The sequence below is a fragment of the Phocoena phocoena genome, chromosome 5, assembly GCF_963924675.1.
Source record: "Phocoena phocoena chromosome 5, mPhoPho1.1, whole genome shotgun sequence".
In the NCBI taxonomy this organism is placed as follows: domain Eukaryota; kingdom Metazoa; phylum Chordata; class Mammalia; order Artiodactyla; family Phocoenidae; genus Phocoena; species Phocoena phocoena.
Window position 1 is genome coordinate 75727559 of NC_089223.1, and position 72089 is coordinate 75799647.

General features: G+C 42.2%; 2 protein-coding genes across 2 annotated transcripts; both read left to right on the forward strand.

The window, feature by feature from the left end:
- Positions 1 to 523: 523 nt before the first annotated feature.
- TLR1 (toll like receptor 1) lies at positions 524 to 3160 on the forward strand. The gene has a single exon (XM_065877865.1). It carries the CDS (start codon positions 585 to 587, stop codon positions 2973 to 2975), a length of 2391 nt encoding a protein of 796 aa, XP_065733937.1. The 5' UTR covers positions 524 to 584; the 3' UTR covers positions 2976 to 3160.
- A 14611-nt stretch (positions 3161 to 17771) lies between these two features.
- TLR10 (toll like receptor 10) lies at positions 17772 to 27463 on the forward strand. The gene is made up of 2 exons (XM_065877955.1): positions 17772 to 17840; positions 24394 to 27463. Exon 2 carries the CDS (start codon positions 24482 to 24484, stop codon positions 26915 to 26917), a length of 2436 nt encoding a protein of 811 aa, XP_065734027.1. The 5' UTR covers positions 17772 to 17840; positions 24394 to 24481; the 3' UTR covers positions 26918 to 27463.
- Positions 27464 to 72089: the final 44626 nt, after the last annotated feature.

Sequence of the window (72089 nt, forward strand, 5' to 3'; positions counted from 1 at the left end):
GCAAGGTTTCATTTTTTTTTTTTTAGCGGCTGGGTAATATTCCATTGTATACGTATACCACATCTTTATCTTTTGTCTACTGATGAACGCTTAGGTTACTTCCATATCTTGGCTATTGTAAATAATGCTCCCTCTTTCTCTTATGAGGATAATTGTCACTGGATTTAGAGACCACCTAGATAATCCAGGATGATCTTCTCAAGATTCTTAACTTAATTATCTCTACAAATACCCTTTTTCTAAATTAGATAATATTCAGTTAGGCGATTAGGACATGGTTAGGAGGCAGACATATCTTTTTTGGGGGGAGGGTCACCATTCAACCCATTACATATCCATATTAAAAGTTATTTGATTAGAGATAATATAATTGTTTATAAATATGTACATTTTCCTGGTTTCAGGTTGTGTGACTCCAAATAATGTAGCCTTCATTTAATGAGTCTCTAGTAAAAAATGTTTAATGTCAGCCATGCCTAATTTAATAGTCAGTTAATGTTGATTTTTTTCCCCCTAGGATCTGTATCTGTATCAAGATGCTCTGAAGAATAGCAACTACTCTTAGGATTGTCTACTGTTACAAAATGACTAAAACGAATTCTAGCATCTTCCATTTTGCCATCATCTTCATATTAATACTTGAGATCAGAACCCAGTTATCTGATGAAAGTGAATTTTTAGTTGACAGATCAAAAACAGGTCTTACCCATGTTCCCAAAGACCTATCCCTGAACACAACAATCTTAGATATATCACAAAACTACATTTCTGAACTTTGGACTTCTGACATCATATCACTATCAAAGCTGAAGATTTTGATAATTTCTCATAATAGAATCCAGTATCTTGACATGAGTGTTTTCAGATTTAACCAGGAACTGGAATACTTGGATTTGTCCCACAACGAGCTGGAGAAGATTTCTTGCCACCCTACTCTGAACCTCAAGCACTTAGACCTCTCATTTAATGCATTTGATGCTCTGCCCATATGCCAAGAGCTTGGCAACATGTCTCAACTAGAATTTCTGGGGTTGAGTGCCACACAGTTACAAAAATCCAGCATGCTGCCGATTGCTTATTTGCACATCAGTAAGGTTTTACTGGTCTTAGGAGACACATATGGGGAAAAAGAAGACCCTGAGAGCCTTCGAGACCTTAACACCCAGAGTCTGCACATTGTTTTCCCCACAAGAAATGAATTCCATTTTATTTTGGATGTGTCAGTCAGCACCGCCGTAAGTCTGGAACTGTCTAATATCAAATGTGTGCTAGATGATAATGGGTGTTCTTCTTTCCAAAATGTTCTGTCAAAACTTCAAAAGAATTCAAGGTTATCAAATCTTACTTTAAACAACATTGAAACAACTTGGAATTCCTTCTTTATGATCCTCCAGTTGGTTTGGCATACAAACATCAACTATTTCTCAATTTCAAATGTGAAACTACAAGGTCGCGTTGGCTTCAGAGAGTTTGATTATTCTGGTACTTCACTGAAGGCCTTGTCTATACACCAAGTTGTCAATGAAGTGTTCAGTCTTCCACAAGATTATATCTATAAAACCCTTTCAAATATGAACATCCAGCATCTCACAGTGTCTGCTGCTCACATGGTCCACATGGTCTGCCCATCCCAAATTAGCCCACTTCTGTATTTGAATTTTTCCAACAATCTCTTAACAGACATGGTTTTTAGAAACTGTGCAAACTTAGCTAATTTGAAGACACTCAGTTTACAAATGAATCAGTTAAAAGAACTTGCAAATATAGTTCATATGACCAAGGAGATGAAGTCTCTACAACAATTGGATGTTAGCCAGAATTCCCTAAAGTATGATGAAAGTGAAGGAAATTGCCCTTGGACCAGAAGTTTATTAAGTTTAAATATGTCGTCAAATACACTTACTGACTCTGTTTTCAGATGTTTACCCCCCAGGGTCAAGGTTCTTGATCTCCACAATAACAGAATAAGGAGCATCCCTAAAGATGTCACCAGTCTAGAAACTTTGCAAGAACTCAATGTTGCTTCCAATTCTTTAGCCCACCTTCCTGGATGTGGTACCTTTAGCAGCCTTTCCATACTGATCATTGACTATAATTCAGTCTCCAACCCATCAGCTGATTTCTTCCAGAGCTGCCAGAAGATTAGGTCCCTAAAAGCAGGGAACAATCCATTCCAATGTACATGTGAGTTAAGAGACTTTATCCAAAGTGTAGGCCAAGTATCAAGTGAAGTGGTAGAGGGTTGGCCTGATTCTTATAAGTGTGATTATCCAGAAAGCTATAAGGGAACCCCACTAAAGGACTTCCATGTATCTCAATTATCCTGCAACACAGCTCTGCTGATTGTCACCATTGGGGTCCCTGGGCTGGTATTGGTTGTTACCGTGACTGTCCTCTGTATCTACTTGGATCTGCCCTGGTATCTCAGGATGGTGTGGCAGTGGACCCAGACCCGGCACAGGGCTAGGAATGTACCCTTAGAAGAACTCCAAAGAACTGTCCAGTTCCATGCGTTTATTTCATATAGTGGGCATGATTCTGCCTGGGTGAAGAATGAGTTAATACCAAACCTAGAAAAAGAAGATATAAAAATTTGTCTCCATGAGAGAAACTTTGTTCCTGGCAAGAGCATCGTGGAAAATATCATAAACTGCATTGAGAAAAGTTACAAGTGCATCTTTGTTTTGTCTCCCAACTTTGTCCAGAGTGAGTGGTGCCATTATGAACTCTACTTTGCCCATCACAATCTCTTCAGTGAAGGATCTAATAACTTAATCCTGATCTTGCTGGATCCCATTCCACAGTATTCTGTTCCTAGCAGCTATCACAAGCTCAAAGCTCTCATGGCCCAGAGAACTTATTTGGAATGGCCCAAGGAGAAGAGCAAACATAGACTTTTTTGGGCTAATCTAAGAGCATCCATTAATATTAAACTGATGGACAAAGCAAAAGAAATAAATCACACACAAATATAAAAATATTCCTCTGCTGCATTCGGAAAAAATGTTGCTGCTTTTGGAAGCTCCATCAATGACTTTATTTTGCATCAATATGGATATAAACATGATTCTGAATTTAGGATGTAGATAAAAATGGGTATGTCCTTTCAGGCCCCAGTTCCCCATGTATATGTGGTAATAAATTTGATGAAATGTTATAATTTCTCTTTAAACAGTTAATTTCTACCACATGAGTCATTCACCTAATTCTTTTTTTTTGTATTTTTGAATTTAACTTAATTTATTTTTTTATACAGCAGGTTCTTATTAGTTACCTATTTTTTAAAAATATCTTTATTGGAGTATAATTGCTTTACAATGGTATGTTAGTTTCTGCTTTATAACAAAGAGAATCAGCTATATATATACATATATCCCCATATCCCCTCCCTCTTGCGTCTCCCTCCCACCCTCCCTATCTCACCCCTCTAGGTGGTCACAAAGCACCAAGCTGATCTCCCTGTGCTATGCAGCTGCTTCCCACTAGCTATCTATTTTACATTTGGTAGTATATGTAAGTCCATGCCACTCTCTCACTTCATCCCAGCTTACCTTTCCCCCTCCCCGTGTCCTCAAGTCCATTCTCTACATCTGCGTCTTTATTCCTGTCCTACCCCTAGGTTCTTCAGAACCTTTTCTTTTTCTTTTTTAGATTTTGTATATGTGTGTTAGCATACGGTATTTGTTCTTCTCTTTCTCACTTACTTCACTCTGTATGACAGTCTCTAGGTCCATCTACCTCACTACAAATAACTCATTTTCATTTCGTTTTATGGCTGAGTAATATTCCATTGTATATATGTGCCACACCTTCTTTATCCATTCATCTGTCGATGGACACTTAAGTTGCTTCCATTTCCTGGCTATTGTAAATAGAGCTGCAATGAACATTGTGGTACATGACTCCTTTTGAATTATGGTTTTCTCAGGGTATATGCCCACTAGTGGGATTGTTGGGTCATATAGTAATTCTATTTTCAGTTTTTTAAGGAACCTCCATACTGTTCTCCATAGTGGCTGTATCAATTTACATTCCCACCAAGAGTGTAAGAGGGTTCCCTTTTCTCCACACCCTCTCCAGCATTTGTTGTTTGTAGATTTTCTGATGATGCCCATTCTAACTGGTGTGAGGTGATCCCTTATGGTAGTTTTGATTTGCATTTCTCTAATGATTAGTGATGTTGAGCAGCTTTTCATGTGCTTCCTGGCCATCTGTATGTCTTCTTTGGAGAAATGTCTATTTAGGTCTTCTGCCCATTTTTGGATTGGGTTGTTTGTTTTTTTAATAGTGAGCTGCTTAAGCTGTTTATATATTTTGGAGATTAATCCTTTGTCCTTTGATTCGTTTGCAAATATTTTCTCCCATTCTGAGGGTTGTCTTTTCGTCCTGTTTGTAGTTTCCTTTGCTTTGCAAAAGCTTTTAAGTTTCATTAGGTCTTATTTCCATTACTCTAGGAGGTGAATCAAAAAAGATTTTGCTGTGATTTATATCAAAGAGTGTTCTTCCTATGTTTTTCTCTAAGAGTTTTATAGTGCCCAGTCTTACATTTAGGTCTCTAATCCATTTTGAGTTTATTTTTGTGTATGGCATTAGGGAGTGTTCTAATGTCATTCTTTTACATGTAGCTGTCCAGTTTTCCCAGCACCACTTATTGAAGAGACTGTCTTTTCTCCATTGTATATGCTTGCCTCCTTTGTCATAGATTAGTTGACCATAGGCGTGTGGGTTTATCTCTGGGCTTTCTATCCTGTTCCATTGATCTATATTTCTGTTTTTGTGCCAGTACCATATTGTCTTGATCACTGTAGCTTTGTAGTATAGTCTGAAGTCAGGGAGTCTGATTCCTCCAACTCCGTTTTTTTCCCTCAAGACTGCTTTGGCTATTCGGGGTCTTTTGTGTCTCCATACAAATTTTAAGATTTTTTTGTTCTAGTTCTGTAAAAAATGCCATTGGTAATTTGATAGGGATTTCACTGCATCTGTAGATTGCTTTAGGTAGTATAGTTATTTTCACAATGTTGATTCTTCCAATCAAGAACATGGTATATCTCTCCATCTGTTTGTATTGTCTTTAATTTCTTTCATCAGTGTCTAATAGTTTTCTGAGTACAGGTGTTTTACCTCCCTAGGTAGGTTTATTCCTAGGTATTTTATTCTTTTGTTGCAATGGTAAATGGGAGTCTTTCCTTAATTTCTGTTTCAGATTTTTCATCATTAGTTTATAGGAATATAAGAGATTTCTGTGGATTACTTTTGTATCCTGCAACTTTACCAAATTCATTGATTAGCTCTAGTAGTTTTCTTGTGGCATCTTTAGGATTCTCTATGTATAGTATCATGTCATCTGCAAACAGTGACAGTTTTACTTCTTCTTTTCCAATTTTTATTCCTTTATTTCTTTTTCTTCTTTGATTGCCATGGCTAGGACTTCCAAATCTATGTTGAATAATAGCGGTGAGAGTGGACATTCTTGTCTTGTTCTTCTGATCTTGGAGGAAATGCTTTCAGTTTTTCACCATTGAGAATGATGTTTGCTGTGGGTTTGTCGTATATGGCCTTTATTATGTTGAGGTAAGTCCCCTCTATGCCCACTTTCTGGAGAGTTTTTATCATAAATGGGTGTTGAATTTTGTCAGAAGCTTTTTCTTCATCTATTGAGATGATCATATGATTTTTATTCTTCAATTTGTTAATATGGTTTTCACATTGATAGATTTGTGTATATTGAAGAATCCTTGCATCCCTGTGATAAATCCCACGTGATCATGGTGTATGATCCTTTTAATGTGTTGTTGGATTCTGTTTGCTAGTATTTTGTTGTGGATTTTTGCATCTATATTCATCAGGATTCACCTATTTCTTTGGTAGGACTGAATTCATTGAATTTATCATGTAATCAAGAGAAGCACCTATTCAAACAACTTCAGTTGATAAATGTCCCTTTGTGCCAGGGTCAATGTTAGAAAACTCCATGCATTTTATACTTGTAGCTGGTTTTCTAAAGCAGATTTCTAAAGCTATTGGTGTCCTCCTCATTTTCAGTCAGCATTTGCCTCTGCATGTTGAAGGCTGTTTATTGCTAATACTGGACACTCTTTGCCTGAAGGATTTTCTTCTTGGCCATGAGAAGCCACTTAGTCCACACAAAGGGAAATTCAGAAGTGCTGGAAGTTGTCCTTGGAAGCAGCCATCAACCAATGCCAGAAAGGAATTGACAGATAAATACCACAACTTTCTCACCCATTTGGGGGGAGATAAACCTGGGATCTACTTTACATTCTCCCTGAATCCCCCAGTAGGATGGAATTCTGATTCTCTATGGTAGAAATGACTTTATTGGCTGCTTTTCTATTTTTATTTCATATCCTCATTCCTCCAAGGATGTTTCCTGGGAACACCTCTGAAATAAACTACTTGCAGTAGAATACTTGTCTCAGGGTCACAAACCAAGAGTGTGTTGCACTTCAGGCCAAATGGAAAATGAGTCTGGTTTTCTGTGGCTGGATATCTTGTTAAGATTCTAGTTGTCTGAACTAGCCTGCAGGAGAGCCTTTGCTCTTTTGATCAGAGGGAGGAATATAGTTGATGTGTACTGCTTCTATACACGGCATCCCTGTCTTTGGGGAAACTATTAAAATAGGGCATGAGCAGATTGGAGCAGTGCAAGGAATGGGCTTTATCAGACTTTATTCCCCAGCTTTATGATATCAGCTATTTTCCATACTCATCAGTCAGTCTCTAGAGACTCTTACTCTGGCAGCCAGTGCTAGGCAGGTGTAGCCCGGCAGCACCTTGTCATAGCTGCACCATCTACTTCTCACTTTATGCCCCATGATGTCACTAATACCACTCTACAGGATGTTTATAGAGGCCTGTTCAGCTATTCTGGTCTATGCACAAACCTGGAAGTACAAGAGATACCCTGGGAAGAGATCCTTGACTTCTAAAGGGATGGGAGTCATTAGATAAATATTCCTTTTTCTTTTATTCTTGGGTAAAAAAAATAAGGCATAGTCTAGACCATTCCTCAGAATCCCCCATGGGATTGAAACTTACTTGCCCACAGGAGTAACCAGCTCAATAACTTACTCTTGGCTTGGCTTTCCATTCTTCCTTGTTTCATTCTTCTCAGTCTCCTCACCCTTGAGCCCTGAGATTACGTCTTCAGAACAAATGACCCACACACAATGCTCTTGTCTGAGTCTTCACTTTTGGGAGGAGAAACCCACGTAACACTTAACCTGTGCTAGTTGTTTCTTGCCCTAAAAAACTTACAGTCAATCAGAGGACATTACATGTATGCAGATAACTAAAATAAAAATAATGAAACAAAAACATAAATGGAAGTTCAGAGACCATTTAGATTGAGTGAAAAAAATCTTAGGAGTGACGGTTTTTCCACTGGGCCTTGAAAGAAGACTGTTGGATTTTTCAATGTGTAATTATGAAGAATGAAAAGGCCATTCTAAGTAGAAAGATGTGGAGAAGACACAGGAATACCCAGGCCTATTCTGGGACTGGTGTCTTAATTTGACTGGACCATGAAGTTTATGAAAAACAACAGTGAGATATAAGCATGGCAAGTTAGATTAAGATCATATTGTCAAGGGTCTCAAAGTCAAGCTATGGAGTTAAAATTTAGGGCTACAGGAAAGTCATCATTTATATTTCATTTATAATAGAAAGCAACTTAAAACCATGAAATATATGCTAAAATGTATGAAACATCTCGTTCTGTAATGGAAGTTGCAACAGTTGTTAGAACTGGATTTTCCTGTTTTCTCTAGGATGAATGCCCTTCCTGTATTGAACTTCAAGATTTCATAACCAAGTTTCAATTGTTCAGTACTAGTTGTATATCAGTTTGCTAGGGCTCCAAATCTGGGTAGCCTAAACAATAGAATTTTATTGTATCACAGTTCTGGAGGCTAGAAGTCCAATATCGAGTTGTTGGCAGGGTTGGTTCCTTTTGAGGGACGGAGGGATCTACTCCAGGCCTCTTCCCCTTGGCTTACAGATGACTGTCTCTCTCTGTGTTTCTTTGCATGGGTTTCCCTCTATGCCTGTTTGTGTCCAAATTTCCCTTTTGTATAAGGACACCAATCATATTGGCTTAGGGCCATCCTAACAACCCCATCTTAACTAATATAATATACATGATTCTGTTTCCAAATAAGGTCACATTCTGAGGCACGGGGGTTTAGGACTTCAACAAGTGAATTTTGGGGAACACAATTCAACCCATTACATATTGCAAGTCTAAAAAAAACCCTTAAAGGGAGTTATAAAGTCAGTTAAAGTTTATTTAACAAACTCAAGATTTTGAGAAGTTAGATCAATCCTATATGTAAATATCTGATCTCATAAGTGGTCTTAAGGAGGCCCCTTGGAGCTTGAAATTGTATTTGTGGAATCTCCTGCTCAAGAATTCAAAGTTGGGAGATGAAGAATCAGTTCAAAATGTGAATAAATATATAGTAAGGAAAGTAAGAAAGATGTCACAGGTAAAGGAGAATAAACATTGCAGGGACTTCCCTGGTGGCACCATGGTTAAGAATCTGCCTGACAGTTCAGGGGACATGGGTTCGATCCCTGGTCCAGGAAGATCCCACATGCCATGGAGCAACTCAGCCCGTGCACCACAATTACTGAGCCTGCGCTCTAGAGCCTGCAAGCCACAACTACTGAGCCCACATGCCACAACTACTGAAGCCCATGCGCCTAGAGCCTGTGCTCCATAACAAGAGAAGCCACTGCAATGAGAAGCCCGTGCACCACAACAAAGAGTAACCGCCGCTTACCACAACTAGAGAAAGCCTGTGCACAGCAATGAAGACCCAACACAGCCCAAAATAAATAAATTAATTAATTAATTAAAAAAGAAAAAACCATTGCAGATTGGGTACATAAGCAAGCTCTGATTCGCAGTGTCTGGGTTTTAATGCTAACTCCATTACTTATATATGAATGACATTGGATAATTTACTTTAACTTTCTAAGCCTAAATTCATTATTTGTAAAATGTACCTTTAGAGTAGCTAGCCAAGACCTTTAGATTTCCAGGTATGAATTAAAGACTGTTTACAATACGTCCCCCAAAGGGCAAAGTTCACATGGCCAACTTTCCAAGTGGTTCTTTTGAAGCCCCTTTTCCTAGGATTGAGGTAAGAGGGAGTTCATAATACACCAAAAACCCTCTCCAAAATCCTCTTCTAATCCTTAATTTCTCTCAGACTTTCCAATCTTTTTTATTGGCTAGAAGTCAGCAAAGGGTTGCAGTTATCTAGTCTCACACTTCACTGCAGGGTGCTCGACAACATTGAAATTAAAATAGTTCCATTTTTATCAGCTTGTTATATTAACAAGACTGCAAGGGAATGGGCATTTAAATTGGAATATATATGTATACATATATATGTGTGTGTGTGTGTGTGTGTGTATATATATATATACATATATATGTACGTGTATATATATATATATATTCATGATCTTTGACCTGTAATTCCACTTCTAGAAATCCATCCTAAGGAAATAAGTTGAAATGTGGACAAATATTTCTTTACAAATAGGTTAATTGCAGAGTCATTGTTAACTGAAAAATTTGAAGCACTTCAAATTTCCAACAATGGAAGGATGTGCTGGGCTCATTTAGTGATGTATTTTACAATTATTAAAAGTAGTATATACAGTTAAGATGGTAAATTTTGTGTTATGTGTTTTTTACCACAAACTAGAAAAAGGTATAGGAAGTCTTTCTTTATTAACATAAGAGAATGCTTATATTACAATATAAATGAAAAACATAGGATGCAAAATTGTATGCACAGGATGGTTTCAATATGTTAAAAATATGCAGAGAAAAAAGTCTAGATGAAAATATACAAAAACATTATCACCACTTGCCTGTGCTTGATGCTTGCTTTTGCTTTTACATTTTTCTGTACTTAAAATTTTTACAACCAACAAAGAAAGGAAATGGGGTTTAGGAGAACAAAACTAGGTCTCCATTAGAGGTGAAAGCAGCAGAGAATAAAGGTTATGAAGCTGGGTTCTGCAGATAAGTATTCTGGAATTAAATCCTGGCTCAATTTCTCTATAACTCTGTGTCCTTGGATGAATTCCTTAACTCTTCCAGCCTCCTTTTCCTCATCTGTAAAATGGCATAATAACCATACCTCTCTTATAGGATTGTTAAGAAACCAGATGTATAATGTGTGGAAAGTCAGGGTCTGGCTACTCACTCTAGGGCTGGAGGTGCACAGTGGGTAGGAGGAACACTCCTCAGACAGGCTACCCCAGCCTGGATTCTGCCTCTTCCACCTCCTTCTAGTGACCCTGAGTGGTTATGTAATTCCTCTCTGCTTTGTTACCCTGGATGTAAAATAGGAATAGTAATACCTGTCTCATAATGTTGTTAGGAGCATTAGATGAGTTAATATATGTAATGTCAAAGAACAGTGGCTGGCACAAAGCAAAAGTTCAATAAATGCTATCTCTTATAATGATATCATCATTATTGCAATTATTGTTATCTTCATTATCTTACGCCACCAAATGTGGAACTGGAGCTGAGCTGCTGATCATGTTCAGTCTAGATTGTCCTGGGCTTTCTAAGATTAAAGAAAATCATAAAAGGGACAGAATTTGACTACAAAAAAACACCCCTGGAAACAGCTCTATGTTAACAAACAAGCAAATGAATAAGCAAACAAATAAAAACCACTAAAAATGACAAATGGGGAAATAATAAATTAGGAAGTAAACCAGTAGCTAATATCACAAATAAAATTCTCTTTTCCTTTGTTATAGAAATAACTAATAAGATAAAACAGAAAAGCACTAAGATCCCAACTGATATATTGACAATGAGCTGGACAGCTCCAAATAGGATCCAGTTAGAGAAGAAACACATGAAAAACTTCAACCTCATTAGTGCAACACGATTGTCGCCAAAGTTTCTAGTTGTGGGATTACCACTTCCTTTTATTTTCAATTAAACAATTTGAGTCCCCAACCTCTGTAGTGACAGGAAATCTGTCCCTCCTGAGGGTTTCAGAGGTGTGCTGAACTTCCTGGCTACCTCGCATGCTCTCTTTCTGGACTGTTTTCTTCCTGTGTCTCCACAACACTTTGGACCAGCTCATCCCTGCCTTCCTTGGCTGTTCCTGAGCTCTCTGATGGACTTCATCCTCATACTAGGACACAGTCACTTCTTGAATTCCCCAGGTTAACACCTACACACAAGTGGATGACTACCCTTAATAAAAATCCATTATCAAAGTTAATCAACAAGGTCCACGGCACCATGCCTTTGAGAGTCAGGGGACAGGAGTGCTGCATGTTGATGATGTGGTCACATCAGGCCCATGAGGATGTTCACCTCTCTTTCAAGACAATTTGAAGATACAGGGACTTCTTAGAACTTAAATATGATAGTCCTCTCCCCCAAATAAATTGAAACATTGGAAAATACACTAAGGGAATTTCTAAGGAATTAGAACAAACAGATAAATTGCGAATGCAAGAGAAAAAAAAAAAGAAATAAGAGCTAAATCCGGGGGCTTCCCTGGTGGCGCAGTGGTTAAGAATCCACCTGTCAATGCAGGGGACACAGGTTCGAGCCCTGGTCCGGGAAGATCCCACATGCCGCAGAGCAACTAATCCTGTACGCCACAACTACTGAGCCTGTGCTCTAGAGCCCGTGAGCCACAACTACTGAGCCCGCATGCCACAACTACTGAGCTTGCATGCCTAGAGCCTGTGCTCCACAACAAGAGAAGCCACCACAATGAGAAGCCCATGCACCACAACGAAGAGTAGCCCCTGCTCACCACAACTAAAGAAAGCCCGCACGCAGCAGCGAAGACCCAATGCAGCCAAAAATAAAATAAAATAAATTAAAAGAAAAAAAGAGCTAAATCAGGAGGTCAACATCCATCTAATGGGTGTTCCAGAAAGAGAAAATGGAGGGGAAGACATTATCCAAGAAATAAAATTGAGAAATTCCACGGGAGGACCTGCATCTCCAAACCGTGCCCAGCAAAATGAAAGGAATAAGGCACTTTCCCTTGAAATTTTTGAACACCAAGGACAAGATTCTAAAAACTTCCATAGAAAGAAAGAATGAGAGGGCAGGTAGGATTGGGGGTGAGGGAGGGCGAGATGGAGAGGAGAGGAGGGGAGGGAGGTAGTGGGGGGAGAGAGAGAAAGGGAGGAAGCATGTACAAGGAAACAGAAATCAAAATGGCATTGCACTTCTCAATACAATACTATAAGCTAGAAAATAGAAAAATCTCCAAAATTACGTGAGAAAATTATTTGCAACTCAGAAATTTAGACCCAGCCAAACAATCAACCAAATATGAGGCAGCACATTTACGTTCTTTCTCCAAATTAACCGTCAAAGCACTCTTTCTTAGGAGACTATGGGAAGATGTGTTCCACTACAATAGGTGAAAATCAAGAAAGAAGATGCCACGCATTCCAGGAAACAGACAATCTAATAAATCTAACAGAGGAGAGAGGGGCAAGGACGTTGCAGAATGGCAGCAACTACAAGTCAGACTTAAGTGTAATCGTGGAGTCGTAATCATAGTATACAATGTAGTTTTCAGCTGTGCCCCAATATTTACATACCACAAGAATGTAAACACTGAACATGATTTAACCAAAAGTAAGAGATAACTTTTTTAAAGAGTTAACCATTGAGTTAGAGAAATGATTTCCTTTCTTTTCTTTTTTTTTGCTAGATATAGATGATACCAGAGGCAGTGGTGTGCTGGTAAATGTTTAACAACAGATTCTCCAAAAATAATTCCAGAAAATTAACAAAACAAAGTCCTGATTTATAATTTTTGCCAATTTCATGGTGTAAATACTCTCAGTGTGGTCATTTTCAAGGTACCAATATGATGTCACTAAAGGTGGGGTTGGAAGGAGATGTACCAGCAATATACCACTGTGTATATTTCCACCAGACAGATACTACAGATGTAAATAACATCAAAAGCATAATAATAGTAAATATATAGTAAAATAATTAGGAAGTGATGGGTTTTGAGTACTTATTACGTTTGTTTTTAATATAGTTTACTTAATTGCAAGTATATACAATTTAATTTTTTAAAAATTTGTTTATTATATTTTTAATTTATTTTTGGCTGCGTTGGGTCTTCGTTGCTGCACGCGGGCTTTCTCTAGTTGTGGCGAGCAGGGGCTACTCTTTGTTGTGGTGCACAGGCTTCTCATTGTGGTGGTTTCTCTTGTTGCAGAGCACGGGCTCTAGGCACGCGGGCGTCAGTAGTTGTGGCATGTGGGCTCAGTAGTTGTGGTGCACAGACTTAGGTGCTCTGCAGCATGTGGGATCTTCCTGGACCAGGGCTCGAACCTGTGTCTGCTGCATTGGCAGGAGGATTCTTAACTACCAGGGAAGTCCACCAAATTCTTGAAAATTAAAAATTGGCTCTCATGAGCTGGAGTAAGCTGGCTCTAGCAGACCAGTGGATGTTTTGGAACATATCTTAGTAAGCATGATTCAGTGTGTAATTTTTTCATATTCAGCCAAAACAGTGGCATGTGGTTTGGATGCAAACAAGGAAATCCAGGGAGAGTCCTACGCTGACGTGTCTTATAGGATGTTTTTTATTGGGTTGGCCAAAAAGTTAGTTCGGGTTTAACATGGAAAACACGAACGAACTTTTTGGCCAACCAATACATCATTGAATTTCTCTATAACTTTGTCTAAGATAAACGCCAAGCAACTCACTAATAAAGCTATAATAATAATTAGCACCTGAATGAGAAATCTAGACTTTCCTCTTTCCTTCTCTACTGTGCTCCTTTGCCACTCCCTTCTTTAACCTATATATTTTATTTCCTCCCTTCTTTTGGTCTCTCTTCTTTCCTGTCCCTTGCCTTCCATCCTCATTTCCTCCATTTTCTTGTCCTCCATTCTTTCTCCCAGCTCTTTGATTTTTCCTTTTTAAATCTGCTGTCCTTCTGGCTTTTCCAAACCTTCCATTTTTCTCTCTTTTCCTCTTTAATATTTCTTTAGTCTTTGCTTATCCTCTCTCTTCTCTCCCCAGTCCAAAATATCTATCTATATACCTATATAGATTTTTTTCCCTTTCTTGCCCCTAAAGGCTTTGGGATAATTTCTGAGGACACAGTTCCTGATAGATGTTTCTAGAACAGGATCATTTGCAGAGTGAACAGGGTCAGATGAGAAAGGGAGAAGGAGCTGGAATCAGGGACATGAGGAAATGAGCAATAGCAATATTTGGCATTACCAAGATATTTTGTGGCGAATTAGAGTTCCAGTTTGTTGGTTAGTTGTAGGATGGCCATTTATTAACTTAAGACTCTAGCCCTATCTGTTCAACGTGGTAGCCACTAGCCATGTGTGACTGCTGAGTTCTTAAAATGTGGCAAATCTGAATTGAAATGCGCTGTAAGTGTAAAATACACATCATATTTCTAAGACATTCTATGAGAAAAGAACGTACACTATTTTGTTAGTAGTTTTTTTTTTCTGTTACATACGAACATTTTGATATAATGGAAAAAATAAAATATATAATCAAAATTAATTTCACCAATTTCTTTTTGTCATTTTAAACATGTTTACTAGATAATTTAAAGTTACTTGTGTGACCTGCATTCTTTCTATATTCTATTGGACAATGCTGCTATAGTCCTTGGTAATAAAGTACCAAATCTCTGCAAAATTATTAGGTTTCCACTGCTTATTTGTTTGAATTAAAAATTTCTCCCCTCCTTATACTCACTGAGTAAATGAATGACAAATGATTTGAATTTCCTAACCATGTGAGAATTTTATTCACTTATATTTGTTTTTTAGACATTCAGAAAAAAACTTCTGTCACTATTTTCTCTTACTGATACTTATAACTAAACTAGAGGAGCTCTACCCAAATAACATATGTTTCATACTAGACTATGTGCTAGACTGCAAGAGCTTTATCTTTAAAATAAACCTCCATCCACTTGAGGTAACCCAAAGCTCTCTGTTCGTTGCAAATTTTATATGAAGGCAGAAATACGGCAGGTAGAAGTCTAAACTCAGGGGAAGGCATAAGGGAAGAAATGTATGTGAGTGACTGAATGACTGAGTATGTGGGGGGGGGCGGCGAGGTGGAGGGATATCAGGGCACATATCTCTGAAGCCCAGAGTAAGAGGAGAGGGGGAAAAAAAGGAAGGAAAACGGAGCCGCTGAGCCTGAGCGTCCGGAGTCTGTGCTCCGCAACGGGACAGCCCACAACAGTGAGAGGTCCGCGTACCGCAAAAAAAAAAAAAAAAAAATTCCCAGCCAAAGATATCAGCACATATGGTTGTGAGCATACTATTCTTACTGCTAATTGCAAATAAGGATTTAAAGATTTTAGAAATTCCAAGTGAAGGCAGAGGAAATAGTATACAAACTCTTAGGTACCTGAAGTAGTGAATACTGTGGGCTTTGGAGCCAGATAGACTCAGTTTTATTTATTTTTTAAAAATATTTATTTGGCTGCATTGGGTCTTAGTTGTGGCATGTGGGATCTTTAGTTGCGGCATGCAGGATATCTCAGTTGTGGCATGCAAACTCTTAGTTGCATCATGTGAGATCTAGTTCCCTGACCAGGGATCGAACCCAGGCTCCCTGCATTGGGAGCACGGAGTCTTAGCCACTGGACCACCAGGGAAGTCCCTAGACTCAGTTTTAAATCTTGACTCCAACTCTTACCAGATGATGGCCTTGGGCAAGTTTCTTATTCTGACTGAACCAGATTCATCATCTGTCAAATGGGAATCATATATATGTTCTATGTCTTTTGTAGTGAGGATTAGCCAATATCTTATTTGCAATACTTTCTGCACTTAGGAAGAATGCAAGCTATAGCGATCACAACGATGATGATGATGACGACACAGAATACTACTCTCTAACTTGGCTTGACTTGTTTCTGGAAATTAAAAATAAGTAAAGAGGGCTTCCCTGGTGGCGCAGTGGTTGAGAGTCCGCCTGCCGATGCAGGGGACGCGGGTTCGTGCCCCGGTCCGGGAAGATCCCACATGCTGCGGAGCGGCTAGGCCCGTGAGCCATGGCCGCTGAGCCTGCGCGTCCGGAGCCTGTGCTCTGCAACGGAAGAGGCCACAACAGTGAGAGGCCCGTGTACCGCAAAAAAAAAAAAAAAAAAAAAAAATAAGTAAAGAAACTTCCCCATTCACTGAGAGTGTAGAATGTTTAAAAATGTTGGGCTATGAGAAAGGGAAGAATATGTCTTTGGACATGAAAAACCCCAAGTGATTATTTTTTCTTGAGAGGGCTGTATAGAATATGTGTACCGATCAGAGTCGTTTGAGGATTTCTGAGATGAAAGAAATTTTAGAGCTTATCCAACAAGCTAACAACACTCTCTCCAATATTTCCGACGGGCATGCATCCAGCACCTGACTTCATGTGTATGTGAATGTAGACATGTTTGTATATGTTTAGGTGGGCAGAAGAGCAGACTGTTTTTTTGTTTTTCTTTATAGTTATTCATTGTATGATTTTATCCCTACAATATATGCAGAAATACATACAATTTTACTAAAGAACCTCAACATAATTGTGAAAAAAATTTTGTTAAGGACCCCCCAGTTTTACATTTACATAAACCTATTATAATTGTCCATTTAAAAACTGACCATCATGCACCTGTGGACAAATCCATTTGGAAATTTTCATCTTCCTTAGTGATCTCCAGCAGTGTCATCGGAACCTAAAGTCAAGTATAAATAAAACCTCAAAAAACTGTTGCTTTGAAAAAAATTGATCTGTTCTCTGCAGTCTACATTAAAAAATGTCATGCTTGTTTTACCACTTCGTTTCAAGACAAGGCCTCTAATTAACCCCTTTCCACTCTCTTCCAGTCAGATTGCTGAAACTTTGGAGCCACCATTCCTATTTCTTCTTATTATCACTTGGCCTTCCCACCCAATTTGATGGGCAGCATGACTGATTCGAACCTTGAAGTAAAGCAGCATCAAAGTGCTCTAAGATGCTGTGGGAAACAGTATGGCAGTTCTGCAAAAATTTAAACGTAGAATTGCCATATGATCCAGCAATTCCACTTCTAGGTATCTACCCAAAAGAACTGAAAGCAGGGACTTGAACAGATATTTGTACACGTCCGTGTCCATAGAAACATTATTCACAATGGTCAAAAGGTGAAAACAACCCAAATACCCATTGATGGGTGAATGGATAAACAAAATGTGGTATATACATACAACAGAATATTATTCAGCCTTAAGAAGGGAAGGAAGGAAACTGTGATACATACTACCACATGGAAGAACCTTGAACACATTATGCTAAATGAAAAAAGCCAGTCACAAAAGGACAAATATTGTGTGATTCCACTTATCTGAGGTACCTAGAGTAGGCAAATTTATAGAGACAGAAAGTAGAATAGTGGTTACCAGGGACTGAAGAGAGGGAGAAATGGGAGTTACTGCTTAATGGATATAGAGTTTCAGTGAGGGACGATGAAAAGGTTCTGGAGATGGGTGATGCTGATGGGTGAACAACTATGTGGATGTACTTAATGCCACTGAACTGTGCACTTAAAATGGTTAATTTTACATTATGTGTATTTTACTTCAATTCTTTCAAAAGTGATCTAAGATTGTATGAACTCACGCAACATGTAATGCCACCAGTATGCAGTAGAGGGCAAAGGAGCGTAAGCTTCACAGAAAAGCTTGATTCAATCACTCCTCCAGCCAATTCTAGTCCTGTCTATGAATTGTCCACACCTGCAGCTCTGATGGAGACGCTGCAAGCCTGAGGGTAAGAACTCTTTAGTTTTGTCTGCTGTTAACACTCATGAAAACGAAATAAGGGCTGCATGGTCTTTTCTAAAGAAAATGGGAGGAAAGTAGATTTGTTCCGATTTTCAGATTTTTCAGACTTATTCAGTAAATGGGAGGAAAGCAGCCTTGTTCAGATTTTCAGTATTTATTATTTTGCCTATACTAATCTAAATGTTAATGATTAGTGAGTGACCTTGGGCTTACTATTGATCACTATTGATCTGAGGAATTGTCTTGCAGGTGCTTGAGGGTTTGGGTTTCCAGAAATTTATGACACCTAGCAGAGTATCAATAGCTTCGGAGAGAGGCACATAAGGTAGGAAGAGAGGAAGAGGCCACAGTGACAACTAGTCCCGGCAACGGAATTAGCCTCGGTAATCACACCCTAAGCTCTTTCATTTCAGAGTTTGAAATGCCTTCCATTTGGGTTCCCAAGGAACCAGATAGGTCTGGGTTCAAATTCATGCTCTACCGCTTATTCACTGGCTCACCTTGGGCGAGTTACTTAACCTCTGAGTTTTAGCTCCTCCATTTGTAAAATGGAGATAAAAGTAGCCATCATTTTGTTGGGTTGTTGAGAGGATTGAACAAGATAATGAATGTATGGAAAGCATTTAGCCCCGTGCCAGGCAAACAGGAAACGCTCATAAAATGTCAGTCTGTCTTACTCTTATGTTGTAAAGATTATTCAACATTCGATGGGTGTTTAACCCCTTCTCCATTTTTTGTTTTTGCATCATTGGGAAAAGAGAAATTAGATGTTTAAGAATTCTTTGGCAAGCCACCAATAATCATTTCATGGTGTCTTTTGACTTGGACTTTTAAATGATAAACTATTAAAGAAAGTCATTCTGTTTTTCACCTGCTTTCAGCACCCAGTAACAGTAGCATGACTATGATAGTAACATATTTATTGACTGCATCTTTCATCAAAAGTTTGTCCTATTTTTAAAAATGCTTAAATGAAATGCCATAATTTATACGCATTGCCTGAGAGAGAGGGACCTTTTTATTTTACTATATTAAGAGAAGTTCAGAAAGAGTTAGTTCCTCTCACTTCTTTAGAATAAGTTTCAGATGAGGTTGTGGTATTGGGCAGAGAGAAGAGTAAAACATGGGTAAAACATGAAAGCTATGACATCTCAACTTAGGGGATTCCAGATAAAGCAACTGGGTTGCTTTAGCTCCTAGACATAGCATTTTTCAAGGGCCATAGCTCCTAGACATAGGAGCAACTTAAAGTAAGTCGCTATGAACTGAAGTACTCTGTGAGATAATAATGTTAAAAACACCTCATCTTCTTAATGACTATAACTGCCAATGTCCTACCAAGCCACACTGGAACCTGAGACAAGAGGAAAAATCAGTAATACTAACCCTGTCTTTATGAAAAAATTTTGACATTTTGTTCATTATGGATTTTATATTAATTTAAAGATATTTTATTAAAATATTATTTATCTTGATTACTGAGTTACTTGGTGCCTCTTAAAATATGTGCCTGAAATCACCCTAGTCTTGGCCCGGCTACTCTTCGTTGTGGTGTGCAGGCTTCTCATTGCGGTGTCTTCTCTTATTGCAGAGCACTGGCTCTAGGCGCGCGGGCTTCAGTAGTTGTGGCTCGCAGGCTCTAGAGCGCAAGCTCAGTAGCTGTGGCGTACGGGCTTAGTTACTCCGCAGCATGTGGGATCTTCCCGGACCAGGGCTCGAACCTGTGTCCCCTGAACCAGCAGGCAGATTCTTAACCACTGCACCACCAGGGAAGCCCAAAATGGCCTCTTTAGATTAGGTGGCCAAATCAGGTTCCTTAGAGGAGATAAACTTTAAGCCAAGACCTAAATGGTAAGAAAGATCCAGCCAAGGAAAGATGAGAGAAGAGCATCCCAAGCTGAGGGAAAAGCTAGGGTAAAGGCCCTGAGGTTGGAGCAAGCGTGATGTGGCCAAGGAACAAAGAGAGGGGCAGTATGATTGGAGTGCAGAGGGTCAGGAGAAGAGTTATATGAAACGAGATCCCAGAAGGAAGCAAGACCAGCTCCTGGGAGACGTTATAATCCAGTATTGGGAGTTTGGATTTCATTCTAAGTGCAGTAGTACATTAGGTAGGACATAGGCAGGGTGCTGTAACAAGTGACCCCAAAATACAGTGACTTCAACAAGACAGTGCTCTACATAATGGCTCAATCCATGTCAATCCTTGTAAGTAACTGACCTAAAACCTAAGTTGGATGGCACTTGCAGACTTATTCACTGGATTCCTTGAACTGTGTATAAGGAAACGTTAAAGACTCAGTATGACGTAGTGAGCTATAATTTCATTGATTAATATATTATAGTGTATTTTGAAAACAGATTTATCTTGACTCACCCTAGAGAGACAAGATAGCAGAGTGGCTAAGAGCCCAGGCTCTGCACTCACCATGGGTTAAGTTGTGACTGTGAGGCAGTTACAGGGCCTCTCTGAGAGCCACCTTGTCTACCTGTAAAGGCTGAACAGTGATAGCACCTACCTTTCAAGGTGGTGGTTGTAGGAATCAATCTACAGAAAGTCAGTGAATGGTAGTTGTTATCCAAAAAGATATCAGGTGGCCACTGCCTCATTTGCATGAGAGTCAATATGGTGTGGAGATGCTACTAGACATGCTGAATATATGGATTAAAATTATGGTATTGGCAACTAATTTATTTTGCTGGATTCCTAAAATCTGGAAAATAACCATGGACATAAAGTTATATCACAGAGACTCTTTTTTTTTTTTCCTCCAGTACGCGGGCCTCTCACTGCTGTGGCCTCTCCCGTTGCGGAGCACAGGCTCCGGATGCGCAGGCTCAGTGGCCATGGCTCACGGACCCAGCCGCTCCGCGGCATGTGGCATCTTCCCGGACCGGGGCACGAACCCGTGTCCCCTGCATCGGCAGGCGGACTCTCAACCACTGCGCCACCAGGGAAGCCCGAGACTCTTTTTTTATGTTGGAATTTGTTCTTATTTTGATCATTGGATGGTATATTAAATGTTACAGAAAAAGGAGATGACCAAGAAAGGGCTGCATGGGATGGACTGGAGGAAACAAACATGGAGGGACTATCTCAGTGGAAAAGTGAAAGGTCAGTTCTGGGCCCGCCCCTCCTCAGCCCCACCCCCAACCAGTGCCTTTCATGGTCCTCTTCCACTGAGGGCACAATGGACAAGGAATATCAAAAATCAACATTCTCGGGCTTCCCTGGTGGCGCAATGGTTGAGAGTCCGCCTGCCGATGCAGGGGACGCGGGTTCGTGCCCTGGTCCGGGAGGATCCCACATGCCGTGGAGCGGCTGGGCCCGTGAGCCATAGCCGATGAGCCTGCGCGTCTGGAGCCTGTGCTCCGCGATAGGAGAGGCCGCAGCGGTGAGAGGCCCGCGTACCGCAAAAAAAAAAAAAAAAAAAAAAATCAACATTCTCTCTTCACACTCACATCACAGGATGCTTGACATGACATTTCGGTTTCCCTTTTCCTATTTTCTATGAAACAATTTTATAAAGTATTTTCACTTGTAAGTTATCTTAGGAAATATCAACATGTTTTCCAGAATTTCTTCACTTCAACAAGAACAACCACAACAATAAAATCAGACAGGTTCTAGAGAAAGAAAAATCCAGCTGAGAGCGAGTAATATTCCAGGTATCCTTTTGTGTTAGCTCTGCCAGTTTTTCTCCCCACCATCCCTGCATGGGTGCATACACACACACACACACACACACACACACACACACACACACACACACATGCACACAGCTTCTCAGAACAACGGAACAGCATGAACAGTACAGAGAAGTCTCACTACACCGTGAGTTTGTCTCTTGTTCCTCCTGCTTGTCTATGGGAGTGACCAGTCTGAGGGAGACTGAGGGTCAATGTGTATTAAACACATGCAAGTAGAAGCAGGAAAACTCTCACCACTGCTAGTTACCTTCCCTTGTGTTTTCAGAGTTCCTGGTGTGGGAGGACGTAAAGGTGAAGAATTTACTAATTTAATAGCAGAATCTAACCACTTCTCACCACCTCCCTCTCTACCTTCTTCCTTGCATGAATTATTCCATAGTGTCCCGGGGCTCTTCCCTGCCAGGTTTGTGCCCTTCCAGTCATTTCCAACAGACAAGCAGAGGACTCATTAAGATGTACGTCAGAATCTGCCACTCCTCTACTCTACATCCTGTACTGGTTTCTTATTTCAGTCAGAGGAAAATTCCCAATCCTTACAAGGTCTGACGTCTTCAATCCACCTCCCCCAATTCCACAAGTCATTCCTCACATTTTCCAAACATGTCCCCCCACCATCAGGTCTCTGAACTTGTACCTGCTCTCTCTCTCCAGAATACTCTATCCCCAGACAACAAGTGGCTCACTTCCTCACTCCCTTTAGATCTTTGCATGAAGGTCCTGTGAGGCCTTTTTAGACCATCCTGTACAAAATATCACTCCCCAGTCACCCTCAGGTCCCCTCATTTACTTTCTTTCTAGCCCTGATCACCACCTAACAGATAAATTTATTATTTTGTGTATAGTCTCTCCTTTCTTACCCCTTACTAGAATATAAACTGAGTCAGAAGAGAAATTCTATCTGTTCTATTCACTGTTATAGCCTCAGTGGCTAGAAAAAGTGCCTGGCAGAGTAGGTACTCAATAAATATCTTGAATAATAATATGAAATTCTTAGTTCTCCAACCACCTCTGTTCTGTGTCTAATCAAACACTTGAAGCCTGACTCTTCTCCCAAAATCCTCAGAATTCTGCATCCATGAGTTTCTTCATCTATAAAATGTGGGTAATAGTACTTCTCTCCCAGAGTTTTGTGATGGATAAGTGAGATAATATACGTGAAGTGTTTAGTATATCTCTTAGCACCTCAAAACGCTTCAAGAAATGGAAATTCTTTCTATCATTATCCCTATCTGGCAGTGATCCAGATTGCTTTTGCCACCAGCCTAAAGACATATGGAGGCACAAGGACAGGAACCATGTTTATTTCCATGTTTTGGACTTTCTATACACATGGGTAAGTGTTATTGAAAGTCAGATATTCACTCAAGAGACTCTCTATGTTCACAAATACAAAGTTGAAGAACAACTTCATGGCATTAATTCAAGGGCCCACAGCATTCAGTGATGAAGAATTACTTTCACTGAGAACTTATGTCCACACAAAAACCTGTACACAGATATTTATAGCAGCTTTATTCATAATTGCTAAAACTTGGAAGCAACCAAGATGTCCTTCAGTAGGTGAATGGATAAACTGGGGTACATCCAGACAATGAAATATTATTCAGTGCTAAAAAGAAGTGAACGATCAAGCCATGCAAAGACATGGAAGGAACCTAAGTGCATATTACTATGAGAAAGGAGCCAATCTGAAAAAGGAACATACTGTATGATTCCAACTATATGTCATTCTAGAAAAGGCAAAACTATGGAGACAATAAAAAGACAAGTGGGTGGGCTTCCCTGGTGGCGCAGTGGCTGAGAGTCTGCCTGCCAATGCAGCGGACACGGGTTCAAGCCCTGGTCCGGGAAGATCCCAGATGCCGCGGAGCAACTGGGCCCGTGAGCCACAACTACTGAGCCTGTGCGTCTGGAGCCTGTGCTCCGCAGCAAGAGAGGCCGCAACGGCAAGAGAGGTCGTGACAGTGAGAGGCCCGCGCACCACGATGAAGAGTGGCCCCCGCTTGCCACAACTAGAGAAAGCCCTCACACAGAAACGAAGACCCAACACAGCCAAAAATAAATAAATAAATAAATAAATTTATTAAAAAAAAAAAAAAAGACACATGGTTGCCAGCGGTTATGGGGTGGGCGGAGGATGAATTGGCATAGAGGATTTTTAGGGAAATGAAAATACTCTGTATGATACCATAATGATGAATACATGTCATCATGTATCCATAATGTATCCAAACCCTTAGCATGTACAACACCAAGAGTGAATGACAGCATAAACTATGGACTTTGCCTGATTATGAGGAGTCAATGTAGGTCCATCAGTTGTAACAAATGCACCACTCCAGTGTGTGTGTTGATAATGGGGGAGACTGTGCATGTGTGGAGGCAGGAGGGATATGGAAAATCTCTGTGCCTTCCTTTCGATTTTGCTGTGAATCTTAAACTGCTCTAAAAAAAATCTTAATTTTTAAAAATTTCTTTTCATTTTCTTAAAGCTTTCAGGCTATCAAAAGGGGATGTGGCAGGGGGGTGTTGAATATGACCTAGCAACGCAGTTCCTAATTTGAACTGGGTGAGAGGAACTTCTGCCAACTATTATATATCTATTTCCCTTCTGGGAATCCTGACTTGCCTCAGTGATGGGGGTGTGACACAGTACCTGGCTTGGAAATCTATAAAGCCAAGCTCTGAGATCAAGTCAAAGACTCCATAAATGGGTTGGAACCCTAATCCAGATTCTTGGTGAATACAGTCAGATGTTGGCATTAAAAAAAAAAATCCTACAGGGTTTAACAAATCACATAACCACTTAACATTATATGTTGTCTTTCCAGAATTTGAACTCATCTTCCTCATTCATATGAGGTGATGTGTGAAAAAAGTCATCTGAGGTGAACCAGCGATAAAAGCCTCAGAATTACAATGAAACATATCAGAAGCATTTACGTATTTTGTAGTATTGTTACGTCAGTGCATAGTGGGGCTTCAAAGCTGCCAGAAGAAACAGAATTGACCACCAACTGCTCAAACGCATCTTTAAGAAAGGTTCCTGAAGACTTGACCCCAACCACAACCATACTGGATTTGTCCTACAACCTCCTTTTTCAACTCCAGCGTTCAGATTTTCATTCCTTCTCTAAACTGAAAGTTTTGATTCTATGCCATAACAGAATCCAAGAGCTGGATATCAAGACCTTTGAATTCAACAAGGAGTTAAGATATTTAGATGTGTCTTACAACAGACTGAAGAGTGTAACTTGGTTCTCGCTGGCAGGTCTCAGACATTTAGATCTGTCCTTCAATGACTTTGACACTGTGCCTACCTGCGAGGAGACTGGCAACATGTCACACCTGGAAATCCTAGGTTTGAGTGGGGCAAAAATACAAAAATCAGATTTCCAGAAAATTGCTCATTTGCATCTAAATACTGTCTTCTTAGGATTGAGAACTCTTTCTCATTATGAAGAAGGTAGCCTGCCCATCTTAAACACAACAAAACTTCACATTGTTTTACCAATGAACACAAATTTCTGGGTTCTTTTGCGTGATGGAATGAAGACTTCAAAAATATTAGAAATTACGAATATAGATGGCAAAAGCCAATTTGCAAGTTATGAAACTCAGCAAAATCTTATTTTAGAGAATGCCAAGACATCCACTCTGTTACTTAATAAAGTTGATTTACTCTGGGATGATCTTCTGCTTATCTTCCAATTTGTTTGGCATACGTCGGTAGAATACTTCGAGATTCAACATGTGACGTTTGGAGGTAAGGTTTATCTTGACCACAATTCATTTGACTACTCAAACACTGTAATGAGAACTATAAAATTGGAGAATGTACATTTCAGAATTTTTAATATCCCACAGGAGAGAGTCTACTTGCTTTTTACCAAAATGGATATAGAAAACCTGACAATATCAGATGCGCAAATGCCTCACATGCTGTTCCCTATATATCCTACGAGATTCCAATATTTAAATTTTGCTAACAATATCTTAACAGATGACGTGTTTAAAAAATCTATCCAACTGCCTCATTTGAAAACTCTCATTTTGAAGGACAATAAATTGGAGACACTTTCCTTGGTGAGTTGCTTTGCCGGCAACACATCCTTGAGGCACTTAGATCTGAGCGAAAATCTGTTACAACATGAAAATGATGAAAACTGCTTGTGGCCAGAAACCTTGATCACCATGAACTTGTCATCCAACAAATTTGCTGATTCTGTTTTCAGGTGCTTGCCCAGAAATATTCAAATACTTGACTTGAATAATAACAAAATTCAAACTGTCCCTAAAGACATTATTCACCTGACATCCTTGCGAGAGTTAAATCTTGCATTTAATTTTCTAACTGATCTTCCTGGGTGCAGTCATTTCAGAAGACTCTCAGTTCTGAACGTTGAAATGAACTTAATTCTCAGCCCATCTCTGGAGCTTTTCCAGAGCTGCCAGGAAGTTAAGACTCTAAGTGTAGGAAGAAATCCATTCCGATGTACTTGTGAATTAAGAGATTTTATTCAGCTTGAAAAATACTCAGAGGGCATGATGGTTGGGTGGTCAGATTCATACATCTGTGAATACCCTTTGAATCTAAAGGGGACTCAGTTAAAGGATGTTCATCTTCCTGAAATATCTTGCAACACAGCTTTGTTGATTGTCACCATTGTGGTTATCATGCTAGTTCTGGGGACGGCTGTGGCCTTTTGCTGCCTCCACTTTGATCTGCCCTGGTATCTCAGGATGCTAGGTCAATGGACACAGACATGGCACAGGGTTAGGAAGACCAGCCAAGAACAGCTCAAGAGAAATATCCAATTCCATGTGTTGATTTCATACAGTGAACATGATTCTGCCTGGGTGAAGTATGAACTGATTCCCAATATAGAGAAAGAAGATAGTTCTGTCCTGATTTGCCTTCGTGAGGGAAACTCTGACCCTGGCAAGAGCATTACTGAAGATACCATAAACTGCATTGAGAAAAGTTATAAGTCCATCTTTGTTTTGTCTCCCAACTTTGTCCAGACGGAGTGGTGCCATTATGAACTCTACTTTGCCCATCACAGTCTCTTCCATGAAAGTTCTGATTGCATAATTCTTATCCTACTGGAACACATTCCGCTCTACTGTATTCCTACCAGGTATCCTAAGCTGAAAACTCTCATGGAAAAGAAAGCATACTTGGAATGGCCCAAGGATAGGCGTAAGTGTGGCCTTTTTTGGGCAAACCTTCGAGCTGCTATTCGTGTTAATTTATTAGAAACCAGAGAGATGTGTGAACTGCAGACATTCACAGAACTGAATGAAGAGTCTCGAGGTTCTGCAATCTCTCTGATAAGAACAGACTGCCTATAGAGTCCCACCCACCCCTAGGGAAATCGGGACCTGAATATACTGTTAGGATATAAATTGATACAACCTTTATGATGGCAATTTGGCAATATCTATTAAAATGAAAAACTATCATTCCTTCATGTCAGTTCCTTGAAGGAGCTCTAAGAATGTATCCTATAGAAATGCAATTTGCAAAGGTTTATGTAAAGAAGGTATTCATCCTGGCATTGTTTGTAATCATGAAAAATTAAAAACAGCTCAAATGTCCACAAAATAAGGATCGATCTAACAAATTATAGTACATTAATGTAACAGAATATTACACAGCCATTAAAAAATGAGGTAGCTCTATATTTTCTGGTATGGAGAAAGTTATATTTTGTTTTATACATTGAAATAGAAGTCTAAAGGAGTATATACCCGTACATTGGTATAGGTGGTTAGGGTCTGGAAGTTTGGATTACAGGGAGCATTTGGTTTCTATGTTGTATATTTCTGTAATGTTGGAGTTGCTTAGAATGAATCTATACTTCTTTTGCAAGCAGAGAAAACAATAAAGATAATGTTAAAAGCCTACACATCCTACTCATTTTGTTTGATCGTCCCTTCTAGCCTCACAGTTCATTGAAAGAAAACAAGCTGTCTTGAATTTTGCAAAATTATATTTCACAAACAAACATCAAGAACAAACACATTCTTTCCCTATTGGCTCACCCACATGATAAAGGAAGGAAGTGCCTTTAAGATCTGACATCAATCACCTCTTGCACCCTTGCAACCTATCATTGAACCCTATCAAATTATTGGCCTTTTCCCAGAACACTCATCTCCTTTCATGCCCCCAGACTCTAGAACTTGACATCATGTCTGCCTGTGATACCTTTCCTGACTTAGTTCGTTTAGGAAATCTTACATATCCTTCAGGCGCAATCCAAATGTCGACTCTTCTTTGAAACTTTCCTCATTTCTTCCCCCAAGCATGATGTTCCTCTATTCTCTACAACACTTGGGACATATTTTCATCACCAAACTGATGCTATATCTTTAAAAAAAACATCCCTTTCTTACTCTTCTATGAGCTCCTCAAAGGTGAGGACAGACTTCCCTCTGCCCTTGTATCACCGGCAGTTTGCTCAGTCCACGGTTCAGAAAAGATGCTCAATGAATGTTTATGGAATGGACATTGGGTTAGCTAGAGGAACTTAGTAGGGACTCAACTGGCTTCAGGATAGAGAGTGGAATTTGAAGGCAAATTCTGAGAAGCTGAAGAGGAAGAGCAGGAATAGGTGAAAGGAAGAGAAGACTGAGAACCCAGAATTGACGGATTCCTGAGTACAGCTTGAATCAGGTGAATTTGCCAATATTTGGTTGTTCTTGACTTACAAAAATATCTATTTCAGCTCATTCAAGCTAATAAAACCAATCTCCTAAACAGGCTAAAACTGGGCTCTGCATCTACTGTATTTCCTTATAGTTTGTGGTCGTATGAATTCCTCACACTAGTAGCCATTAAAAAAAAGTGGACTCAAGAAGGTCAGCCTGAGAGTGTAGGGAGAAGGCTGGTGTCAATCTAGAAGCCAGGTTGTACTTCCATTTGGCCGATGGCCAGTCTGCTCTGAGGAGCTCGAGTTCAGCAGCCCTGAGGCTGAGTGTCTCTCTTCTTCCTTCCTGGTGAGCCTTGGTCTGTCTGGTAGAAGGGGAAGCCCGAGGAAACCTCAGTGGAGAGATGGCAGAGGATTAGGAGAACACCTCTCCTCCCAGGCTCCCAGCAGCTGGGCTGCTGATATTAGTGTGAGTCACAGCTTCGGAAAGAGTCAGACAGACACTGTGTGAAGACTTTGTCGATCTTGCATGAATTAGCGTGAGACTCTTACCTTTACAGATTAATTAACTTGGAACAAACAAAGAAGATAACATCAGCCCTAAAGCTGTCAGGACTGGGTTATTCATGGCAGTTATTCCAGTCCTCAGTTTAGTAATACAGTTTTTTAAATAGACATTTTATTATAATTTTAAAAAATAACACATTAGGCTTAGTTCTCAGCAACTTCTAATTTTAGCAGCTGGACAACCGCTAAATCTTCCCCACAATTATCTGAGATCTAGATTCTATCTGCAGTCTCTCCCTACTCACCAGGGCGTCCTGCAACCTGTTCCTAAAACAACGATCTGATTCAACCTGTTCCTAAAACAACGATCTTCTCAGATTAGCCACCCTTTGTCCACAAGCCAGAACGTGTTCTTTGTATAGAGGATGAAGAATAATTGGGATCCTGGTATCCCCTGGAGGTTGTGAGGACAACTTCACCACTGGTACTCTGCTGGGGAGACTTCCCATGGTCCCTTAGCTCCGTTTTTCACCTGTGTGAAGCTGGTACTGACCTCAGCCCTCCATTATCATTTTTCTATTTATTTTGCTTATTCCATCTTCCCCCACTAGAATGCAAACTCCTTTAGAGCAGAGATTTGGTCTATTTTGCTCACAGATGTTGTTTCCACCTCTGCCCAGGACAGTGCTTGGCACATGGCTACTCTCCAAGGATTTTCCAAAGGAAATATAGTTTGTCTGTAGACGCTTTGTTGATTGGCCGCCTCTGCTCTTCTCAGGTCCAGCAGGGCAGCCAAGGCCACCCTCTTCAGTGTCAGCCTTTGTTGTACATCAGGCACATAGATTTACTCGGCAGGGAGCCTTCCTCACCTTCAATAAGTATATTTTTGCTTGCACTTTCTGGGACCAGCCGTCCCTGGGTCGTCTCCCCCCGCCCCCCACCTTTGGCTCTCCCTTTACTTCCTCCTGTTGGGATCCGCTTCATCTCAGGGGCTTGCTGTGGACAGCCCTTGAATTTCAGAGTCTGCGGATTATATGAATCACCACAAATGGGTTTTATGGTCCCCCCACAACCCCCATCAGTGCCCCTCTTCTTGTTGCTGTATCAGCTTTTCAAAAGGAAAAGGGGAAGCTCTGGGCCAAAAAAGCCTCTGCCGTGGCCCACTCCTCAGACCCCTTCCCCTCTCCCCCACCCCCAGGTCTTTGGAGAGACTTCCTTGAATTTTCTGATAGGTCTTCTTGCTTCTGTAGTTCCCTGATAGCATGTCTGTAATGACGGGTACATTCTTAAGCCCTGGTATGGCCAGGCCTGACAGTGTCCTCCAAGCAGGATGTCCCTAGCCCACATCCAGACCCACATGGATCCTGGTCTTCACATGACCCTTCAAGGTACTTCCTGACCCTCTGCCTTGCACATGAGGCCAACCAGGTATCCTACGGAGCGCTGGATCTCGAACCTGTGGGGTCCTCTCAGAGACTGGTGGGTGGGCCTCCATTTGAGGCGGACAGTCTGGCAAGAAGATCACTTCTGCTGGCTGAAACAGCGTGGGGTCACCCAAGATTGGGCCACCAGAATGGTGCACACGTGCTGATGTGGGGTGACTCTCATATCGACCACAAGATGAAGTCGGGGGTCTGGGCTACCAACAGTCTACCACCAACCCTTGGGCTTGAGCCAGCCGTGTAGGCCTGTGTCCATCTGTGATTTGATTGTGGTGCCACCTCCTGTCTTCAGTACCTGTGGCAGGTGTGACAGCAGATGCTGCCCGCTTCATCCCCCAGCCCCCAGCATCCCCGGTGATAACCACCATTGCTGCAGTTCTGTGCCATGTATTAGGTAGTCCTTGGAGGATGGCTTTCAAGACTGAACACCAATGGCCTTTCCGGTCAATGTGCTCTCTCACCTCCCATTGACATGGCGACATCATGCTCTCCCTGTCGTAAGCCATGTTCATAAGGGAAGGACGTATGTTGTGGGAGTGGAACTGAGCCTCTCTCTTCTTGCATGGACCCCTCACTACCCTCCCCACCGGCGATGGTGTGTTTTCAGTCAACACTGAAAGAGCTCCCATTCTAGGGAGGCAGTGATCACCATCTCAAGAGTCCAAGAGAAGACACGACTGGAATATGCCTTATTCTATGTTTCCACCATAAAATTCTGAATGTAAGACTAAACAGGACCAGAAAACAAATATTAGTTTATGTTTTCCTACATACTCTGGGGAAGACTTGCATCAGTGAGGCACAGCACCAAGCTTTGAGTCACTGTAAGGCATCGTGGACAGATGCAGTGACATGAGTAACAATAAAACCATCATTACAGACATGCTATCAGGGAACTGCAGAGGCAAGAAGATCTATACTGTTTAATGGAAACAGGTTCCGAAGAGCCGTGTGGTTTGTGTGGTTAATTACAGCATTGCTACGTTTTGGGGGTTTTTTTGGGTGGAAATTAACCAGGAACAGTACATTGGACAATAAAATGCCTGAAGAGATGGTTCCTGGATTTGAACAGGGTGAGATGGTGCTTGGAGCCTACAAAGAATCTTCCGATGCACAATGGACAATGGACAAGTAACTCTTCTCTATCCATCTCCATGAAAAAGTCACTATACTTCACATAGGTCTGTACCTTGTGAAACATTTTAAAATCCAGTTATTTATATAATAAGTATAAAAAATAGGAGCTCTGCAAAAAAAATTTTCCTGCCGCCCTGCACACCCTAGAGGCAGCTCTGAGAAGGAGAATATCCTGGCTTATGCAGCCAGAACATACATTGCTTCTTATTTCTTGGTGGCACAATGACTTATTTCAGTTTCAAAATAAGTCATTGGCAGCAGGACAGTTTTTGTCTCGAGTGCTAATGGGGATGTGGTGAAATTCAGCGCTAAGACGGATGGATCTGAAAGTTTGGAACAGGCAAATTCTAGTACCATGATATTAAGGTTATAGGAAGTTCCTCCTATGGTTTTCATAAAAAACTGAAAGAAGAGGCATCTCTTATTTTATGTCATGATGGGTGAAAGTACCACATTATTAACTTATGTTCTCCCCCTGGAGGAAGTTAGAGCCTTAGTTGTGCCCAGGAGCTCTCTAGTCCTAAGGCCCTGAAGAGTTTGGCTTCCTGGAAACAGTACCTTTGGTCCTGGGAAAAAAATAGACCAGAGACATATGCTGGAAGAATCTCTACCAGGTTAGCTCTCATTGTCATTAGGACCAATGTCTTCTTTTAATTCCTAGACTCACTAGCCCTGAGGAGATCCAGAGACCCATCAGCCCTCAACCTCCTCCTGGTTCTTTTATTTCTAGAAAAGAGGGGAATCAGTCAGTCTCCATGATGCTGTTTGAAGTATCTTGGCCTACTGTGTAACAATACAAACCTGGCCCTTCTTGGGGTTTGTTTATATGTGCCTGTCACTGTTCTAAGGCTGTTATGAACTTTACCTGTTAATTCTCATAGACCTGTGAATTAAATTTTATTATTATTCTCATATAATAGACAAAGTACCCAAGGTACCAAAAAGTTAAGGTTTCATGGCTAGTAAATGACAGAAATTCAAGGTGGTCTGATTACAGAGCCTGCTTTCATATCTTTTCTGCTAGGCTGCCTCCCAAGAGCTTGGAAACTAACTACTGTTCCTGCTAGACCCTGTTCGCAGATGGAGGGATCTTGTTGCGTAAGAGCAATTAGCATGATCTGGTGTGTAACCCAAGTGCTTCCAGTCTTCACTGCCTGTGGCTACAAAGAAGGCTCATCAACATCAATGACCCCAAATTCTTGGTCCCTATGAATACTTCTGTGAGATCCCAAGGAGCCTTGAGTGTGCTCATATCCCACACTGTCAGCCGCTCTCACCATCTGGTACCACCACGGTCTACTCCACTCCAGCTATCTCAGGTAGCTAGACTGGGGCCTGTCAAGGTCCTTGAAGGCATCTTGCACTATTGACCTCGCTGACCGAAGTGCCTTCTTGATGGTGTTAATGTTCATGCTAAGGGTGCTTTCTCCCAAGAATCCCAAATCCACTCATCTTGAGGTGAGAAGCCATGCTGAGCTCCATAGCGTGGTGGGTTCAATATCTCTCTCCTCAAAACTGGGTGTCGGGGCTTCCCTGGTGGCGCAGTTCGTTGAGAGTCCACCTGCCGATGCAGGGGACACGGGTTCGTGCCCCGGTCCGGGAAGATCCCACATGCCGCGGAGCGGCTGGGCCCGTGAGCCATGGCCAATGAGCCTGTGCATCCGGAACCTGTGCTCCACAGCGGGAGAGGCCACAACAGTGAGAGGCCCACGTACCGCAAAAAAAAAAAAAAAAAAAAAAACTGGGTGTCGCCATCTCAGCATCCCATAGCCGCAATGCTAGGATTCAGAATCTCACCAAGTCAACGGGCTCAACATCACTAATCATCGGGGAAATGCAGTCAAAACCACAATGAGATACCACCTCACACCTGTTAGAACGGCCGTCATCAAAAAGACAAGAAATAAAAATTGTTGGCAAGGATGTGGAGGTAAAGGAGCCCTTGTGCACTGCTGTTGGAAATGTAAATTGGTACAGCCACTATAAAAAACAGCAGGGAGTTTTTTCAAAAAATTAAAAAGAGAACTACCATATGATCCAGCAATTTCATACCTGGGTATTTATTTGAAGAAAAAAAAACCCACTAATTTTAAAGGAATATGTGTTTATTTCAGCTGTTTACAATAGTCAAAATATGGAACTAACCTAAGGGTCCATGGATAGTGAATGAAGAAAGAAAATGTGGTATATAAACAATGGACTATTATTTAGCCATAAAAAAAAATCTTGCCATTTGTGACAACATGGGTAGACCTTGAAGACATTATGCTAAGTGAAGTAAGTCAGACAGATAAAGACAAATACTACATGATCTCACTTATATATGGAATCTAAAACAAAAACAAAACCAAAAAAACAAGCTCATAGATACAGAGAACAGATTTGGTGGTTGCCAGAGGCAGGGGTAGAGGTGTGGGTGAAATGAGTGAAGGGGGTCAAAAGGTACAAATTTCTAGTTATAAAATAAGTCATGGGGATGTAGCCTACAGCATGGTAACTATAGTTAATAATACTGTACGGCATATTTGAAAGCGGCTACAAGTGAAGATCTTAAAAGTTCTCATCACAAGAAAAAAATTTGTAACTATGTATGGTGTTACAAATGTTATTATGGTGTTACAGATGTTAATTAGACTTATTATAATGATCATTTTGCAATAGATACAAATAGCTAATCATTATATTGTACACCTGAAACTAATGTAATGTTAAATGTGAATCATTGTGTAATGTTAAATGTGCCTCAATAAAAAAAAATTAGGAAATGTAAGACAATCCTATTAGTGCTTACAGCTTATCTAAAAGTGACTAATAATTTAAAATCTTATGTCATATTAAATGACTCTGTTACAGAAATAGATAAATAAACCTTCAAAAACAAACTTATTGATTTAGGTGCACATAAATATACACTATAAAACTATCAAATCGGGCTTCCCTGGTGGCGCAGTGGTTGAGAGTCCGCCTGCCGATGCAGGGGACACGAGTTCGTGCCACGGTCCGGGAAGATCCCACGTGCCGCGGAGCGGCTGGGCCCGTGAGCCATGGCCGCTGGGCCTGCGCGTCTGGAGCCTGTGCTCCGCAACGGAAGAGGCCACAACAGTGAGAGGCCCGCGTACCACAAAAACAAAAAACTACCAAATCTATAAAGTACCAGTCAACTTTTTAAAATAAAAAGTGACTGTGGCTATATACACAACCTCAGAAAACTTCCTTATTAAAGAAACACTAAGGAAAGAGGAAAACACCGCATTTTCATTCCAATAAAAATAGTACCATAAAGGGGACTTCCCTGTTGGTGCTGTGGTTAAGAATCCGCCTGCCAGTGCAGGGTACACAGGTTTGAGCCCTGGTCCGGGCAGATCCCACATGCCGCAGAGCAACTAAGCCTGTGCACCACAACTACTGAGCCTGTGCTCTAGAGCCCGTGAGCCACAACTACTGAGCCCATGCGCTACAACTACTGAAGCCCACGCATGTAAAGCCTGTGGTCCGCAACAAGAGAAACCACCACAATGAGAAGCCCCTGCACTGCAACGAAGAGTAGCTCCCGTTTGCCGCAACTAGAGAAAGCCCACGTGCAGCAACGAAGACCCAACACTGCCAAAAATAAATAAATAATAAAATAAATTAAAAAAATTAAAAAGTACCATAAGTATGTATAATCAAAATAATTACTGGTGAAATTTTTCTATAAATTTTATAACCTTTAAATTTCTTCCCATTGTCAAATATATTGTCAAATATTCGTTTTTCTGAAACGTGAAAGTGAAGAAAAATCACTAGATCTTTTGATGCTTAATAATAAATTATGAAGGCAAAATTGTGAATAGTCTATTGGGCAAAAGTAATTTTTGGTCCTTTGCCGTTTCCCTTTCCAGTTTTTGTACAAGATTGTTTCAGGATTCATAATTGTGCAAAGACCATAAAATTGTGTCATATTTCTTAGCCTTTACAATTTAGATAACAAGTTCAAATTAGAATTTTAAAACATTTTATTCTTTAAAAAGTTCAGGAAATCGGTTCCCCCAAGTCCAAGTATGTTGTTTATGTAATCAAAACAAATAGCTGAACTACATGTGCTACACGAGATAAAAACAACAACGAGGGGCTTCCCCGGTGGCGCAGTGGTTGGGAGTCCGCCTGCCGATGCAGGGGACACGGGGTCGTGCCCCGGTCCGGGAGGATCCCACATGCCGCGGAGCGGCTGGGCCCGTGAGCCATGGCCGCTGAGCCTGCGCGTCCGGAGACTATGCTCCGCAACGGGAGGGGCCACAACAGTGAGAGGCCCGCGTACCGAAAACAACAACGACAACGACGAAACCTCTTTACTCAAAACTGGCTGTCAACATCGCAGCATTTCAAAGCTTCAATGCTGGGATCCCGAGTCTCACCGAGTCTCTCATGAAATCCATTCCTGGGAAATCCCTTCCCGGGAGCTCTGAACCAGCCCAGGGAGGAAGGAGTGTGAAACGGCGCCCCCTACCTTCCCCTGTCCATGCTCCTTCCCACCCCTCCTTTGCGACCCCCCAAAACACCATCCACCCCCCCCCCAGTTATTCATAGCAATTTATGCATGTAAACGTAGAGGAGTGAACATCATCCAAACAGCAAAACTTTTCTTCCCAGTTTGGGTTCTGGTAGGACGCCCTGCTGCATATTTTATGCAAATTGGATGGGGAGGTTTGCCCCCTAAGGAGGCCCAGGAGAGGATGGAGGGGAGAAATTAACTCCATTGTCAGAACCTTAAAAAAAACTGAGAGCTAACATCTTCCTTAGATTTTACAAGCAAAACCCGGCTAAGCTTTAAACTGAACTGATATAATAGATTAAAACTGAATAGATAGAAATTTGTTTTTCATTTTGAAATCTCTGTCTTAAAACCAGCTTCAGGCCCCAAAAGGCCACAAATAATAAACGAAGATCACCAAAAAGGAAAACCCAAACCGAAAAAAAAAAAAACCCCAAGAGAAGCAGCAGCACAGCGGGAGCCAGCTGCACTGCAACTTCTCATTTTGCAGCGTGCATCTAACTTTAATGCCAGGGCCCCAGGGAAGTCGGGTTAGAAGCAGTTTCACTTCGTAGGTTGCTCCCCACCCACGGGACTTTCCGGAGGCGGAAAGCAGAAGATCATGATATTAAAATAGAGCCTATTGTGCATGCAAGAGCAACGCCACCAGCACGGCGTCTCTTCCAGCTAGTCCACCTTTTCAGTTCTCAGTTTGGCTCCCCTCAGCCTATTTATACGGATTCTACTAGAAACCTGAATTGGCTTTTGGGGGGAGCTATGGAGTGTGTGCTGAAGCATTTGGCCACTTCGTGTTTTCTAAGTTCCGCAATAAGTTATTTAATGAGCCCTCGTGTCAGAAAAAGTACGTTCCGGGAAAACCCTTTCTGATCTTCTCCACGGCTCACCTTGACCAGGGCACCTGCCACATCAGTCACTCTTCAGAGGACGGAACCGCAGGAGGCTCGTGGGACTGGCATGTTAAAAGAAAGCTGCCCTCTTTTTCTTTTGTTGTTTCCCATTTTTCTTCCTTCTTCCTCTCCACTACCTCCGAAAGGCGTAGAACGGGGCCGCGTTTCGGGTCTACTTAACTCTTACTCCCGGCCCACATCAAGACAACAAGGCAGAAATGCTGAAAGCTCCAGCATCGGCATCACCTGAGACCTTGTTAGAAATGTAGGATTTCAGGCTCCATCCCAGACCTAATGAATTAGAATCTGCATTTTAACAAGACCTCAGCTGATGCGTACGCTCAGTAGGGTTTGAGAAGCACTGTGAAAGAAAGCTTGGAAAATGAACGGATGCCCGTGTGTGAAATTTGGGGTCACAGCGACACCTTGTGGTTACTGTAGTAGTTGCTGTTGAGCTTTCAGTTCCCGGAGGTCTCCGGGTTCGGCCTCTCTCCACCACGCTGTCGATCAAAGAGATACTATCGGGCTCTTTTCCAAGGATGCCTTCTACCTGAGTTGGGAACAGCTGATAGCCATAGTGATTTCACGCATTCGAAATTAAAACCAGCAGGATCAACAGATCTCAAAGTATTTCTTTCCCCTTCACAAGATTTATCATAAAATTCATAAAGCCATTAAAACTCAGTGACACAAGAATGGTTCTAAAGATTATTGAGATGAGTAGTTCCCACCTTTTAAACATGAAGCTCGCTTTATAATAATGGTTGGTATTTACTGAACATTTACTCTGTTTCAAGCACTAAGAGCCCGCAGGCCTTTAATCAATTAAACCTCGCATCAATTCAGTGAGACTGGTGCTATATTATTTCTAGTTTGTAGACCCCTCTCTGACAGTAATATTTATAGGTTGAGAAAAATCTATACTAACAAGAAACTATTATTATGACTCTAGTAACTCTTGAGAAGGAATTTGCATTGAATTAAATCCAATCACTTCTACATACATTTAGGGAAGAGTAGTGCAGACATATACGATATGTTATCTACCTAGCCTCAGACTGTGTTTGGGGTGTATATAGACTTGGGGTATCTTGCAACAGCTCCAAGGCTCTCCAGATGATTCATAGCTCACAGTCTGGGAACCCCAATGTAGAAATACCCACAATCCTTTATTGATGCCATACCATGTACTCTGGAACACGGCTGATTTCATCTAGTCTCTGATGATTAGCAGGGTCAGGCTTGCCTTGGCCTTGGATGGAAGACTTCTGGGGAGTAGGAAATATCTCAAAGAAATTCCCCATGGTTATATTTCTAGCTTGAAAACTACACTGTAGAGACAGACTCCATGGACTGTTGCTCCCTTCTGTTCTCCAACCCATATACCCTAGAAAAAATAATTTTCCTAAAACAGAGTTCTGTTTGAGTTATTCCCCAACACAAAGTTACTCCAACTATGCCCAGCTGGTTATGTGAGCTAAACCTTATTCTGATTACCTAGGTTTTCAAAGTAAAATCTAATACCAACCAACCTGCTTGCTGCTACTCCCTTTACTCTGTCTAGACTATTCCTCTAGTCTCTGTGGTGGAAAATGGTGGCCTCAGAGGAGACCTCTAGGAGGTCAGCTAGTGGCTAAGGTGACCCTCTCCAGGAAGTCACTTGGGATGCAGAGGTAGGCCCTACACAGACACAGGAAATCAGTTCTGGCAACTAACAGTTAGATAGCCTTTTCTCGAGACCAAGCACAAGTTTACTGTGAAAAGTATCATTACTGACAGGTAAGTACAAATGCTGGTGAGTATTCTCTTCTTCAGTCCCTCGGTGGAAGAAATAGCATAACCAGAAGTTTGCTTGGTCAGTATGAGTCTTGGCCATTTCATGTTTCTGGCTGCCCAGTTTCAAACCCATCTTCTTAAAAGTACAACATTTCCTTTTGGGCATTCCTTCTTCCCACTGGACATAGTCTGGGAGACAGTGACCAAGATTCCAGCATTCCTTCATTCATGGGTAGAGAGGTGGCCCAAGCTAGGTCAGTTACATTCTCTCTTCCTGGTATTTGAATCTTGACTGGAGGATCAAAGAAATAGAAAAGAATTCTATTTCATTCCAGCCTTCCAGAACCTGCTTTCAGACTTCTTGCGGGTCTTTGCATCTTATCCTCGAGAAATATCCTAGTTCCTGCCTGTTTCCACGCCTCCACCCTGTTATTGACTCTGTGAGCCCCCAGCATCCTTCCATAATAATTTTTTTAAATTAAGTTAATGTGCTACTCAGCTATTGCTAGAATAATGTTGTATTAAAAAGCACCCTCAAAATCTCAATGGTTTGAGGCAACATAATTTTATTTTCCTAACCCACAGGTCTGTTAGTCAACCAGGGTGGCTCTGTTTTAGACTTCAGGTCTGGTTAGGTCTGCTCCATGTACCTCTCATTTGAAGACACCAGCAGCTATTTTTTTTTTTTTTTTTTGGCGGTACGCGGGCCTCTCACTGCTGTGGCCTTTCCCGTTGCAGAGCACAGGCTCCGGACGCGCAGGGTCAGCGGCCATGGCTCACGGGCCCAGCCGCTCCGTGGCATGTGGGATTTTCCCGGACGGGGACACGAACCCGTGTCCCCTGCATCGGCAGGTGGACTCTCAACCACTGCGCCACCAGGGAAGCCCTATTTTTTTTTAATTGTGAAAATTTTTAATTAAATAAACAGGGTGATGCAATAGACAGGGACTGAGAATCGATTGCAGTAGTTCTTCAGAGAAGGCTGTCAGAAAGCCTTTTGGAGGTGCAAATATTTAAGATAAAAATACTTTGTCCCTTTACTTTTTCTTATTCATCAGTTTCAAATAATATATTTCAAAATACAAGTTTCATAGATTACTTTGTTTTAAATTTTCTAAAATTCACATATTATGACTTGACTGCTGCAGGATGTGGGCCATAAAAGGAAGAACTACACATTTTCTTATTGAGAGAGTTATTATATGGTTGTTATTTAACCAATGAATTTTTTTGTTTCTTATGGATAGTTATAGAACATTGCCTACCACAGTAGACTGGATACCTTAGTTTTCTCAATGGAAGAAAAGCAAAATCAATAAATCTATATTAGGAGTTGGCAAACTTTTCCTGTAGTGGGCCATGTAAACAAATAATTTAGACTTTGCAGAACATATAGTCTGCTACAACTATCCAACTCTGCCATTGTATGATGAAAGCAGCCATAGACAATACATAAATGAATAAGCATGACTGTACTCCAGTAAACATTTCATTATAAAAACAGGTGGCAGTTCAGATTCGGCTCTAGTTTGGCAACCCCTGACCTATCTGACAGTGACACCAACAGCTATTCAGGGCATGCTCTTCTCGTGATAGATGGTAGTGGGCAGGGTAAACCACACCAGCACATTTGACATCTCTAGTTGAGCATCATGTATGCTATTCTGCATTCTGTTGGCCAAAGCAAGTCATGTGGTCAAGCTCAAACTCAGTTGTGTGGACGTATGCATTTTGCCTACTCTACAGTAGGGAGGCAATGCAAAGTCACCGTAGAAAGGGCGCCAATGTATTTGCATTATTCTGTTACCCCCAGAGAGTGTAAAGCTGGGACCATTAACCTACCTTGGTTAACCAGAAAATAATAAAATATTAACAGAAATTAATTTTAACCCAAATTTATCAATCTTTTCCTTTATGATTTATGCTTTCCAAGTCTTGTTTAAGAAATTCTAAAAAAAAAAAATTCTTCTTTGCTGTATGTCAATTATATGTCAATAAAACTGAAAGAGAGGGCTTCCCTGGTGGCGCAGTGGTTGAGAGTCCGCCTGCCGATGCAGGGGACACGGGTTCGTGCCCCGGTCCGGGAAGATCCCACATGCCGCGGAGTGGCTGGGCCCGTGAGCCATGGCCGCTGAGCCTGCGCGTCTGGAGCCTGTGCTCCGCAACGGGAGAGGCCACAGCAGTGAGAGGCCCGCGTACTGCAAAAAAAAAAAAACTGAAAGAGAAAATAAAAAAGAAATTCTTCTTTGACCCAAAAACATCAGTCTTCTTCTTTTTTTAAAAAATGAATTTATTTATTTTATTTTTGGCTGTGATGGTTCTTAGTTGCTGTGTGTGGACTTTCTCTAGTTGTGGTGAGCGGGGTCTACTCTTCGTTGCGGTGCACGGGCTTCTCATTGTCGTGGCTTCTCTTGTTGCGGAGCACGGGCTCTAGGCGTGCGGGCTTCAGTAGTTGTGGCACCTGGGCTCAGTAGTTGTGGCTTGTGGGTTCATAGAGCTCAGGCTCAGTAGTTGTGGCGCACGGGCTTAGTTGATCCGCGGCATGTGAGATCTTCCCGGGCCAGGGCTCGAACCCGTGTCCTTTACGTTGGCAGGCAGATTCTTAACCACTGCGCCACCAGGGAAGCCCCATCACCTTCTTTACTTTGTTTTTCACACTTAAGTCTTTAGTCCAGAGTATGGGTAAGGCAGGGATCCAATTGAGTTTTTCCTAATGGCAGACCAATTGCCCCAGCATTGTTTTTTGAATAATTCATTCTATTCCAAGTGATCTGTAAAACCACTTTTGCCATGTATCAAGTTTTCATAAATGCAGAGTGTCTTTCTGGACTCTTTATTCTGTTTCATTATTCTATTTGTCAGCCTCTGCTTATACTCCACCTCTCAATTATTTGGTCTTTAATCTTCATTTAGAATCAGCTTGTCAAATTCCATATATATACACACTAAAAGTACCCCTCAACATTTTGTTTGGAATATCTTTGAATTAAAGATTAATATGGGGGGGGAAAAGGTTTTCAAGATAATAAATATTCCTCTTCATGCACGTGGAATATCTCTCCACTTATTTGGGTCATCTTTAATTACATTCAATAAAATTTTATAATTTTCTTCTTAAAGTATGCCATCATTTGTTGGATTTATTCCTAGACATCTTATTTCATGCTGTTTAAAATGATATAAATGCAACCTTTTAAAATGATATCTTTTAATGATTTGCTGCAGTGTGTTGAATATAAACAATTTTTGTATATTGATCTCAAAGCCAGCGACTTTTATCATAATAGCGAACATTCATATAATCCTCACTACGTGCTAGGCACTGTTCTAAGCATTTTATATGTGTGGAATGCATTCAATCTCACACTGACTCTGTGAAGAAGGTTTTATTATTATAACTATTTATAGATGAGGGAGCTGAAGTCCAGAGAAGTGCAGAGAGGTTAAGTAAATTGTCTAAGATGGTAAGTGGTGGAGCCAGAGTTCAAACTTGTCCAATATCCAAAGCTATAACCACAACACTATATTTTTCTCTTATCCTTGTTAAGCTCTTTCATCAGTTCTGATAATTTGCTTGTCTATTCTCTTAGGTTTTTCATGCAAACAACAAGAACAACAAATACTTTAAAAATCAACTAGTAAACATATGGTAATGCCCTATTAAAGCAGGGCAAGGTGTGTGGGGGGGGAGTGTGTCTCTGTGTGTATGTGTGTGTGTGTCTGTGTGTCTGTTTCTGTGTGTATGTGTGTATATGTGTGTGTCTGTGTTAGACCCAAACGGTCTACGAAGGATTCCAACTCGCCCAAGAACCGCCAAGAGTCGAGAGCCGCTGCAACACGCAAGAGGTTTATTAGGAGCTGATGCACCGGGGTTCCCTGAACCTCACGCAGGAGGCCGATGGGGAACCCCTAAAAGCGGAATCACATACTTTTTATAGGTTTATTTACTCATAGGGCGGGTATATTCTCACAATGATTGGGTAAATGTGGTGACTTTTGAATTCATTGGCTTAGGAACTTTTGCCCCACCTTCTGGCCGTTATAGTTGTCTGTTCATTGTGGCGGTTAGGGCGTATACCTGTTACGGGCAACTGGAAAATTACCCGCTGTCTGGCAAGTCCCCGTCAACTGAAAAACTCCAAGAATTGGTTTCGATAGGGAGAAGGAGTGGCGCACGATAGGGAGAAGAATTGGTTTCGATAGGGAGAAGGAGTGGCGCACGATAGGGAGAAGAATTGGTTTACGGGAACAAGTGAGGGGGTGGAAAGTCCCTAAAGGCCCCACATTCCCCCCTTTTTTTTTTTGTAACTAATTTCAATCATGGAATTTCAGTTTCTTTTTGCGAGTTTTGGTATTGTTGCCTTAGCATTAAAACTTGTACCGTACTAATGCGTTCTCTAATAAAGGCTATCAGGCGATTCAGAATGTATGGTCCAAAAGTTAAAAGCAACAATAAAATAATGAGGGGCCCTAACAAGGTGGAAACTAAAGTAGTAAGCCAGGGAGATTTATCAAACCACGATTGAAACCATCCTTTTTGATTTTCCCTTTCCTGTTGTCTTTTGTCCAGGCGCTCCCTAAGTTTGTCCATAGTTTTGGTAATAGCCCCAGAATGATCAATATAAAAACAGCATTCTTCTTTTAGTGCAGCACATAGTCCGCCCTCCTTAAGGAACAGCAGATCTAATCCCCTCCTGTTTTGCATTACTACTTCTGAAAGCGAGGTGAGAGATTCTTTTAACTGAGTTATGGAACTTTATAAATGAGTCTGGGGACCAGCTGAACTAACACACAAAAATCGGTTGAAGCTTTAAGGACCTCTAAAGAAATGCAGGGGGTCAATCCTGTGTTACATGCCCACCATCCATCCGGAGGAGGGAGGAGATACCCTGAGCCCTGTGGGAGGCTTAAATTGGCACAAAGATGTCGGTGGGACGAGGGGGGCGTTCCTACACATGTACCGTTTCCTAATACTGAGGCCAGGGTCAATTTACTATTTTTTTCTTGTTTCCATCGACATTGATCTGGAGTGTTAACATTATTATAATTAGAATTATATCCTATAGCATCATAATAAGGGGGAGGAGCAGCATAGCAAAGCCAACATGATTTGGTAGCCTCCGGGTTTGTGGCATTTAAAACCTCAAAAGCCGCCTGGACCAATGAGAGCATTCGGTCCCGGGGGGTCTTGGGCTTGATTGTTATTCCTTTTGGCTCAGAAGTTTGGTTTCTTATCTCTGGTAACGCTGTGGGAGGGGCCAAAGGTAGCGAAGAGTGCCCTATCTCAGGGTTGGGGCTTATAGGAACTGGAGTAGGGGTTTCAATTTTTAGTTTGATGGTCATTAGTAATCCATCATTATATCCTTCTTTATAAAATCTGATTCCCCATGAATGGCCATTTATCCAGTTTTTTATCTTTTTTTCCTGGTTCACTAAAAGAAATCTTAAGGGGATGGCACCATTTAGTACATTCAGGCCTATAAGTTAAGGGGTTGGTTGGGTGTGTATAATTGGCTGTCACCTTAATAAAGTCCCAGCCAGAGGTGGGCTTCCAATAGGTGTCTCCTGTGGTTTCACATCCCCAGCTTTTGCAATAAAAGTTTTCAGTTCCTCCATATTTATAATTAAGGGACCTGTGGCGATGGAACCCGGGGCATATGTAGAAAGCAGGAGCTCTGAGCCCAGTCCTCCGAATCCCGTTTTTGCAACCCTTTCCGGAGGAATCAGCTCTAGTTGATAAAATTTTTGGAACATTATGTTGATCATAATAGTCTTCTAAATCCCAACCGGGAGCCCCTATGGCCAGTTTACAAACATCAGGAAAAAGGTTTGGCCACCAGGTCCATGGGGGAGCGATATTGCTAACAGACCATATTACATCTCCAGTCTGGGAAATTACCTGCCAGGTTAAACGCTGGGGCAGGTGAGGACTAAAATTACTCACAGTCAGTAGGGGTAACAAAGTTAAAGTTATAAGTCTGATGATCGCAGAAGCTTGAGCTTGAGCGGGTTGCTGGTCTTTTGGGCTCGCCATTCCGATGTTGCAGATGCTGGTGCGGCCTTCACGTGTGAAGCGTGGATCCACGCAGCGATGCCGTCTACCTTTATAGCCGTGGGGGTGGTGAGCAGGACGATGTATGGTCCTTTCCACCGAGGCTCTAGAGTCTGGGTTCGGTGCCGACGGACGTACACGGAATCTCCGACTTGGAAGGGATGAGCCTCTGCTGGTGTTCCTGGTCGGTAAGCCTCTGCCAGCTGGGACCACACCTCCTTTTGGACCAACTGGAGTCCCAACAGCCTAGCATATAAGTCAGTGTTATTCTGGCAGTCAGGACTTAATTTTTCCCTTAGCGTAAAAAGAGGAGGTGGGGCCCCGTATAGTATTTTCAATGGAGTAAGATAATAGCGGGAGGGGGTATTTCTAGCCCGGAACAGGGCTAAGGGAAGGAGCACCGTCCAATCTGTACCGCCAGTCTCTATGGACAATTTAGTTAGGGTCTCTTTTAGAGTTCTATTCATTCTCTCTACCTGTCCTGAACTCTGGGGTCTATAGGCACAATGTAATTTCCAATCAGTCCCCAGGTATTTGGCCACACCCTGACTTACCTGGGCGACGAAGGCGGGACCATTATCTGATCCTATTACCTTTGGTGCCCCGAACCGGGGGAAAATTTCTTTTAAGATCTTTTTGGCCACCACAGTAGCTGTCTCCTTCTTCGTCGGGAAAGCTTCTACCCATCCTGAGAAGGTATCTATAAAAACTAGAAGATACCTGTTACCGTACCTTCCAGGGCGTATTTCAGTGAAGTCGACCTCCCAATAGGCTCCTGGGCGGTCTCCTCTGAGCCTTTCTCCGACCTCAAGTTTTCCTTTATGGGAGTTTACCTGTTGGCATGGAATGCACTCTCGTGCAATCTGCTCAGCTAATTTAGTTAGTCCAGGGGTATCATAACCTGTCTTGTGTAGTAGGGACACCATCTTTTTGGTTCCCAAGTGTGTCCATCTGTGAATCTGTTGTAGCATGGATTTTGCTTGTTGAGGAGATAATGTTCCTTTAGTTATGGCTGGGGTACTTGTTCCCCTATCATTTGGTTTCCCAGGACTCTCATCTGATAGTTCTAGTATGATTTCCCATAGAGCCACTTCTCGTGCCACCCTATCTGCCATGTTGTTGCCTCTTGTCACCGGGGTATTGTCCTTCTGGTGTCCGGGGCAATGAATGATGCTGACTTTAGTGGGGAGCATGAGGGCAGCTAGCAGTGCCACTATTTCTTCTTTGTTTTTAATTTCTTTGCCCGCCGAGGTGAGCAACCCTCTTTGTTGGTAAATGGCCCCATGGACATGGGCGGTAGCAAATGCGTACCTACTGTCCGTATAGATGTTTACCTTTTTGTTTTCTGCTAGTTCCAATGCTCTAGTCATGGCGATTAGTTCAGCCCGTTGGGCCGATGTCCCTTGCGGTAATGCGGCTGCCCAGATGACCTCTTTCCCGTCTACCACGGCAGCTCCCGCCCGACGCTTACCTTCCTCTAGGAAACTGCTTCCGTCAGTAAACCAGGTAACGTCGGCGTTGGGGAGGGGCTGATCCATCAAGTCTGGTCTGCTACCGTGTGCTGCAGCCAGTACTTCCTGACAATCATGGATGACGGTAGTGCTTTCCAGGTCAGGGTCGGGTAGCAAGGTGGCCGGGTTGAGTCCTGTGGCTGAGGTAAACTTAATACGATCTGAGTTTAACAGCAGGGCTTGGTAATGAGTCATCCTGGCATTTGTTAGCCATCTGTCGGGTGGCTGGCGAATTACACTTTCTAATGCATGGGGGGCTGTTATCGTTAGGTTCTGCCCCAAAGTCAGTTTGTCAGCATCTTTGACCAAAGCGGCCACCGCGGCGATTATTTTTAAACAGGCGGGCCATCCTGCTGCCACAGGATCCAATTTCTTTGATAGGTACGCAACCGGGCGATTCCAGGGGCCCAGTTTCTGAGTTAGTACTCCCTTTGCAATACCTTTATTCTCGGCCACGTACAGATGAAAAGGCTTAGTGATCCTTCCCCCGTTCCTTTTTTTAGGGCATTCTCTTGCCCAATGACCTTTTTCTTTACAGTAGGCACATTGGTCCTTGTCTAATGGCCGCCTTCTATCCGTTGTTCGCCCTTCCTGTCTATTTCTGTCTCTACTGTTTCCTCCTCTGACTACAGTGGCCAGTATCTTACTCAAATGTCTTTCTTGCCTCTTATCTCGTCTTACCTCACGAGCCTCTTGTTCCTTCTGCTTTCTTTCTTCCCTTTCTTTCTCTGTCTCCCTCTTATTATATACCTTATCTGCCTCTTTTACTAAGTCCTGAAGGGAGAAACCTTGTAGGCCATCCAGCCTTTGTAACTTCTTTCTAATATCAGGGGCCGCCTGGTCAATAAAGGCCATTGCTATGGTGGCCTTATGTTCCTCAGAGGTTGGATCATAAGGAGTGAATCGTCTAAAAGCCTCCATTAAGCGTTCTAGGAACACGGTTGGCGATTCCTGGGGCCCCTGAGTTACCTTTCTTACCTTAGCCAAATTCGTGGGGCGCCTGGCCGCTCCATGGAGACCCGCCACCAGAGCCTGGCGATACATTTTCAGGTGCTCCTTACCTTCCAGGGTATTAAAGTCCCAATTCGGCCTGACGAGTGGAAAACCGGCATCAATCTCATTAGGCAACTGGGTAGGTTGTCCATTGGCGCCTAACACATTTTTTAGCCTCCAGGAGAACCTGTTGCCTCTCCTCAGTTGTGAGGAGAGTCTGGAGGAGCTGTTGACAATCATCCCAGGTGGGTTGGTGGGAGAAGACAAGAGACTCTATTAGAGCAGTAAGAGCCTGTGGGTTTTCAGAGAAAGTAGGGTTATGCATCTTCCAATTATAAAGATCTGCAGAGGAAAAGGGCCAGTATTGAAGGGGCCTATTCCCGTGGTTATCGGGGGGGCCATATTCTCTAAGGGGTAAAGCAGTAGAATCCGGGGAAACAGCCCTCCGGCTTCTGGTGCCCGCCGAGGGACCCCCCCTTTCCGCCATAACAGGTGGCCCTACTGGTGCGGAGGGTTGTGAAGCTGGGGGTCCTAGGGGCGACATGGGATTTAGGGCCGGAGGATAAGGAGGTGGGGAATCTAGAAGAAGCAAATCAGACTGCAGGTCAGGATATATCGCCTTTGGCGGGTCCGGGGCAGCAGATGACTTTTCCGTGTCTGGGGTTTTCTTCAGGGCCAATATCTCCGATTGTGCTGGAGCGCATGCAGACGTGCCTGTTGAGGAAACAAAGGGCCGGACCCACGGAGGCGGGGAGAGAACTAGATCTTCCCAGACCAAGATATATGGTATCTGGTCTGGGTGTCCGTGGGGTCCTGTGTTAAAGACCCTAGACTTGACTAGCCCAACCTTATCTAACAAAAAAGATCCTTCGGGTGGCCACCCTGTCTGAAATGTAGGCCACTCAGAGGTACACAGCGTTTGCCATTTTCCTTTCCTTACTTCTACCGAAAGGTTGTGGGCCCTAGCCCTAACTTCAGTCCAGTGGCTTAGGGTAAGAGAAAGAGGAGTCGTCATAGTTCGTCCCATTGTCGTCCGTCAAAAGAAAGATAATAGTACAGAAAAACAATAAAATTTCAAAAGACACACATTGATATTGCCGCCGCGAACTTAAACCCGAAACCAACTCAAATTCAGATGGCAGCTTATATAACCTGCCAGAACCAGCCGCCGCGAACTTAAACCCGAAACCAACTCAAATTCAGATGGCAGCTTATATAACCTGCCAGAACCAGCCGCCGCGAACTTAAACCCGAAACCAACTCAAATTCAGATGGCAGCTTATATAACCTGCCAGAACCAGATGAAGGGGAGACAAAATTTGTTTCTCCTTCCAGATGGACCACCAGGGCGTCCCCCGGGGCCCGTGGACACCAGCTTTCGGCACGTCTGCCTAGCCAGGAGTCCAATACAGATTCCACAGCAAGCCGGTTCGCACGGCTTTTTCCTAATGGCGGCTAGCAACAAACAAACGACAAACAAACAGACAATTGGGCTCGAGCCTACCTGATACCTCCGACTCCCGATGTTCTTGTGACCCGGGGGCGAGTGGGGATCCCGGACGAGCCCCCAAATGTTAGACCCAAACGGTCTACGAAGGATTCCAACTCGCCCAAGAACCGCCAAGAGTCGAGAGCCGCTGCAACACGCAAGAGGTTTATTAGGAGCCGATGCACCGGGGTTCCCTGAACCTCACGCAGGAGGCCGATGGGGAACCCCTAAAAGCGGAATCACATACTTTTTATAGGTTTATTTACTCATAGGGCGGGTATATTCTCACAATGATTGGGTAAATGTGGTGACTTTTGAATTCATTGGCTTAGGAACTTTTGCCCCACCTTCTGGCCGTTATAGTTGTCTGTTCATTGTGGCGGTTAGGGCGTATACCTGTTACGGGCAACTGGAAAATTACCCGCTGTCTGGCAAGTCCCCGTCAACTGAAAAACTCCAAGAATTGGTTTCGATAGGGAGAAGGAGTGGCGCACGATAGGGAGAAGAATTGGTTTCGATAGGGAGAAGGAGTGGCGCACGATAGGGAGAAGAATTGGTTTACGGGAACAAGTGAGGGGGTGGAAAGTCCCTAAAGGCCCCACATCTGTGTGTGTCTGTCTCTGTGTGTATGTCTGTGTGTGTGTGTCTGTTTCTGTGTGTGTCTGTTTCTGTGTGTGTCTGTCTGTTTGTGTATGTCTGTGTGTGTATGTCTGTGTGTGTGTCTGTTTCTGTGTGTATGTGTGTCTGTGTGTGTGTCTGTTTCTGTGTCTGCTTCTGTATGTGTGTGTATGCGTGTGTCTGTGTGTGTGCGTCTGCTTCTGTGTGTCTGTTTCTGTATGTATGTGTGTGTGTGTATGTCTCTCTGTGTGTGTATGTCTGTGTGTATGTGTGTGTATGTCTGTGTGTGTCCATTTCTCTGTGTGTGTGTGTGTGTGTATGCATGCTAGGAGGAGGAACTTTATGAAGAGCAGCATTCTCAAAGCTGAGCCCTTGGGGTGGTTGGTATACTTCCCGAGCAGCCAGGAATTTCTGGCATGGCTACAACTGGCCAAGTCAGGGCATCCTCAGAGAGGCCTGCAGGCTCCAGGGAGGCCTGAATAGGAAAGGAGGCCCAGGGCAAAGCCCAACAGAGAGTGTCAAATGACAGGCCGGCTCCTTCCCCACCCTCCACCTCCAGATCTGGGCTGAATCAAAGGGCCATTGAGGCCCCTCCCTTTCACAGACTGAGGCCACTGGGGCAGTCCCCTGAGGCTGAAACGCAACAATCCCACAGGCTTCTGCTCCAAACAGGCTTGTGTTTGAAACCACAATATACTTGGCTCCAGTTTTACACACATTACTTTCCTGGTGCTGAAAAAAAAGAAAAGAATTAGAAGAATGAAAGTGAGAGGCCTTGAGGGATGGGAATTCTTTTTCCAGTCTAGTGAATGAGGTTAATAAGTAGAAAAATAAAACTACTCTCCATGAAGGGTCTTTGGAAGGGTTACCAGGCCATGATAATTAAAAGCAAATTAAAAGGCTATATCATTCATTCAGCCTCAGTCGCCTCTCTCAGCCCTGAGGGAACTGAGTCTACTGTGAGGCAGCGAGGAAGAGGGCGGGAGAAGTGGGGGAGAACCGGCCTCCTCAGCTATGTGGAGTGATAGCCCTTAAGGAGAAGTAGGGACCTGCACCTGCAGCTCTGTGTCCCTCTGTGGCATCCCACCCAAATGCTAAGTCGTGAATTAGGGAATTGACTGACTGATAATCCCCCCACGCCTTACCGCACACAAAGGAATGGCTCATCTTGCATGAGTCCCTTGTATCTCTCTGGATCTCAGTTTCCTCTCTGTAAGATGAAGGTGGGAACTAGATCGGTTGTTTTCAAACAGTTCTCTCCTGAGTCCCCTCTGAAGCCTGGGTCGTGGAGGAGGGAGGGAAAGGGAACTGTGAATCCAGCCATTTAGCCCTTGTCTGATTCTGCCATCTTTGACCTCATACCATTTTCAGTACACACTGGTTGAGCAGTTAATTCTAAAAGGACTGTTCCTATGACACGCTGACTGTCAACTATTCCAGGAAACCCCAGAGGTCAGAGCCGCTGCCTCTGCACTGGTTTGGTCCATACTGCTACCTTGAAGAAGGCATGGAAGGTTCCTGCCAGCATCGTGTCTTTCTCAAGGAGACTAAGAAAGACTTGTGATGACCCAGGTGGGTGGTGTGTGACCACAGGTTCTGTGCTAGTGGCTTCAGGAAGTAGCCCTGTGGCCCGGATTGGAGTGCGATCTCGCAGATCTACATCTGCGTTTTCACAAACTCAGGTGAGATTTTGCATAAGCTTCTGCAATGATTTCCCTGAGAAACCCTTTTTGAGCTCCCAAGTTGGGTTGTGATGCTTTTCCGAAGCACCCCGATTATTCACTACCCTAGAACTTAAAATGTTAGTGGTGTTGCCTGTTCACCTACACACTTGTATCCTTTCTTTGGTCTTGAAGTCAGAAACTGTAGCTTTTCACTATAAATCCCTAGGACCTGGCAAAGTCCCTGCCACACAAGGTGATTATATTTTCCAAAAATAGCAACCGCAATATTTCCAGTTTCATATGTTCTTCCACAAACTTTCCACTTCCCATCACGATTCACATCTATTTCCCCTCCCCTTGAGACCCAGGTTGGGGAGGGTGGACTCTGTTCCTGCCTCAGTAAATAGAATGCTGCAGAGTGCTTGACTTCCAAGGCCAGATTATTAAAAGCAGTAAGGCTTCTGCCTGATGCTCTCTCCCTTGGGATATTCTCCCTGGAAACCAGCCAGCAGCTTGTCAGGATACAACCATGTGGAGAGCCAGTGATGCCCCCAGCTGACAGCCAGCTTCAACTGCCCGACAGATGAGGATACAAGACTTCATATGATTCCAGCCTCTAGCTTTCAAGTCCTCCAGCTGAGGTGTCCGACACTGCAGGGCAGAGACAAGGTATCCCTGGTGCGCCATACCCACATTCTTAACCCATAGATTCTGTGAGCATAATAAACATTTCTACTGCACCACTAAGTATTGGGGATATTTGTTATGTAGCCATAGTAATTGGAACAGTGGTCAATGATAGACACTAAATACATTAATAAATGGTTGGACATGGGTTCTGTCGGATCCCTGGACCCACCTAGAAGGTGGAAAAGAGAAGAGCTATTCCAGGAAATAGGTGGAAGTGTATTGTGTTCCTCTAAAGTTTTAAGGCATAAATATCTATTAGTGTCTACTGTACTAATAGAAAAGACTCTTCTGAAAAACAGCGCCCTATCAAGCTATGAAAAGACATGAAGGAAACAAATGCATATTACAAAGTCAAACAAGCCAATCTGAAAAGTCTATAGATTGTATGATTCCACCTAATATGACATTCTGAAAAACATGAAACTACAGAAACAGTAAAAAAAAAAAATCAGTGGTTGCTAGAGGTTAGGGAGGAGGGCACAAATAGGCAGAGGACAGGGATTTTTAGGGCATTGGAACTATTCTATACGATAGTCTAATGGTGGATGCATGTTATCGTGCATTTGTCCAAACCCATAGAACGTACAATACTAAGAGTGAATGCTAATGTAAACTACAGGCTTTGGGTGATAATGATGTGTTAATGTTGGTTCATCGACTGTGACAAATGTGCCACCCTGGTGCTGATGGTGGAGGAGACTGTGCATGTGTGGTGACAGGGGGTGTATGGGAAATCTCTGTACTTTCCATTCAATTTCTTTTCCTTCCCACTCAGTTTTGCTGTGAACCTAAAACTGCTCGGAAAAACAAAGGCCATTTTATTAAGGGGTCATTTAAATATGCTTGTATTTATTTAAGAGCTTAGGGATTCCTCCTTCCCTCTCCCCAGCTTCCTCATAAATAAACAAACTGCAATCATTGGCAGAATTTTTAGGGTTTGTCTCAGTGCATTGGAGCTTGAGGATAAAGTCTGACCTTACGCATCAGGGGTTAATTTACTTCGGGACTTATACTTTCATTCCTTTCTATCTTTGGTGGACTGCATGTTATCTGGGAGCTGATCTGTTTCTAACGTAATTTAAGGAGGCTTCTGTTTTTGCCTTGAGTGACAGTGAAAAAACTTCAGCCTTAAAAGGCACAGCCCTAAATGAATGGCTTAGGACTAGATTAAATCCAGGACTCCAGGGCAGTTTGAATAATGAATTCCGCATTCATTATTCTTGGTCTCTCTCTCTCTGGCATTTATTAATTAGCAACTGTTTTCCATGAAAATAACCAGTGGGACCATCATCCTTACAACCGACCAAAATAAATGTAATGTTTAATTTTGTGTTTTAATTAAAACTAGATGTTATGATTGGGCTTTATCATTATGTCTATTTGTTTAATAGATCTCTCCTCAGAAAATACAGCAGGTAATAACCACGTAGTTCCCAGAGTGATGATTTTGATGGAAGGTGACTGCACAGGGCTTTCACAGTTTTAAAAACATCTGTAATAATGATTATTCGTGACTTTGGTTTAAGCTGACTTATAGCCATGTGGATATGTATACACACTTGCTAAACATCTTGGAAGAAGAGTGGTTGTCAGTCTATGCCATAGAACTTCCCAACCTCCAATAGATGGCATTTTTCTTGGGCTGGGGACCTGCAGGACAGGGAAATGCATCACCAGAAATCTAGGCTGCCAGGAGCAAAGTCCAAGAGCTGCTTTCTGTGAGTTTTTCACAGAGAAATGATTACAACAGGTAGATGCTTTTTGTTACTAAAAAATAATTTCTTATGAACATGCACTTATTAATTGGTTTTTAGTTTTATCAAAGTTCCATGTGTACAAAGTTTACCAGGTCAGATGGTTTTATAAGGCTTCTATTGAAAACCCTACTCGTCCTGTTCCATCCCCGATTTCCTCTCCACAGAGGCGATGATTTCTTTCTCTTAAAGCTTTTTCTTCTGGAGTTTGTCTCCTTATTTCTAAATTATATGCTTACACTGCTGTTTTTCACATTGTCATCTGTAAAATGAGTTGAAAAATCTCATAATGTTGGCACGAGCATTAAAAAGAATTAATTCATAAAAAGCACTTTTAACAGTGCCTGGCAATGTTGTTATATGAACTTTTCAGATTCAGTTGTGATCTATTGTCTTCCTACTACAAAAACACCAGCCTTAGCTCTATTACAATAAACCCTACACACACACACACACGCACACACACACACACACACACACACACACACACAGTTTCCCCTCCTGCCACCTGACTGATGTTTGTCTATCATAATTTTTTTAACATCTTTATTGGAGTATAAATGCTTTACAATGTTGTGTTAGTTTCTGCTGTATAACAAAGTGAATCAGCTATATGTATGTATATATTCCCATATCCCCTTCCTCTTGTGTCTCCCTCCCACTCTCCCTATCCCACCCCTCTAGGTGGTCACAAAGCACCGAGCTGATCTCTCTGTGCTATGCAGCTGCTTCCCACTAGCTATCTATTTTACATTTGGTAGTGTATATATGTCCATGCCACTCTCTCACTTTGTCCCAGCTTACCCTTCCCCCTCCCCACGTCCTCAAGTCCATTCTCTACATCTGTGTCTTTATTCCTGTCCTGCCTCTAGGTTCATCAGAACCATTTTTTTTTTTAGATTCCATATATATATGTTAGCATATGGTATTTGTTTTTCTCTTGCTGACTTACTTCACTCTGTATGACAGACTCTAGGTCCATCCACCTCACTACAAATAACTCAATTTCATTTCTTTTTATGGCTGAGTAATATTCCATTGTATATATGTGCCACATCTTTATCCATTCATCTGTCGATGGACACTTAGGTTGCTTCCATGTCCTGGCTATTGTAAATAGAGCTGCAATGAACATTTTGGTACATGACTCTTTTTGAATTATGGTTGTCTTAGGGTATATGCCCAGCAGTGGGATTGATGGGTCATATGGTAGTTCTATTTTTAGTTTTTAAAGGAATCTCCATATTGTTCTCCATAGTGGCTGTATCAATTTACATTCCCACCAACAGTGCAAGAGGCTTCCCTTTTCTCCACACCCTCTCTAGCATTTATTGTTTGTAGATCTTTTTTTTTTTTTTTTAATTTATTTATTTATTTTTGGCTGTGTTGGGTCCTCGTTTCTGTGCGAGGGCTTTCCCTAGTTGCGGCGAGCGGGGGGCCACTCTTCATTGCTGTGCACAGGCCTCTCGCTGTCGCGGCCCCTCTTGTTGCAGAGCACAGGCTCCAGACGCACAGGCTCAGTTGCTGTGGCGCACGGGCCCAGCCGCCCCGCGGCACGTGGGATCCTCCCAGACCAGGGCTCGAACCCGTGTCCCCTAGCACTGGCAGGCAGACTCTCAACCACTGTGCCACAGGGAAGCCCTTTGTAGATCTTTTGATGATGGCCATTCTGACTGGTGTGAGGTGATACCTCATTGTAGTTTTGATTTGCATTTCTCAAATGATTAGTGATGTTGATAATCCTTTCATGTGTTTGTTGGCATTCTGTATATCTTCTTTGGAGAAATGTCTATTTAGGTCTTCTGCCTATTTTTGGATTGGGTTGTTTGTTTTTTTGATATTGAGCTGCATGAGCTGCTTGTATATTTTGGAGATTAATCCTTTGTCCGTTGCTTTGTTTGCAAATATTTTCTCCCGTTCTGAGGGTTGTATTTTCATCTTGTTTATGGTTTCTTTTGCTGTGCAAAAGCTTTTCAGTTTCATTAGGTCCCATTTGTTTATTTTTGTTTTTATTTCCATTTCTCTAAGAGGTGGGTCAAAAAGGATCTTGCTGTGATTTATGTCATAGAGTATTCTGCCTGTGTTTTCCTCTAAGAGTTTTATAGTGTCTGGCCTTACATTTAGGTCTCAAATCCATTTTGGGTTTATTTTTGTGTATGGTGTTACGGAGTGTTCTAACTTCATTCTTTTACATGTAGCTGTTCAGTTTTCCCAGCACCACTTATTCAAGAGGCTGTCTTTTCTCTGTTGTACATTCTTGCCTTCTTTATCAAAGATAAGGTGACCATATGTGTGTGATTTTATCTCTGGGCTTTCTATCCTGTTCCATTGATCCGTATTTCTGTTTCTGTGCCAGTACCATACTGTCTTGATGACTGTAGCTTTGTAGTGTAGTCTGAAGTCAGGGAGCCTGATTCCTTTTCTGCTTTTTCTACATCTATTGATATTATCATATGGTTTTTATCCTCCAGTTTGTTAATATGGTGTATCACATTGATTGATTTGTGTATACTGAAGAATCCTTGCATTCCTGGGATAAACCCCACTTGATCATAGTGTATGATCCTTTTAATGTGCTGTTGGATTCTGTTTGCTAGTATTTTGTTGAGGATTTTTGCATCTATGTTCATCAGTGATATTGGCCTGTAGTTTTCTTTTTTTGTGACATCTTTGTCTGGTTTTCATATCAGGGTGCTAGTGGCCTCGTAGAATGAGTTTGGGAGTGTTCCTCTGCTATATATTGGAAGAGTTTGAGAAGGATAAGTGTTAGGTCTTCTCTAAATGCTTGATAGAATTCACCTGTGAAGCCATCTGGTTCTGGGCTTTTGTTTGTTGGAAGATTTTTAATCACAGTTTCAATTTCAGTGCTTCTGATTGTTCTGTTTATATTTTCTATTTCTTCCTGGTTCCATCTCAAACGGTTGTGCTTTTCTAAGAATTTGTCCATTTATTCCAGGTTGTCCATTTTACTGGTATATAGTTGCTTGTAGTAATCTCTCACGATCCATTGTATTTCTGCAGTGTCAGTTGTTACTTCTCCTTTTTCATTTCTAAGTCTGTTGATTTGAGTCTTCCCCCTTTTTTTCTCGATGAGTCTGGCTAGTGGTTTATCAATTTTTTGTATCTTCTCGAAGAATCAGGTTTTAGTTTTATTGATCTTTGCTATCATTTCCTTCATTTCTTTTTCATTTATTTCTGATCTGATATTTATGATTTCTTTCCTTCTGCTAACTTTGGGGGGTTTTTGTTCTTCTTTCTCTAATTGCTTTAGGTGTAAGGTTAGGTTATTTATTTGAGATGTTTCTTGTTTCTTGAGGTAGGATTGTATTGCTATAAACTTCTTTCTTAGAACTGCTTTTGCTGCATCCCATAGGTTTTGGGTCGTAGTGTTTTCATTGTCATTTGTTTCTAGTTAATTTTTGATTTCTCTTTGATTTCTTCAGTGATCTCTGGGTTATTTAGTAACGTATTGTTTAGCCTCCATGTGTTTGTGTATTTTACAGTTTTTTCCCCTGTAATTGATATCTAGTCTCATAGTGTTGTGGTCGGAAAAGTTACTTGATACAATTTCAATTTTCTTAAATTTACCAAGGCTTGATTTGTGACTCAAGGTATGATCTATCCTGAAGAATGTTCCATGAGCACTTGAGAAGAAAGTGTATTCTGTTGTTTTTGGATGGAATGTCCTATAAATATCAATTAAGACCATCTTGTTTAATGTGTCGTTTAAAGCTTGTGTTTCCTTATTTATTTTCATTTTGGATGATCTGTCCATTGGTGAAAGTGGGGTGTTAACTTTCCCTACTGTTATTGTGTTACTCTTGATTTCCCCTTTTATGGCTGTTAGTATTTGTCTTATGTATTGAGGTGCTCCTATGTTGGGTGCATAAATGTTTACAATTGTTATATCTTCTTCTTGGATCGATCCCTTTATCATTATGTAGTGTCTTTCTTCGTCTCTGTAATAGTCTTTATTTTAAAGTCTATTTTGTCTGATATGAGAATTGCTACTCCAGCTTTCTTTTGATTTCCATTTGCATGCAATATCTTTTTCCATCCCCTCACTTTCAATCTGTATGTGTCCCTAGGTCTGGAGTGGGTCTCTAGTAGACAGCATATATATGGGTCTTGTTTTTGCATTGATTCAGCCAGTCTATGTCTTTTGGTTGGAGCATTTAATCCATTTACATTTAAGGTAATTGTCAATATATATGTTCCTATTACCATTTTCCTAATTGTTTTGGGTTTGTTATTGTAGGTCTTTTCCTTCTCTTGTGTTTCCTGCCTAGAGAAGTTCATTTAGCATTTGTTGTAAATCTGGCTTGGTGGTGCTGAATTCTCTTAGTTTTGCTTGTCTGCAAAGGTTTTAATTTCTTTGTCAAATCTGAATGAGATCCTTGCTGGGTAGAGTAATCTTGGCTGTAGGTTTTTCCCTTTCATCACTTTAAATATGTCCTGCCACTCCCTTCTGGCTTGCTGAGTTTATGCTGAAAGATCAGATGTTAACCTTATGGGGATTCCTTTGTATGTTATTTGTTGTTTTTCCCTTGCTGCTTTTAATATTTTTTTTTGTATTTATTTTCTTTTTTTTTTTGCTGTACGTGGGCCTCTCACTGCTGTGGCCTCTCCCATCACGGAGCACAGACTCCGGACGCACAGGCCCAGTGGCCATGGCCCACGGGCCCAGCCACTCCGCAGCATGTGAGATCCTCCCGGACCGGGGCACAAACCCGCATCCCCCGCACCGGCAGGCAGACTCTCAACCACTGCGCCACCAGGGAAGCCCTGTATTTAATTTTTGATAGTTTGATTAATATGTGTCTTGGCATGTTTCTCCTTGGATTTATCCTGTATGGGACTCTCTGCGCTTCCTGGACTTGACTAACTACTTCCTTTCCCATATTAGGGAAGTTTTCAACTGTAATCTCTTCAAATATTTTCTCAGTCCCTTTCTTTCTCTCTTCTTCTTCTGGGACCCCTATAATTCGAATGCTGGTGCATTTAATCTTGTCCCAGCGGTCTCTGAGACTGTCCTCAATTCCTTTCATTCTTTTTTCTTTATTCTGCTCTGCAGTAGTTATTTCCACTATTTTATCTTCCAGGTCACTTATCCGTTCTTCTGACTCAGTTATTCTGCTATTGATTCCTTCTGGAGAATTTTTGATTTCATGTATTGTGTTGTTCATCATTGTTTGTTCTTTAGTTCTTCTAGCTCCTTGTTAAACGTTTCTTGTATTTTCTCTATTCTATTTCCAAGATTTTGGATCATCTTGACTATCATTACTCTGAATTCTTTTTCAGGTGGACTGCTTATTTCCTCTTCATTTGTTTGGTCTGGTGGGTTTTTACTTTACTCCTTCATCTGCTGCGTATTTCTCTGTCTTCTCATTTTGCTTAACTTACTGTATTTGGGGTCTCCATTTCACAGGCTGCTGGTTCGTAGTTCCCGTTGTCTTTGGTGTCTGCCTGCCCCCAGTGGGTGAGGTTGGTTCAGTGGGTTGCGTAGGCTTCCTGGTGGAGGGGACTGGTGCCTGTGTTCTGGTGGATGAGGCTGGATCTTGTCTTTCTGGTGGGCAGGACCATGTCCAGTGGTGTGTTTTGGGGTGTCTGTGAACTTTGATTTTAGGCAGCCTCTCTGCTAATGGGTGGGGTTGTGTTCCTGTCTTGCTAGTTGTTTGGCATGGGGTGTCCAGCACTGGAGCTTGCTGGTCGTTGACTGGAGCTGGGTCTTAGTGTTGAGATGGAGATCTCTGGGAGCACTCTCTCTGATTGATATTATGTGGGGCCTGGAGGTCTCTGGTGGTCCCATGTCCTGAACTCAGCTCTCCCACCTCAGAGGCTCAGGCCTGACACTCGGCTGGAGCACCAAGATCCTGTCAGCCTCATGGCTCAGAAGAAAAGGGAGGGAAAAAAAGAGAGAAATAAATAAATAAAGTTATTAAAAATAATAATAATTATAAAATTAAAAAGTAGTGAAATAGAGAAGAGAGCAACGATACCAATAAACAAATCCACCAATGATAACAAGTGCTATAAACTATACTAAGATAAACATAAAAATCAGAAACTAGTCTGTGACAGACAGCAAACCCCAATTCTACAGTTGCTCCCAAATCCACTGCCTCAATTTTGGGATGATTCGTTGTCTATTCAGGTATTCCACAGGTGCAGGGTACATCAAGTTGATTGTGGGGATTTAATCTGCTGCTCCTGAGGCTGCACAGAGAAATTTCTCTTCTTTGTTCACCACACAGCTCCTGGGGTTCAGCTTTGGGTTTGGCCCTGCCTCTGCATGTAGGTCGCCCTCTGGTGTCTGTTCTTTGCCCACACAGGACGGGGTTAAAGGAGCTGCTGACTAGGGGGCTCTGGCTCACTCAGGCTGGGGCGATGGAGGGGTACAGAATGCAGGGAGAACCTGCAGTGGCAGAGGCCAGTGTGATGTTGCACCAGCCTGAGGCGCGCCGTGCATTCTCCCGGGGAAGTTGTCCCTGGATCCCGGGACACTGGCAGTGGCGGGCTGCACAGGCTCCCGGGAGGGGGGGTGTGGAGAGAGACCTGTGCTCGCACACAGGCTTCTTGGTGCTGCATCAGCAGCCTTAGCATTTCATGCCCGTCTCTGGTGTCCATGCTGCCTGTCTCTGGAGCTTGTTTAGGCACTGCTCTGAATCTCCGCTCTTCATGCACCCCCCAAAAATGGTCTCTTGCCTCTCAGGCAGGTACAGAGTTTTTTCCGGACTCCCTCCTGGCTAGCTGTGGTGTACTAGCCCTCTTCAGGCTGTGTTCACACAGCCAACCCCTGTCCTCTCCCTGGGATCTGACCTCGGAAACTGGAGCCTCAGCTCCCTGCCCCCGCCCACCCCGATGGTTGAGCAGATAAGTCTCTCGGGCTGGTGAGTGCCGGTCGGCACCGATCCTCTGTGCGGGAATCTCTCCGCTTTGCCCTCTGCACCCCTATTGCTGTGCTCTCCTCCGTGGCTCTGAAGCTTCCCCCTGGCCACCTCCCGTCTCCTCCAGTGAAGGGGCTTCTTAGTGTGTGGAAATATTTCCTCCTTCACAGCTCCCTTCCAGAGGTGCAGGTCCCTGTCTCTATTCTTTTGTCTCTGTTTTTTTCTTTTTTCTTTTGCCCTACCCAGGTACGTGGGGAGTTTCTTGCCTTTGGGGAAGTCTGAGGTCTTCTGCCAGCGTTCAGTAGGTGTTCTGTAGGAGTTGTTCCACATGTAGATTATTTTTGATGTATTTGTGGGGAGGAGGATGATCTCCACGTCTTACTCCTCCGCCATCTTGAAGGTCCTCTTGAATTATTTTCTGAATAATTTCAATCTCTCCATTTTCTCTATTCTCTCTTTCTGGAACTCCTATTTTATTTGCCTATTATATTCTTCTTCTGGCCTTCAATTTTTTTTCTCTTCTATTTTCCATTTGTTATATTTCTTCTGCTTTCTGGGATATTTTCCAAACTTTATCTTCCAAACTTTCTGTTGTATTTTGCATATATTCTGTCATAAGTTTAATTTCCAAGTGCTCGATTTTTGATCTTTCAATGACCTCTTATATAACCTCTTAATTTCCTTCTCTCTTTTTTTTTCCCCTCTGAGCATATTAATTACAGCTTTTTAAAGTCTTCTTCTGATCCTTGTATTATTTTTCTTTCTACTGAGCTTTTTGAAAAAAAACTTTTGTTTTGATCTCAGTTTTCCTATTAGAAAGTTGTCTCAGCTGTTCAGTCATCCTCAGCTTCCTTCTCCTGTTTAAGAGTGAGGGATTAAGAAACCGGTTGGAAGCTGTGGTGTGTGTGTGTGTGCACACATGTGCTATTGTGGGTTATAGGAAGCTTGCCAATGGGAATTTCATGCAGGGTGACCTTCCTAGGCTGTTTCACTGGGAGGCTCCCATTTGTTAGTGCTTTGAGTCTTTTCTCTCTGTCTAATCAGTTTCCCCGAGAGGAAACTTTCAGTCTCTGATTTGGTTACCAGCATTCTGAGACTGGAGTGAAGGAAAGGGGATGGGGGTCCACACTTTAGGGAGCAGAACTCCACTTGATCCCCAATTTTCTGTATGGTGCCCTGCCCCCTGAATCTTAAAGTCTCTCCGGCTGCTTTCTTTAGAGAGTCAGCCTATGGACTTCTGAGATTGAGGGTGGAGGGTAGACAGATCTTGTGGGAGTGGGAGGGTGTCTATGTGCTTCTTGTACAGACTTGTAACCAGTCTTCTGTTCTCAGCCTCACTTTCACCCTAGAGCCACCAACTCCTGACTCTTTCCAAGGTTCTGTGACTCACATCAGCCTGCTTCCAGGCTGCCCCACTGTCAGCATTGGTTTCAGCTTCTTTTGATCAGCAGCTATGTCAGTAATCACTTGTCCATATGCTTTCAGCTTCCAAAATGTTTCTTTTCTTTCTTTTCCCTTGGTCCTTGTGGGTTTATATCTTTTTTTTTAGCCATTTAGCCACTGCCATTTTGGTGGGACTGATGGAGATAGGGGTAAAACTGTAAATTATGTTTTCAATTTGCCTCATTTAACAGGATTTTTGAGTATTAGAATTCAAACAGTGTAATGGTAAAATATAAACTGAGCTGCATTAATTCCTGTTGGACTCAGTCTGAGTTTTAAAATTTCCTTAGGGTGCTAAATTTGGTTCTTCCTGTAGGATTTTATATTTCCATAGGTGTGCTATTTATGTTAAATGTTTATATCAGAAAAAAAAGAAAACCTGAGAATCTATAAACTGTCTCAAGGAATTAGGAAAAGAACAGCAAATCATACTCAAAGAAAGCATAAGGAAGGAAATTGCAAAGATAAAATCAGAATGAACTAGGAAACAATGTACAATAGAGAAATTTGGTAAAGTCCAAGGTAAAAACTCTGGTGAGACTGATCATAAACAAAATAGAGAAGGCCTAAATTACCAATATTAGAAATGAAAAAGGAGACCTCACCTTAGATACTAAATAGATCATATTATAAACAGTAATAAACTTAAAAATTGTAGATGAATTGGACAAATTCTTAGAAAAATATTTAATATAAAAATATTAATATAAAAATATCTAATATAAATACTAATATCTAATATAAATATCTATCTAATCTAAATATCTAAAACTAATATCTAATATAAATACTAATATCTAATATAAATATCTAATCTATCTAATCTAAATATCTAAAACTAATATCTAATATAAATACTAATATAAAAAATATCTAATATAAATCTGAATATAATTTTTTTTTTTTTGGCCATGCCATGCAGCTTGAGAGATCCTAGTTCCCTGACCAGGGATCGAACCCATGCCCCTGGCAGTGGTAGCACAGAGTCCTAACCACTGGACCACCAGGGAATTCCCTGAATATAAATATTTTTAAAAATTGACTCTTTAAGTTAATCATTCCCACAAAGAAAACTTCAGGCTGAAATGTCTTCACCAGAGAATTTGACCAAGCCTTAAAATAAGAAACAAGATCAATTTTACACAGACTCTTCCAGGCAATAGAAAAAGAGGGAACAATTCCCAAGTTGTTTTAAAGGGGCAGCATATCCTTGGCACCCAAATATGACAAGGAGTTTAAAAGTAAGGAAGATTATAGGTCAGTCCCACACATAGATGAAAATATCCAAAATAAAGTATCAGTAAGCTGAATCCAGCCATGTATGCATAAAAAATATAAAAACATTGTGACCAAGTTGATTTGTTAAAAGGGTTTATTCTGGAAATTCCAGGTTGATTTCTCTTTCAAAAATCAATATAATTCATCACCTCAGCAGAAGAAAGGCAACATTTGTGTCAAGGTGACTATTTTAGGTGCTCTACTGTCAGCAGAGTTTTGGATAACTTGGTTGTTTTCTCTGTAAGCCACTAAGCAAACCAGAGGTGAAGAAATTTTATTCAGAATCTAGCCAAGGCTCAATTCATTGGGGTTGGGGAGGAGGAGAGGGTAAGCCGGGAAGTACCGAGACTGAACCCAGACCTGGGTAATGAGGAAGCTGAGGACAGGGATAGAGGCCACGGCAGCTGGTAAATAATACTCTCAATAGGGAACAAGTTCCCCTCCCTTCCGATAAGTGCAAAGGCTTCCTGGAGAGAGTATGTGTTCTGGTTTTCAAAATATGTCAGTACTTCTCAAGAAGTACCCGATGTTTAATGGCAAGCACCTCGTCCAACTTCCTGTTGATAACATCTCAGTTGGGGTTAGCCCAGTTCCATTTGTTCCCAAGTCAAAGATGATGGCCATCTCTGACATATTGACCCGAAGAGGCCAGGGCAGTAGGGGCTTGTAGGAAGGCAGGAGAGCCGACCGGTTTTTCCTCCCTTCAATCATGCTAGACATTCCTGGGAGAGACCGACGTCTTGGGGTATGGCCCTATTTGAAGTCAGCTACACATGATGTTTTCTCAGATTCTTGGGTTATTCTCTTTTGTTTTACCTCCTTGTTGTTTCCAAGGTTGAAGCCATGATGTTTTGAACTGTCATGGTCTTATTCTAGCCTCGTGGTTAAAAGCTGCTCCTGGAGACACACAGTTCTTTTTTTTTTTTTTTTTTTTTTGTGGTACGCGGGCCTCTCACTGTTGTGGCCTCTCCCGTTGTGGAGCACAGGCTCCGGACGTGCAGGCTCAGCAGCCATGGCTCACGGGCCCAGCCGCTCTGCGGCATGTGGAATCTTCCCGGACCGGGGCACGAACCCGCGTCCCCTGCATCGGCAGGCGGACTCTCAACCGCTGCGCCACCAGGGAAGCCTGAGACACACAGTTCTGAGTTCAGTACCAGTGATGAAACCGACCTGAGTAAATTTGATCAGGCACGACCCTTGGTTTCTGTTACAGTCACAGCAGGTTTGAAGTGAGGACGAGAGGCTTCCTTCCAACCTCGCTGACCAGGTTATAATTCTGCCCCGTAGACAGATAGTTATTAAGCAAACATTTATTGACAAGTGCAGAACCATTTCTGTAAACTGTTTTTTAGCCTGAAGGAAGCTGCGACTTTCTGTCCCTTCATAGGTGCTTTATCCACCACCTCACACGATAAGGACATTCAAAGCAGACTCACCAAATATCCAGACACAGGGTCTCTTCCCTTGAGAGCTGGCAGTGAATGGGGAGTGAGCCAGGATCCTCTGAATCCATGGCTGTCCGATGGAACAAGTTAGAGTGAACTCTTAAGCGTGAAAGTTACAGATGTCAAGGGTCCATGTATTTCGTTTATGCAATTGTGGGGAGTATGTCTAAAATATTTTGGCTGAGCCACATGTTTTAAATACCTTTAATTGCTCCAATCAGAGCCCATTTCTAAAATCCATCGTGCTTGTTAATAAGCCACTGTGATCACAAAGGAAAAGCCGTTTCTGACACCTGCTATGCTGATTGGCAACGCATTAGATGCTGATTGAGATACATAAAACAGAAGCAGGTATGGTAACCAGGAGCACAGGCTTCCTCATGAGAATGCTGCTGCCCACCCTTGGACTGCCAATTATTTATCAGAATAGACCCCCTGAAGTGTTGCTTAACCAGAGCAATACATATATCACACTGTATATAGGGAAGTACTTAAAACTAAAATGTAGACATTGAAACAACCGTCTCTGCCACATCCTAATTAATAAGCTGGACAAGTTCTTCAACATTTCCATGCCTGAGTTTTCTCCTTTGTCTATATCCATGGATTGTTGGGTCAATAAAATAACATATGTAAAGTACTTAGGATTGAGCCTGACACACACAAAAAAATTAATAAATGGAAGCCTGTATTATACGCGGCATACTGCATGCCATGGTACAGCTTCCACCTGCGTCACAGAAGGCCCTGGCTCTCTGTCCAAGTTGGGGTAGAAATTGAGAGATGAGACTGGCATCCACCTAGGTGCACTGGATGCTATTGCATATCAGGGACTGGGCTGTTGCCTTAAATACCAGGCCCTTTTATAAAGCAGGAAATCGATTTTCCTCAGTATTTCCAGAGGTGACTTATAATAATCAAACTCATTAGAGGCTGATGTGGAAGTCAAATTTCAACTTATAAATCATAATAAGAAACACAGCTACCAAGTACATTGGGATACTTGAGTTCCTGGGAGTAGAGGACGATATCTTTTGTGTGGGTTCATTTTATACAATGGATGCATTCCTGAAGACTCTGTGTTATTCAAAACCCATGTAATTCAAAGCAAAATTTCCCACATTAATAACTTTAAAGTATGGAGGAGTATGTTCCCAGAGCACATAAATTGATACCCATTGACCTGTAACTTCCTTTAAATGGTGCTTTTCATTTCTTTAGATGATCTCTGATATTTTGCAGAAGTGAGTCTGCTAAATTGCAAGCATATCATATCATAATGGCTGTTAGGTCTTCTTCAAAGACTTTTTATGACATCTAAAGTCTGGAATAAATGCTTTGCTTTCGGTGCCTTTCTGCATCACCACACTATAAATGCTCTGATGACATGGTCACAGGATATTTTAAAACATATAATAACTGCACAGTTGTCACCAAAATTACTTGATGAAGTTCTGAGCCATGTGAATAGCAGCATAGTTCACAAGATACTGATGAAAGGAAGAGAGAATTTCGGTTTTAGAACCAAAGTGTCAGTTTGTAATTCACTTGTCTGAACAGCTTTGAAATTGAGCAATTCTTGATTTTTAATTCTGGGGATTTGTGTGATATCTCTCTCATTTTGAGCACAAAATGAGACCTTGTGAATGTCTTGTATCACAATTTCAAATACACGTAATTCAAATTCACTTAAAATGTAACTGTGCTGGATTGATGAATTGTTGCTTTCGGGGTCATTTTCTTTTCAAAGAGGGTATAGTAGAAAAGATGTTGGCTTTGAAGCCACCAGACAGATCTGGGTCCAATTTAGTTTTTGTCACTTATTAGCATGTGGGACTTAGTTTCCTCATCTATAAAATTGGAATTATAAATGCCCGTCATATAGGGTGATTCTGAAGATGAAGAGTAACATTTACCATTTATTAGGGGACTTACTAGAAGCTAATCAATTTATATATATATATAATTGCATTAATCTTATGGAAATTCCACAAAGTAGAAATTATTATTCCATTGAGAAAAAAAGGCTCATGGACGTTGAGTTACATGACCAAGGCCTAATACCTGATAAGCAGTGGAAGTGGGATTCAAACTCAGGTCTGAACTGGCTTCACATCAAGAGACACTACACTTTCTTCTAGAAGTAATTGAGATAATATCTTTAAAATGAACAAGAACTGTACCTGACATAAAGTGGACAATAAATCGTAATTGCTGTTGTCATTATGATAACCTCCTCCTTCATGTCCCAAACACACACACACACGTGCACACATGTATGAAATAAAAACTGTATCCTACATTGCTTTAAGCTTCTTCTTTATTCGCTTTCCCACTCATGTATATAAATATATAATATGAAAGGAGAAATGGAACTCCTCAAGGCCTTTCCAGAGAGCTTACAGAGACAAAGAAAAATACTAATTGCTTTTCTTCCTGAAAGAGATAACTCTGGCAAAGTCATTAGTTTCTTAGGGCTGCCATAGCAAAGAGCCATGCACTGGGCGACTTTAACAACAGACGTTTCTTATTTCATAGTTCTGGAGGCCTAGAAGTCTGAGATCAAGGTGTCTGCAAGGCTTCTTCTGTGGGCTGTGAGGGATACTCTGTTCCAAGCCTCTCTCCTAGCTTCTGGTGGTTTGCCGTCAATCTTGGGCGCTCCTCGGTTTGCAGAAGCGTCACCCCGACCTCTGCCTCTCATCACATGTGTCTTCCCTCTGTGCACGTCCAGATTTCCCCTTTTTATAAGGGAACCACAAGTCATATTGGATTAGGGCCTAACCTAATGACCTCATTTTAACTTGATTTCCTCTGTTAAAGGCCCTACTTACAAATAAGCTCACATTCTGAAGCGCAGGGAGATAGGACTTCAGCGTAACTTTTGGGGGGGACACAAGCCCATAATGGTGTGTGTAGGGTATGTATGTGTGCGTAAGAGAACGTGAACATGGCTAGCACTAGACAAAAAAAAAAAAGATTTGTTGTTGATCCTATCTACCTTCTAGAATGTCTCCTGGCATTTTGGATGTATGAAGTCATGACTCTTCGAGTTGCAAGTGACATACTCAACTTGAACTGGATTAGGCAAAGAGAGAAAGTACTGGGTTATATACTGAAACTACAGAAATGACGGGGAAGGAATGGCCTTAAGGATCTAGAGATTCTAAAGCTGTCAAATCTCTCTGTCTCTGTCCTTTTCCGCCTGCTGCCTTCATGCTTCCAGCTGCTCCGTGAGGCTGCAAGCATGATGCCAGACCACCCACTCCTTCCCTTCTTACAGCCTTGTAACTAGAGAATTAAGAGCCTTCTTAACTGGTTAAGGGAAGATGCCAATAGGCTCTCCTTGGATCACATGACCTTCCCTAAACCAACCCCTGATTCTTAGGGGATAAGGAAATATACTTGGGTCTACCTGGGGCATGTGCCCATCTCTAGCCATGGGTCTGGGGCTACTAGAACTGGCAAGGTTGAAGTTGGAGGGGATTATTTCCCCAAATGAGAGGATAAAACAATCAGGGCTCATTACAGAAGGGCTTTGGACATGTTTGCAGCTTGAGGTACGGCTGAAGGTTTGTCTTGCTGGAAGCTCTCCTGGGGGCTCATGTCCCCAGCAGAGGTCTGATGGGTGCTTTGGCTCTGTGCTGGAATCTCATGTTCCTGGTTGTAGGATATGAGTTGTGTCAGGGACGGCCCAGCTCTACCAAACTCATTTTCCTTTCTTCCAGGGCACAGAGCTGTTGTATGGTTTCCAGCCTTTCCTGCAGTTTCACAGTTGCTAAGTGTTGACAAAGTACTGAATTCTAGCCGAAGGAATGTGCTTGGACGTGATACGCGCCACTTCCAAGTCTGACCCACGCGACTGCCTACCCTCCACGTTCTTTCCCTTCCTGCCAGCCTGATGCAGATGGGCACAGCAGCTTGGGTCACATACTGAAGTTGGTGGAACCACAATATGGAAAGAGCATAGGTTCCCGAATCCCTGCTTGGAGGAAAGACATCTGCTCAGACGACTTTTATGCTACTTTGGACTTTATGTGCGGAAGAAACAAACTTCTATTGTTAGAGAGATTACAAGTTTCAGAGTTTGTTATAGCAGCGAGTGTTGTCCTAACCAACAGGTAGATTTCCTTCCCTTTCTTCACCTTTGCCATCATCACCCCTGTTTTCCCAAATAGCTGCAGTGGATCCAGGACCAACAGAGCTGGGTGACCCCTGACTTTGCTACGTAGCAGCAGGGTGACTTCAAGGAGGTCATCCATCTTCTTTGAGGTGCAGTTTTCTGACCTGTAGGATAATCACGTTTATCCTACACCTTGCAGCCCTGCAAGCCTTGTAATTACCCAGCCTCAAGGCCAAAGAGCCAGAGACATCAACAGTTTATTGGATAGGGAATCTTACGTGTCCGAGGCAAAAGTCCTGGAGTGATACCCCATCGTGTATGGCAGACGGCAGGACATGGCAACAGTCTTCATTACTGGGGGAAGTGAGAGTTTACCATTTATCTGGGGGATTGACGTCAGGTTGGCTCATCAGTTACCAGGGAAACCAGCAGCTGGGGCAGGGGGCAAGCATATAGGCAGTTACTGATTCAGCCCTATGATTAAGAGGATTGGATAGTCATGTGAGTAAGGTGTGTGTGTAGGTGAAGCAGGCACTGGTCCAGCAGGGGATGTACAGACAGCAAGAGTGCAGCCATCTTGAGTCGCCTGCCCATACACTACTTCACAAGGCTGACGAAAACTTTGAACTATAGAGGGTACATGAAAATACTTAAATGCTGATTCTAGGTGTTGATAGTATTGTGTTTTATTTAAACTGCCGCAGGGTGACTTCATCCAAAATGACTTCCTGCCTAGCTCTGGCTGCACTGAAGACTATCTTGTCAGCTAGGAAATTCCTCAGCCTCAGAAGAAAGCCTTCCTGACTCAGAACACAAAGTTATGGACTTGGGCTAAAATGCAGCTGCCATTGATCCTTCTTTCTACCGGGAGGCAAACCCCAGCAGATATTAAATCCCAGGCTCTGGCTCTGCCTCTCTGGACTTCTCACATAGGAATCATTCTCAGTTACAGACTCACAGACCTCTGCTTCTCTAATTTATTTTCATTCATTCGTTTGCCCATTCATACGTGTGTCCATCGGTTTGCTTATCCATTCATCCACACAAGTATTTATTGCATGCCAACTCTGTGCTGGAGATACAGAAGTGAGAAGGAAAGGCATGGCTTTACTCTCATGAGAGAGATAAAGTGCTACAACCAGTACTGGGTGCTGCAGAGGACAGAAGGTGCTCGATCCAGGTGCTGAGGTCAGGAAGGGCGTTCCACAAGCAGTGATGCCAAGCACAAGTTCTTCCAGGCAAAGGGATGGCAAAGCTCTTTCTACCACAACTACCAGCTACCACTGAAATCAAGCTACTGGGGTCTTCCACTTGCTAGCCTCATCATTTAGATACCCTGTCACCACTACCACCACCGCCTCCCTTTCTAAGCCCTGCCCTGCCCAACTTCCAAACTCCTTAAGAATACAGTGCCCTGTGTAGCCCTATAACTATCAAAAATTCTTTCGGGCTTCTCTGGTGGCGCAGAGTCCACCTGCCGATGCAGGGGACACGGGTTCATGCCCCGGTCCGGGAAGATCCCACATGCCGTGGAGCGGCTGGGCCGTGAGCCATGGCCGCTGAGCCTGTGCATCCGGAGCCTGTGCTCCGCAACGGGAGAGGCTGCGACAGTGAGAGGCCTGTGTACCGAAAAAAAAAAAAAATTCCCAATACATGTGTATATATGCAAATGCCTTAAAATGTAATATATAGGTATACATGTTTGCATACATACACATACACAATGCATATGTGTGTATGTGGATATACAAATATATAATCCCCAAATTTCTAAGAAAACTAATTTTTCAGTTGGGGCTGCCTGTTGCTACCTCAGACACTAAACTTTATTAAATTTCACCAAAAGCGGAAATAAAAGGCAGCCTACAGCTTGTTTTGCTCTCTAGAGAAAGCCAGCAGACCCAACAAACTTCGGAAGCGCCTGGCTGGTGCAAAAGTTACTCAACCGTTTCCTTTGAGAAAAGCTTTATTATTGGAAGTGTGTTAACGATTTCTTCCCTTCCTTTGGTGTCTAGAATAATGTGTCCCGTGATACATGCCAAAGTTTGAATGACTAACAGCTGATGGTAATTGAGTATTTACTGAGGGGTGGGATGGGAGATGTATTTTTTATATATCATTATCTGCACCATACTCTCTGGTATCTCCCTGTTAATGACTCCTAAATTTTTAGAATTACTGATGGCCATGACAGTGACCCCTAGAGTTGAGAGAGAGGGTGGGAGCATTTTCTTAGATTTTATTAACAATAACAATGAGAACAACAGTGATAGCATTTACAAGAGCAATAATCAACATATAATTAACAATTATAATACTAATTTACACCTATTACTTCATTTATGTCTCAGTGTTTGAGCTACTACTTCAGTTATTTCTTGCAACTGCTCTTTGAGGTAAGTTCTAGTAATGTCATCCCGATTTTACAGATGAGGAAGATAAGGCACAGAGAGGTTTAATGATCTGCCCAAAGTCACACAGCACTGGCAGAAACAGGGTTTGAACTCGGGCTGTCTAGCTCTAGAATCCATCCTCTTTACCACTAAGGCTTTCACTACTCTTATACCATTTAATCCTGGAAGGACAAGAAGAAGAGCCATCTAGCTGAGGCCCCAAAAGCCCCAGAAGAGCCCTGGCTCTGAACTCGAGGCCCCAGATTTCTGGCTTCCCCTTTCCAGCAGGGGGCGCCCATAGTCCACATTTTCTGGGTTCCCGCTAAAAGACTGATGCCTCAGTTATTGAGAACCACGACTCAAGACACTTTATCAGTAGAAGCCCTGATTTTAAATTTTGTCTATCATCCTTAGAGCAATGATCCAATACATGGAAATAATCAAGGGAATGATCCAGTACATTTCTTGGAGGACCTGCAATGGGCATGGATAACCACAAACCCAATAAACCTGCAGAAGCCCCGAGCAGATAATCCAGAAAGACATTAGAGGCACAGATTTCTCTTATCACACTCAGAAAACTAGCCCCAGCTCTCAGAGTGGCCTGGACCACATCAGTCCTCCCCGCGGGCTGTGAGGTCAGGGGCAGTGCTGTGCTTGCTGCATTACCCCTTTGGAACTTGTGCCCAGATGTTTTTTCTCTAGTGACCTTTGTCATATCCTTTGCAGGAAATTAGCTCAGAGGAACAACCCCAGAAGGCCAAACTTCAACCTACACCGTAGACAGAAATGCCAGACCAGATTCGGCAGGACTTGTACGTTTCACAGTGCTGAGAGAGTAACTCTGCGAATAACTTTGAGGGGTATGTCCCCCACCCAGACGCTCCCTCCACCTTTGCGATAGTCTGCAATAAAGATCGGGTGAGGGGCCTCACCTTAAATGGGGGCTTCTCAGTCTAGAGGCAGCAACAGAGTTGGTTGCCCTGGGGATGCAAGTTTCTCCAACATCTTACACATTCCCCAGCTGCTCCTAGGAGCCCTAGCAGTTTTCAGGGGACTCTTTTCAGCCCCTCCAAGTCATCCTTTTTCTGCGCATACTTTGGTATTAGAAATCTGATTCAAAATTGAATGAGAGGGAAAACAGAGAGAAATACCCCCAGGCCAGCCTCCAGGGAGATTGCCTGGGTTCAGTTTCTAGATCTGCCCCATGTGGGCTGCGCAGGCCCCAGGCAGTTTATTTACCTTTTCTCTGCA

What these genes read in the sequence shown, in the direction of transcription:
- TLR10 (XM_065877955.1), top strand. Translation starts at nt 24,482, where the DNA reads ATGAAACATATCAGAAGCATTTACGTATTTTGTAGTATTGTTACGTCA.
- TLR1 (XM_065877865.1), top strand. Translation starts at nt 585, where the DNA reads ATGACTAAAACGAATTCTAGCATCTTCCATTTTGCCATCATCTTCATA.